Genomic DNA, 72,089 nt, shown 5'->3' with positions numbered 1-72,089 from the left:
AAAAGAAGATTCTTATGTCTCTGCTGTAAAACAGACCCCCTTTTGGAGTGTGTTATGTGCACTCTATGGAGCATTGACTGTTCTGAAGAATGTTGTAAGGTAGATTCTCTCGTGGCCCCCAGTTACGGGTGAAGAAGCTGGACATGGAGGTAGTAAGGGACTCGTCAGTGGTAGCTGCTGCTAAGTGGCAGGTCAGGCTCAGTCTTGGAGCCCAAGCTTCTGAGTGCTGCCCTCTGTGTGTGGCCATTGTCTCTCAGCCCTGGCTCTCTGTTTCCATCTGTTCCCACGCCTTCACTCTCTGAGCTCTGGATTCTTGGCCTCATTTTAATCCCTCCAATGACCTGTGCAGCCTCCACCTCTGGGTCTTTGCATGTGGTGTTCCCTCTTCCCTTCTTTGCCAGTTAACAGCTACTCACCCTGAGACGTCAGCTCAATGTCACATTCTCAGAACACCTTTCCGGACCTGTCACACTATGCTTCTCTGTTGCCCAGGATCACACCCCTTCCCACAGGCCTTAGCATAGACAGATGAGGATGCCCCTTCTCTCCAGCAAAGGCAGGAGCAGGCCGGGCTTGCTGTCCATGTCTGTGTATGGTGCCCAGCAGAAGGCAGGGGCTCAACTCATACAGCAAAGATGAGGGTCCCTTCCCACTGGCTAGCCACTCATATTCACAAGAGTGGAAAAGATTGGATCACTCCCTATGTGGCTGATGACGTGCTTGCTCTGATCTTAGAAGAGTTAAAGCATAGTTAATATTGACTATGGTTTGTGGTCTCAAAGTCTGTCTCTCCAAAATGGAAAAGACCCACATACAAATTTCTAAAGTCTGCTTTTAAATAACAAAAGTCATGTCCCAAAGTACGAATGAACGTGTGACCTCTTTTGGACCCTTTCTGTCAGTGGTATTTTTGTATGTGTATTTTGATTAGCTGGCTCTTACATAGTAAGAAGGAAAACAGACACCACACCTCTCTTATTAATGCAGCTGACACATTTACCTCCCTGTATTAACAACTTTTAAAAGTCGCATTCTGAACGGAATGAAAGGGTCATCATTTAGCTTGGGCTCTAGTTACCATTATGTTATCTTTCTCCAGGGATCCAGTTACTGACCCACACCTCTCTGAGCATAGGAAATAATTATCGCTGACTCCCTACCTGCAGTGCTTGTGAGCAGCAATAAGAAAAGATGATGGGAAAGCAATTTGCAAATGCCAGATATTACATGAATGCTAAATTATTAATTGCTGCTGCTCACCTTGCCCCTTGTGAACTCTCTCTGACAATGGTAATTTTAAGATGGGAGTTTTTCTTACTATGCTTTATGAAAATCTCAAACTCAAAATCTAGCTTACAGGTATCTTTTGCATTTGCAAAGTGTTTTTACAGGATAGGGCTAGGTTTTTATCTTTTGCTCCCATGTCTTAGTCCGAACGACGAGGTTCTCAAGTTTCCATGTTCTGTGTCAGCTGTAAAACTTTTATCTGCCTGTCATTTCTGCGAAGACTCTCTCTGTCTCTCATTGCTAGTCACTGACCAATCCTGAAAGTTGAACAGAAAGTACGTTCATGATTTGTGCCGGTCTGATGTCTGCACCTACCACCGTGTGCACAGATCCAGGACTCCAAGCCGGGGGCTGCCAAGAGGAGCCTGGACCTGGGGAAGTGGAGGTGCCATCCTGGGAAACGGCACCTCTGGTGGAGGAGGGGGCGCCACGTCCAGCCTTGCTGAAGTTCTCCATGTCTTGGAGATGAGAAGCCTCACTTAGATGAGGACCTGGGTCAGTAACTGGATCCCTAGAGAAAGGTAGCACAATAGCAACTAGAGCCAGAGATAAATGACGACCCTTTCATTCTGTTCAGAATGCCATTTTTAAAAGCTGATAGAGGGGTTGGGCGCGGTGGCTCACGCCTGTAATCCCAGCACTGTGGGAGGCTGAGGTGGGCGGATCACCTGAGGTCAGGAGTTTGAGACCAGCCTGACCAACATGGAGAAACCCTGTCTCTACTAAAGATAGAAAAATCAGCCAGGCATGGCGGTGCACACCTGTAATCCCAGCTACTCGGGAGGCTGAGACACGAGAATCGCTTGAACCCTTGGAGGCAGAGGTTGCAGTGAGCTGAGATTGTGCCACTGCTCTCCATCCTGGGTGACAGAGTGAGACTCTATCTCAAAAAAAAAAAAAAAAAGAAAAAAAGAAAAAAAGAAAAAAGTCGTTGACAGAGGGAGGTAGATGTTTCGGCGTTAATGAGACAGGGACAGTGTTTGTTTTCCTTCTTACTATGTAAGCATCCACAAGTATTGTGGGGCGGGAATTTAATACCTGATGAATACTGGCTCCGGGTATCAGCAAGACCTCACGTTAGTCCCAGCCTGTTTACTCCTGCTCTTGGCTTCAGCCAAGCCCTGGACTCATGTGTTTCTGCTCAAGATGAGACGTGGTCTTCTCCTGCCATCTGTAGATGGTTCCTCCTGAGGACCTGGATCCTAGCACCATCCTTGGAAAAATGGTGACTTCCTGGCAGCAAGGCCAGCTGGTCCATTGTGAGTGAGGGAAGCCCGTTCACACCAGAATTTCTGTCTAGTAATGAGATCAAGCCAAAGACCCTTGAAACTGCAAGAAGCTTTGGCTAGGCCACAAGACTTTGGCAATCAGTGTTGAGCCTCTTCAGGGTTCAGTCTGCAAAAGGCAAGGAAGCAGAATAGCTCAATGTCAGATAAGGCTGGCGTCCTTGGTTAAGGCCCCGGGTTTTTGGCTGTGAAGTTGATAAGTATTTTATAAGGCATTGGACGGCCTGCTTGAAATGAGGTGTGCAAGGCGTCGAGATGTGCCCCAAACAGAAAATGTGCTCCACGGATGATGATTATTTCCAGGGGACTTCTGTTTGATCTCTTTTGGCCAGGTTTTGTGCCTGATGATTATATACCTGGAATCTCAGCAACTACCTGCCTGGCTCCTGGCCAAGCATGAGGACTTTGCCTGCACACAGATTATCCATGGAGTGAGACAGTTACGAGCAAGAATCCCGATTTTCCTGTTAGCAGCTGGGAGACCTCAGGCATGCTACTTAACCTCTCTGAACACTCATATCTCTAAAATGGAATTCACATGTCCGGCAGGTTGTGTCCAGGTTAATAATAAAGCTTTGGAAAAGCCTGGTGTGGTGTATGCCTCACAATTGGGAGCTACTGCTAGTAGGCTAAACACACGTGAGCAGAAATTGGCTGCAGGCCCTGTTGCAATCATGGTGGTTTGGGGCCTGTGTTAGTCCTTAGACTAGCATCCCAATATCGGAGGGTCTTCACCTTCTTCTGAGGTTTAGGCCACGAAATAAAATCAGATTTTCATGTTTGAGCAAACTGGGTGGCTGGTGTCTGCCCAGCTGCTCTGCAGGTGGACGCAGTGATGGAAGCAGGACTCAAAGGTCTATTTGGGCTTCAATGTTTAGCCTCTGTCTCTCGTTCAGCTTCACTGATGACAATGCTGCAGTTTTCAGCCCGTTCTGACTCTTGGGTGAATTTGTCAATTAGGTTCGAAGCTGTGAGATCGAGGTATAATTAATTAGCATTTTCCAGTAATTTCAGGGAAATCATAGGAGGATTCATATTATTGGAGGGGAATCTATTTTCTGTTATTTAAGGATCACGATGAGCCATTTTCTTGTAACTAACTAGAAGATTATAGACTCTAGCATGTGTGTACATGTGTGGATAGACTCTAACATATGTATATGTATTGGGTGGTGTGTGCGTATATATATGCTATGTGTGTATATATGTATGTGTGTATATATAGTACATACCTATGCAAACGATCTTGCTGAAAATTTGCCGATGGTACAACCAAATTGAGAAAAACAATATGAATAGTAATTAACAGCTTGTTAAATTTGAAATGCTTTTAAATTTATTTCAGCTGTTCAAGTAATAAAGTGACATGGTTCTACTCTGACATTTTAAGTCTTGATTAAACATTGTATGTACCTAATGTCATGTATGTCATTGTCACGTATGGGCCTCATGTTCTCCTGTTCCTCCTCTGTCCCCAGGTGCAGGGGTGCTAGAGCCAGCTGTGACCTCTGTTCCTAACTTCACACTCGTGAACATTAAGACAGTCGTTTAAAATCGGCCATGGCGAGAGTCTTCACACCATGGCAATCGGCAAAAGCTGCAAAATAGATCCTTCTCATCCCCAGGGGAGTCCACTGTGAAAACTCACCTGCCTACCCCTGTTTCTAACTTCCAGTATCTGGAAAGCCCAATTTCCATATGAAGGCTGTCACGTTAATGTGTAAAACCTTGAAATCTCTTTGAGGAAAGTGGTTGTGATCAGCAAGTGTCATCAGGTGCACTTGGGCGCCTTGGCTGGGCGCCTTGGCTGAGCGCCTTGGCTGAGGGCCAGGGGAGGCTGCTCTGTTCCCTGTGCTAGCACTGGCATGCCCCACCTGGCAATACCGGGAACCCATACATATGCCTAATCTTGTGTTTCACGGCTGCTCTGCTCTTCAGTCCAAATGGCAATGCAAAGAAAACATATTTTCTTACCTAATGAGAAGAGTTTTGCAAATAAGGCTGACATAACCTTAGATAGAGGGTCAGGCACAGGATCTGCCCAAGCACCTTCCCGTCTCTTTAGGTGGTGGAGCTGCAGCTGTAGATACAAGCTGTCTGCTAAGCAGACTATGAATGGAGCCTCCTCTAAGGGGGCCTGTCTGGGATGCAGGGACATTGTGGGAAGTGAATTTACCCATAGATACAGACACTTCTGCCTTTCTTTGACACCAGAATGTAGTAGTAAAATGCATTAGTTTAAGAAGGAATCCCCTAATGAGCTTAAAACACCTTTTATGATGCCCCATTGACTACATTACCATTGCTTGCAAGATTTCTTCTTCTTCTTTTTTTTATGGTTTTATTGAGTTATAATTTTCATACCATACAATTCATTCACTTTAAATGTACAATGATATTTAGTAATAGAAACTTGTGCAACTATCACCACCGTCAAGTTTCAGAACATTTTCATCACCCCAAAAACTTCCGCTTACTCATTTGCAGCCAATCCTGCTCCCACGGGCCACGACAGCCACGGACAGTGCCTCATCTTTCTGTCTATATTTTTTAATCTTTTCTAGACATTTTCATATAAATAGGATCATGCAATTTTACTGTTTGGTGACTGGCTTCTTCCACTTAGCCTAATGCCGTGAGGCTCATACGTGATGCTGCCTGTGTTTGTAGTTTGCCTCTTTTATGCTGAGTAGTAGTCCGTGGCACAAATGGACTACATTTTGCTAATTTTCCTATCGATAGAGATTTGGATGCTTTCCAGTTTGGGGCTGTCATGGATGTTGTTGTTATGAACATTTTTATAAAATTCTTTTTGTAGACATATGTTTTCTTTCTCTTGGGTAGCTAGGAGTGGAATGACTGGGTTATGTGGTAAGTATATGTTTAACCTTTTGAGAAACTGCCAAATTGTTTTTTCAAAGTGGCTGCCCCATTTTACATCCCCTCAGGCATGAGAAAAAGGGATCTAAGTTCTCCTTATCCTGAACTTGGTATTTTTAGTCTTTTTTTTTTTTTTTTCTTTTGAGATGGAGTCTCCTTCTGTCATCCAGGCTGGAGTGCAGTGGTGCTATCTTGGTTCACGGCAACCTCCGTCTCCCAAGTTCAAGTGATTCTCCTGCCTCAGCCTCCCGAGTAGCTGGGACTACAGGCGTGCACCACCATGTACTACTGATTTTTGCATTTTTAGTAGAGGTGGGGTTTTACCATGTTGGCCAGGCTGGTCTTGAACTCCTGACCTCAAGTGATCCACCCACCTGGGCCTCCCAAAGTGTTGGGATTACAGGCGTGAGCCATTGCGCCCAGCCTTTTTAGTCTTTTTGAGTATAGTCTTTCTAGTGGGTATTGTGAACCCCAAATATCTGAGACAGGTCTCAGTCTATTTAGGCAGTTTATTTTGCCATAGTTAAGGACACACACCCATGACACAGCCTCAGGAGGTCCTGATGACATGTGCCCAAGGTGATTGGGGCACAGCTTGGTTTTATATATTTTAGGGAGACATGAGCCATCAATCAATAGGTGTAAGATGTACATTGGTTCTGTCCGGAAAAGTGTGACAACTCGAAACGGGGGTAGGAGGGTGGGGGATGGTGGGTGGTGGGGGTGGTTCCAGGTCATAGGTAGGTAAGAGACAGACAGTTGCATTCTTTTGAGTTTCTGATTAGCCTTTCCAAATGAGGCAAGCAGATATTCATTTATCTCAGTGAGCAGAGGGACAACTTTGAGTTCCGTCTGTCCTTTGTCCACAGGGAAATTCCTTGTGAGGGAGGCATGTCATTTTTTTTTCTTTTATCTTAGCAGCTATCGTTTTTAGGAATGCAGTGGGAGGTAAGTTCGCCCTAAGCAGTTCCCAGCTTGACTTCTCCCTTTGGCTTAGTGCTTTTGGGGTCCCAAGATTTATTTTTCTTTTATAGTATATAGTAGTGGTCATTGTGGTTTTGATTTCCCTAATGACTAATGGCATGCATTATCTTTGGCAAAATGTTTATTCAAATCTTTTGCCCATTTAATAAATACTGCTTTAAGAAATTGAGTTATAATTTTTTTATCTCTTCTGGGTAAAAGTCCTTTATTAGGTGATTTACAAATACTCTCTTCCAGTTTGTGAATTTTTTTTTAAATCCACTCAAGTTCACACCTATTTTTTAATTCAGTAAAGTCTTTTTATTTTCTTATTGATATATTTTGAAGAGTAAATGCTTTTGATTTTGATAAAATCTAATTGATCACTTTTTTCTTTTATAGGTCACGCTTTGGTGTCATATGAGAAAACTCTGCCTAACTCAAGGTCAACATGATTTTCTTTTTTTTCTAGTTCTACAAAAAATCCTGGTGGGATTTTAATAGGGATTGCTTCACATTTATAAACCACTTTGGAGAATATTACTATAAAAACACTATTGAGACTTCTAAACCCTGAATATGATCTATTTCTTCATCTATTTATATGTTTAATTCTCCTCCACAATGTTTTGTAGTTCTCAATGTACAAGTCTTCCACTTCTTTTGTTAAATTTATTCCTAAGTATTTTATTATTTTTAGTGCTATTTTGAATGGGGTTGTTTTCTTAATTTCATTTTGGATTGTTGTGACTAGCAGATATAAATATGATGGATTTTTATATACTCTTGTGTCCTGTGATCTTGGTAAAATCACTTATTAATTCTTTTTTTTTTTTTTTTTTTTTTTTGAGACGGAGTCTTGCTGTGTCTCCCAGGCTGGAGTGCAGTGGCCGGATCTCAGCTCACTGCAAGCTCCGCCTCCCGGGTTCCCGTCATTCTCCTGCCTCAGCCTCCTGGGTAGCTGGGACTACAGGCGCCCGCTACCTTGCCCGGCTAGTTTTTTGTATTTTTAGTAGAGACGGGGTTTCACCGTGTTAGCCAGGATGGTCTCGATCTCCTGACCTCGTGATCCACCTGCCTCGGCCTCCCAAAGTACTGGGATTACAGGCATGAGCCACCGCACCTGGCCAAAATCACTTATTAATTCTAATAGCTTTTTTTTTTTTGAATATTTCTTGGAGTTTCCTACATAAAAGATCATCTTGTCTGAGTGTAAAGACAATTTTACTCCTTCCTTTCCAATATGATTGCATTTAATTCCTTTTCTCCCCATATTGGACTGGCCAGAATCTCCAGCAAGATACTGAATGCAGGCGGTGAAAGCCGACATCCTGGCCTTGTTCTTGGTCTTGGGGGGAAAGCATTCAGCCCTTTATAATTAAGAATCATGCTAGCTGTCAGCCTTGGTAGGTTCCCTTATTGGATTGATAAGGCTCCCCTATATTCCAAGTGTTTTGAGAGTTTGTATCATGGATGGTGTTGAATTTTGTCAAACAATTTTTCAGCATCTATTGATATGATCAGGTGATTTTTTAAAATTCTCTTAATATAGTTTGTTACATTCATCAATTTTCAGGTGTTCAACTCTTCTTGTATTCCTGAAATAAACCTCACGGGTCATAGTGGTCATACTGGATAGTCCTCTTTATATGTTGCTGAATTAGGTTTTACTATTTTGTTAAGGAATTTTGCATCTATGTTCATTTTCATCTAGTTCAAGTTATTTCCAGTTTCCCCTGTAATTTCTTTTTCTTTGGCCTATAGGATAATATACTAATTTATCTTGTCTTAAAATCTATTTTGTTTGATATTAGTATAGCATCTCCAGCTGTCTTATGGCCACTGTTCTCACAATATACAATTTTTTATCCTTTTACTTTCAACCTATTTGCACCTTTAAATGTAACTGGAATCTCTCATAGACAGTATTTGAATTGGGTCTTACTTGTCTTTCTGGCAATCTCTGTCTTTTAGTTGGTGCATTTAACCCATTGATGTGGTTGTACTTTTGTCTACCATTTTGCTGTTGTTTTTTTCTGTACGTCTCATCTGGTTTTTGGTCCTCTGAGCCTCCTTTACTACCTTCTTTTATGTTAAGCAAATAGGTTTACTGAACCTTTTTAATTTCTTAAATTTTTCATTGTTGTTGCTATTGAGCTCCAGGTATCCCAGCCATGTCTAGTCCATTGCTTGGCCGCTTCTGGCATCCATTGGGTTAAATTGAGATGCTTTTCACAGTTTTCTCTCCTACAGGATTTTCTCTCCCCTTCTCCCTCTTGTACATCTACAAAGTTTGACCATGTCTGTTGCCACGGGGCCAAGCTGAGAGAGGCTGTCAGCTCACAAGATGGCCTGAGCACCAGGGCTAACAGAGCACATGTCATCTCTGCGGGGCTCTTTTTCAGAGTCTTAAACAACCTCGCACCTTTCTTGGCTCCAGCGGTACCAGGGAATAGTCCTGTTTTTTAGGGGTCCAGGTGGCTCCTCACAGCCCCCTTGCATAGATGAACCCCAGTGGATGCAGCAGCTTCTCGAGCTGAAAGCTGCTTCTGAGAATGGGGAATCTCAACTTGCTTTGCTGCCTCTGGGTGGCTGGGATCCTGGCTCGTTTTCCAGCTCTCTGTGGTGCCCTCCGATGACACACTGGGACAGGTTTCTTGCTGTGCCAGATTTGGCTTCATTGGAGTCTGTGCTCTCCCATCCGTTACGCCTCTTCTCACCTCCATGCTGTCCTCAGCTCGCCTGGACATTGCTGGGTATGTTTGTAGAGTCTGCCACTCAGGGACCTCCAGACATAGGTGAGAGTCAGTTCTTTATTTCCAAACCCATGTCCATCCTCCTGAGCTATCTGTGTGTCTGTGTGTGCATTATTTGTGTGTTTGTGCATCACACAAAGTAATGAGATGTTTAGAAGCAACCGCAAAAAGGAACAAACTGTCTTGCTCATTTTATTCCCTCCCAACTCTCTTCTTCCCCATTCCAGCCTGTTTTTATGTATAATCTTCTAGTGGGGTTGGGAGGTGTGGAGGGAAAGCACATTGCAAATTCTTGTCAATTTTCTCTAACTAGGAGGGTCTCATGCTTGTGTCGGTGCCACAAGCTGAAGGCCACCAAGAGGATATCCAAAGGTTAACAAGCTGGATTTATTACTCGTTTTGGCAAGAAAGAACACACACGGTGAAGAACAACGAGGAGTCTCAGTAGGAGAAGGAGGTATAGGATTTGGGCTTCGGTTGGGTGATTGGGAGAGTATGTAAGGCAACAGGTGTTTGCAGTGGATTGGATGCTGTCAGAAAGCAGGGAAGATCCTACAATTCTGTCTCCCCATGTATCTTAGTCTCATCTGTAGGGAGGGCAGGCTGCGGTGAAGATAAGGCTGCAGGGGGTAAGAAGCAGCTGTCACTCACTGTAATCAGGAGGGTGTTTGGTATTCCGTGGGTGGTACAGCGACCTTGTTTTTGTCTGTGCTTAGACAAAATTATGAAGCGCCTTGCTTTGTCTCACTTACTCCTGCTCTTGGAGTAAGCTTGCCGGGGGGACTGTTCTGTGAGAATGTTTATGCCCAAGAGAAAAATAACCTGACCCCCCTGTGAGTGTTAGGAGCTGCTTTAATTTCTTCCTTCCTCACCTGGCGACCTCCTTACTGAACCCAGTGGTTTCTCATGTGTTTGTCCTTGACTCTGTGTCAGTGACACAAGCTGAAGGCCACCAAGAGGATATCTGAAGGTTAACAAGCTGGGTTTATTACTCATTTTGGCAAGAAAGAACATACACAGTGAAGAACAACGAGGCGTCTCAGTAGGAGAAGGAGGTATAGGATTTGGGCTTTGGTTGGGTGATTGGGAGAGGGTGAAATGCAGCAGGTGTTTGCTGTGGATTGGATGCTGTCAGAAAGCAGGGAAGGTCCTGTGATCACATCTCGCCATGTGTCTGTGTGTGCACGTGTGATTGTGTGCATACATGCGTGTCTATGAGGCGGAAAGGGGAAAGGAAAGTTGAACTCGTTTCAGGCCTCATGTAAACAACCAGAAGTTAAAACTTTGCATCTCACCCCACTCCACTTGTATCTGATCACTGTTTAATGGCAGGCGGCTCTGGACAGAGCCAATTTTCCTCTGAGTCATCCTCACAAATCTTGTTTTCTTTATTCGCTCATCACCTCCCTCCCTCTTCTGCCTGATGTTGCCGGCCCCCTTGTGGAATAATCTCAACAGCATGGACTATTTTTTTTTTTCGCTGTTTTGCTGCATCTCTATTTAGAGTCACTGATTTGTTCCAAAGTTACTTGAAGAATCATCTGTGATGGATGGTCCTATAAGGGCATGGCTCGTCAGTTTTTCTGGAAGCAATTTAAAGCCCAGAAATGTATTAGGGCTCAAGCATTGCAATAAAGCCCAGAACTGAACTTCCTGTGTGGGAACTGCAGGATTATATGAGAAATAAAACAAGCAAACAAAAAAACAACCCAAAGACAAAACAAACAAACAAACAAGAAACCCAAAGACAAAACAAACAAAAAAACAGGGGAAAAAAGGTGATATGAGGAAGGATCACTGGGAGGTGCTATTTCTCCACTGAGGCTAATGGGGCTGAGCAGTGGGCTGTGAGCTTTGTTTCACTTCTCTCCTCTGTATTCCTAAGTGTGCTGCGTGGCTTGCAGTCTGTGGAGAATTGTCGCAGCTCTTCCTGGGAGGTTATCACTGTGGGTTCTTTCCAGTCACACCTTGCTCCAAATGACTTAGCTGATGTCTTCCTCTCAGAAGTGCGCCTGACTAACCCTTTTCTTCTATGATTTAATTTGGAAGGGAGCTGCTTTTTTCCCCTTCCTTTTTGCATTTATTCAGGTACTATGACAGCTTTGGTGCCCTCCGATGACACACTGGGACAGGTTTCTTGCTGTGCCAGATTTGGCTTCATTGGAGTCTGTGCTCTCCCATCCGTTACGCCTCTTCTCACCTCCATGCTGTCCTCAGCTCGCCTGGACATTGCTGGGTATGTTTGTAGAGTCTGCCACTCAGGGACCTCCAGACATAGGTGAGAGTCAGTTCTTTATTTCCAAACCCATGTCCATCCTCCTGAGCTATCTGTGTGTCTGTGTGTGCATTATTTGTGTGTTTGTGCATCACACAAAGTAATGAGATGTTTAGAAGCAACCGCAAAAAGGAACAAACTGTCTTGCTCATTTTATTCCCTCCCAACTCTCTTCTTCCCCATTCCAGCCTGTTTTTATGTATAATCTTCTAGTGGGGTTGGGAGGTGTGGAGGGAAAGCACATTGCAAATTCTTGTCAATTTTCTCTAACTAGGAGGGTCTCATGCTTGTGTCGGTGCCACAAGCTGAAGGCCACCAAGAGGATATCCAAAGGTTAACAAGCTGGATTTATTACTCGTTTTGGCAAGAAAGAACACACACGGTGAAGAACAACGAGGAGTCTCAGTAGGAGAAGGAGGTATAGGATTTGGGCTTCGGTTGGGTGATTGGGAGAGTATGTAAGGCAACAGGTGTTTGCAGTGGATTGGATGCTGTCAGAAAGCAGGGAAGATCCTACAATTCTGTCTCCCCATGTATCTTAGTCTCATCTGTAGGGAGGGCAGGCTGCGGTGAAGATAAGGCTGCAGGGGGTAAGAAGCAGCTGTCACTCACTGTAATCAGGAGGGTGTTTGGTATTCCGTGGGTGGTACAGCGACCTTGTTTTTGTCTGTGCTTAGACAAAATTATGAAGCGCCTTGCTTTGTCTCACTTACTCCTGCTCTTGGAGTAAGCTTGCCGGGGGGACTGTTCTGTGAGAATGTTTATGCCCAAGAGAAAAATAACCTGACCCCCCTGTGAGTGTTAGGAGCTGCTTTAATTTCTTCCTTCCTCACCTGGCGACCTCCTTACTGAACCCAGTGGTTTCTCATGTGTTTGTCCTTGACTCTGTGTCAGTGACACAAGCTGAAGGCCACCAAGAGGATATCTGAAGGTTAACAAGCTGGGTTTATTACTCATTTTGGCAAGAAAGAACATACACAGTGAAGAACAACGAGGCGTCTCAGTAGGAGAAGGAGGTATAGGATTTGGGCTTTGGTTGGGTGATTGGGAGAGGGTGAAATGCAGCAGGTGTTTGCTGTGGATTGGATGCTGTCAGAAAGCAGGGAAGGTCCTGTGATCACATCTCGCCATGTGTCTGTGTGTGCACGTGTGATTGTGTGCATACATGCGTGTCTATGAGGCGGAAAGGGGAAAGGAAAGTTGAACTCGTTTCAGGCCTCATGTAAACAACCAGAAGGTAAAACTTTGCATCTCACCCCACTCCACTTGTATCTGATCACTGTTTAATGGCAGGCGGCTCTGGACAGAGCCAATTTTCCTCTGAGTCATCCTCACAAATCTTGTTTTCTTTATTCGCTCATCACCTCCCTCCCTCTTCTGCCTGATGTTGCCGGCCCCCTTGTGGAATAATCTCAACAGCATGGACTATTTTTTTTTTTTTCGCTGTTTTGCTGCATCTCTATTTAGAGTCACTGATTTGTTCCAAAGTTACTTGAAGAATCATCTGTGATGGATGGTCCTATAAGGGCATGGCTCGTCAGTTTTTCTGGAAGCAATTTAAAGCCCAGAAATGTATTAGGGCTCAAGCATTGCAATAAAGCCCAGAACTGAACTTCCTGTGTGGGAACTGCAGGATTATATGAGAAATAAAACAAGCAAACAAAAAAACAACCCAAAGACAAAACAAACAAACAAACAAGAAACCCAAAGACAAAACAAACAAAAAAACAGGGGAAAAAAGGTGATATGAGGAAGGATCACTGGGAGGTGCTATTTCTCCACTGAGGCTAATGGGGCTGAGCAGTGGGCTGTGAGCTTTGTTTCACTTCTCTCCTCTGTATTCCTAAGTGTGCTGCGTGGCTTGCAGTCTGTGGAGAATTGTCGCAGCTCTTCCTGGGAGGTTATCACTGTGGGTTCTTTCCAGTCACACCTTGCTCCAAATGACTTAGCTGATGTCTTCCTCTCAGAAGTGCGCCTGACTAACCCTTTTCTTCTATGATTTAATTTGGAAGGGAGCTGCTTTTTTCCCCTTCCTTTTTGCATTTATTCAGGTACTATGACAGCTTACAGTTGACAAAGGTTGCATTTTCTGATGGAGAGTGGTATAAGCGAGGTTGAAATTTTGGGTTAGATCTATATTCCTCTCTTAAGAATGTCAAACTTAAAACAGTTTTCAAATATACTGTGTGACAGAGACATTTATTGCTCAGTGAAAATCCATGTGAGACCCACATTTCCCAGAGCCTTGGGGTGAGGCAGGGCCATGTGGCAAGCTCTGGAGAGTGGGACAAGGTCCTCAGCATGACTGTTGGACTTCTAAAGCATTTAAGAAAAGGGGAATGGCCCTTTAGTTCTCCCTTCACTGATGCAGTGACCTGGAAACCATGCAATCCAAATGGTGCAGCCATAAGGAGCAATTCACCCAGGTCTCCAAGTCGCTTCTCAAAGCTGAGAGTCCTTAGATAGTGGCTGAAACCACAGAAGACTGGTGGGGTGGGTAGGGGTGTCAAATGGAGCTTTATGCAAAGTCACTGAGATCTCAGGGTTGGTTTGTTACTACAGCATAACACATTCTGATTAATACACAAAATATTTAAATGCTAGAAACTACTACATTTGCAATAACTAAGAAATAAACTAATGCATTACTAAAAGAGGCAATTAACAATTTAATGGCCCTTAAAAAGTTGGAATCGTGATGCTTAGGAAATGGAACTTGTGGAGTTTCTGTGAAGGGGCCTTTTGAGAGAATGAAGAGCTAGCAGTTGGTGGCATTGTTTGACTTCACATCAAATGTCTTCCTTTCTGTTACCTTCATACAGGCTCTGAGCATAACTAGAGTCATTTAAACATTTTCACTCATAAATAGAAAAAGTTCTATTTTTTGGAAAGAATGACCGAAAGGAAAAGGGAGGCATTTATCATGAAAGTGTGAGAAAATGATTGCCTTAGGTGGAAGTACCTGGGCTGTGAGCAGCAATGCATGAGAGAAGGGAAAAGCTCTGTGTATTCACGATTCTAAGAGCCTAGAGGAAAAGCTCTTACTGCTGATTCTTGCAAGAGCCAGGAGAGGTTGAACTTTAAATCAGACAATTCCTAACTGTGGCCTCTAGAGGTCGCCACCATCCCACGACAGCTTGGTGGTTGAGCGGTGCGTAATCAGCGAGGAAGACTGTAGGGGCGCCTGTTCGAGTGTAAAGAACATAAGAAACTTCAGTTGTTTTTGCATCCTGGAAATGATTTTCATATGTAGCAGTTTTAAAAATTAATGTTAGAGAATGCAGTTAAAATTCTCTCCTAAAGTTAGATATTTCTTAATAAAATCCAAATGTTTGCAGAAGTACATGTTAAACAAAACAAATCAGGAGGTGACTGTATGATACAAAAAATAATTCCCATTAGAGTTTCTTTAAATGCTAAGCATTCTACTTCATTTCATCAATTTAGAATAATTTATTTATGGCAACATTTTAGAAGTAGATTTAATAAAGAAAAGTGTACTAGCATAGTTTAATCTGATTTAACTCAATATCAAGTTTCCTGAACTCTATAGACTATACACAGCCATAAAATAACCAGAACTATTCCTTGGGTGACTTCCCAGAGGCACATTTTATTAATAGTCTTTTGGGCGATTTTCTTGCTCATCATGAAACCATAGTAGGTGCTAAGTACCTCCTCATTAATTTTTTGTTTTTCAAAATTTCCTTGAAAAATCATGGAGTTAAACAGAATATGCATACACACACTATTTTTAAAGTATTTTGCTTTTTCCAAACAGTGGAAAACATTCAAAGTGTGTTTCTGGGGTAATAGCAGCTTTTCACAAAGTTTTTAAGAACCTGAGAACTGAAGAGATGACGTTTTAGCATTTATTCACTTTGTCCCTCAAAGCACAGGATAATTATTTAGAGCTGCTTGTTTGCCTCTTTTTAGACATCTCATTAGGATTCAGACTGTTTCTTGCACAGGGAAGAACTCAGCCTGAGGAAAACATGATGTAGAATGCATTGGGAAGATTCCAGTAAGATCAAGGGGAAGGGGCTTGGAGATGGAAAATGGGCCAGGACTTTCCTCTGTGCCCCACTTCTGCCTTGCAACCCTGTCGTTAACACGGGGATGGTGACCACTATAAGCACAGCTGCGTTTGTTTCAAGACATAAAATGCAGACTACTCTGCTTGGTGTGAAGGCGCCACAGGCCAGCAGACTGACCCAGGCTCTGGAGGGAAGTTGTGCATCCTGTCTGTTGCACACGACGATGCGATGGCCACAGTGATGCTCCCACCCCTGTCTGTTAGGTGGGAGCAGAGCCAGGAGCTGGGCGACGGAACCCGTGGTTTCTGGAACAGGAGAGCTGCTACTTCACAGCGTGTAGGTGCATAGTCTAACCTCTCACAGTTGCCTTCGCTAGCAGCAGAGCAAGGGAGGACCAGGTGAATAGTGTGGTGATTACAAATGCAGCTCAATGCTTTCAGTTGTGGCACCAAATACATTCTAATATTTAAAAGGACCTGTGAATTGTAAGAGCTGGAAACTAATTGAAGATGAACAGTGCACCCTGGTGACGGACTCATTCCCCTAGTCTGGTGTTGAGGACATACTATGCTGTTAGTGCTTACCATGTAGGAGGTCAACACACTGAAGGAAATTCAGCCACTTTCTCATTCGTAACTGCACAATAATGGCCTCCATTATGCTTTTTGGAGGACCCCCTTTTCGGACCACAGCTAATGGGGCTTCTATCTGTCACCCAGGTGTCCCGTGGCCAGAGAGTCACTGCCCTGGAGGTTTCTATCAGCATGGCTGGCTCAGCCGGTTCCCTGCCTGGGTAGCTCCTTTCTGTCACCTCTGCCGGTTCTCCAGCTTGCTTCTGACTTTGTCAGTCACTCTGAAAGTGGGTCTGCAAAGCAGTTTCTTCTTCCGCCACCGCTCCCCGTCCCACAGGCTGGTATGAAACCCCGGCTGCTTTCCCTAGAGATCCCAGCAAACCAAACCAAACCTCTGTGAGGATCCCTGACCCGGGTCTGTGAGGCCTGGGTGAGGGAGGACCCGAGGCAGGACACACTCCACCGCTCGGCCGCCCCTCCTGTGCAGGCCCCTCACCTTGTGTATGCTGCTCCGAGTCCAAGGCTCCCAGTCAGCCGTCTCCGGGTGCCTTAGACCTTGGGGGATCCAGAGTGGGGGGGCCTGGGAACCTTTCCCTTGACTCTGCTCAGCCGATGCTTTCCACCCGCACGGCGGCAGCACCACTGTGACCCAAGTGTCCCTCGGGGAGACCTGCTGTGGTTCCCGCTTCCCCTCCCACAGGGCTGACCCGTGCACCTCTTTCATTTGTCGTGGCTTTCTGCCGTTGCTCACCCTCCCTGTTTGCTGCTCCGCCCCCTCCATCACGGATGACCAATCTCCTGTATGGAGTTCTCTCTGTTGTTCAAGTGGCCCAACTGTTTTCCTGGCCAGATCCTCAAGGACACAGTTGTCTCCTTCCTGCACTGACTCTTTCGTTTTCTTCTATTCCATTTTGTCCACAAATATTCCTCTATCTTCCAGAAGTAGGTGATTCTGACACCTAAGCCTCGCGGCTGTTTCCATTCCTCTAAGGAACGCAGTCCTGACAGCATCCTTATCCCCCAGGGGATCAGGACTTCCTGAGTTGTGGAGAACTGTTTCTGTACCTTGTTGTGGATGATTAGACAACAGTTTGTTTTACCTAATCCAAGTGTCTCCAAAAGTCCTTAGGTTCTTTTAAAATGAATACATTTTTACACTTTGGGTTACAATCTGAAGATTAACGCCAGTGTAATATATGATTAGTTTAGAAATCTCCCTTTGTAGTACATGAAAAAAAAAAAGCAATGAGTTTTATGATTAAAGTTAATGTATTAGCCTCTATATACCTTGAGAGGTGTTGGTTAAGCACATTTGAGCTGCATTGATTCTGGTTTTGTTTTCAGGCATTCCAGAGTTTCCGTTTATTGGACATCCTATGTCTGTTTTCTGTTTATCTTATAAATCTAAATCTTTTTCCTCTGATAGGAAATGTTTCCTGCATTCTGGGTGATTTTATGCAGCTTGTCTGAGGAAGTACTAATTCTGTTAACTCCCCAGTGTTGATTCTTCTTTTATTCTGTGCACCGTGGGCTTACATCCTGGGTGGTATCACTCTGTGCTGCAACTTCTCGGCATAAACAAAGCTCTTTTTCTTGCTGTCATCTGGCCCCGGCTCTTTTTAGATTTTCTGTTTCATGGAGCTCACCTGAACGTCTCCAGCCTCAACAGCTTCCAATGGCCCTGCGAGTTGATGTTCCTGAGCTCCTATACAATTCCGGCTATATTTCTGTGTTTTTAAGGACTTTAAAATAAACATATATGCCACCTACTGTATGATTCCAACTACATGACATTCTGGAAAAGGCAAAACTATGAAGCTGGAAAAAAGACATCAGTGGTTGCCAGGACCTGAGGGGAGGGAGGGATGAACGGGCAGAGCCCCGAGGAATTTCAGGACAGTGAAACTGTATGATACTGTAATCGTGTGTATCCATGTCATTCTGCACTTGTCCAAATGACAGAATGTATAATTCCAATTGTGAATCCTGGTGTAAACTGTGGATGTGGGTGATTAGGATGCATCACTGTGGGTCCACCAGCTGTCATGACTGTACTGATCTGGTGTAAGGTGTTGATAGTGGGAGAGGCTGGGTGGGTGCGGGGTACAGGTATATGAGAACTCTCTGTACCTTCTGCCCAATTGTGCTGCAAACCTAGAACTGCTCTGAAAAATAAAGTCTGTTAAAAGTATGTACATATGCATGCAACAATTCTCTATGCAATTAAAAACAGTATTTTTTTGTGTGTAGACTTTAGGATAAACCATAAATGCCATTTTCTCCTTTAAGTGACCCCTGACAGTTTCCTCCCTAGCAGGAGCCACTATTAACAATCCTGCCTGTTTCTCTCTAGATCCTTTTCTGTGCCTTCATGTGCACTTACACGCACACTCACACACACTCACGCATGCTGTCACACACACAGACACGCGAACACATCCATACATACTCACACACACAACTGTCAAATGTAAACGCGATTCTACTTTACATGTTCCACAGCCCTTCATGGTTTTTCTAACAATCTTCAAAACCTTAACATATCAGAACCTACTATCAGAATTCGTTCTTTTTCACTGGTTCGTAATGTTACTCATTTCCCTCTTGGGTTGTTTTCATCTTCTTGAGTAGTTGGCGATTTTTAAACACATACCCTGAATATCAATCTTTAGCCTACGGTATATGTTGCAAATATTTTCTCTCATTTTTTCTCATTTCCCCTTTTTTATGGTGTTCTTTGGTCACAGGCGTGTTTTAAATGTTCAGGTAGTGTTTCCTTTGACTTCTGAATTTTATGACTAGCTGGGAGAATCCTTCCCCATCATAAGATTATGAAGTTATTTTGATATTTTATTCCATTCTTTCAAAATCACTGGGAATTTACTTTTGGCCATGGTATATCTAATTTTGTTTCTCCTTAATGGATGGCCATTTACTTGAAAACCATTGAATACATGGAGGAAATCATTTTTCTACACTGATTTAAAAATGCCACCTTAGTGATATGTCTAGATTTTCTGTTCCGTTCTATTGATTTATTTGTCCTTTCCTCCATAAACACATTATGTTAATTTCTATAACAAGACAATATGTTTTGATGTCTGGCCTATTTCCCTTAATTGTGTGTTTTAAATCAGAATTTTATTAGTTTTTTTGCATTTATTTACTCCACCGGATGAATGTGGGAATCAGTGTGTCAGGTTCTAAAAACATACTGTTGTAATTTTGATGAGGATTGCATTGAATATGCAGACCAAGTTTGGGAAACTTGGGAACCTTCACAGGTATTTGAATACAGTTCTTGCACATTGCTTGTCAGATGCATGTCTAGGCTTTCTGTTCCTCTCGTTACTGTGACTGGAATCTTTTTTTCCCCCTATTGTACTTTCTACTTGCTGTAACTAGTACCTATATAGAAAATTGAGTCAGTGTAATTCATGTGAGTGGCTGTAACAGTCTTAAAGTTTCAGTGCTTTAACACCTGGCAATTTTATTTCTTGCTGATGGACAAGTTGCTGTAAGCTGGGTCACTTTCCTCTCAGTAATGCCTTAGCACTCCGGTTCTTTCCACGGCAACCATGCAGAGTAGAGAATGTCTGGACTCTCTTAAGATTGCTGCCTGCATGCTGGCCTTCCCTTGCTGAATGCATCTCTTTCTTGTGATGGTTTTCCAAGTGGAGCTTTCACAGCGCATGCTACTAACCTCTGCTCTTCTCCAGAATGACAAGAGCCTCTGGCGTGTGACCTGTGCTCCAAGAAATAAAAGGCAAGAGTTTCACTAAATATTTTGCTGCAAGATAGTGTTGATCCAATTTTCTAGTCTTAAATATCATTTTTCTTACCTCTTGACATCCAGCTGCTAGAATAATGCTATGTGGTTTAGGTTTTATTATTTTTTAAAAAATCAAATACCTTGTTTCCAGTCACTAAGTTCTTATTAGGGTAATTAACGTAGGCTGATGTCACAGACAACCCACAGATCTCATCATTGGAGCAATTCTTTCTCATGTCATAGGCCCCTAATGGATTTGCTCTGATTTTGAAGGTGTTTTACCTTTGTCTTTTCTAGGAAGTTGGGGAAGAGCAAGGCGAAGGAGTAGTATCTTGTATCCGTCAGCATCGTCGATCCAAGGCTTTCTTGTGAATTCGTTTTTACCACATTTGAAGTGTGATGCCCAGAATGGAACTCGGAGCTGCTGGCACTCACATCCATCTTTGGAGGCTCTGGACATAATCAATGGAGCAGGCAGAAGAGCTGCAGCCCCAAGCCTGCTCGTCGGTGAGCCTGGAATTGCTATGCTCTTAGTATCATGTGTTCCAACTATGAATGCTTTCAGCAGCTTTTCCCACTGGCCACTTGGTCATATCCGTACCCAGACTGAACCAGTTCCTGACCCCAGGCCCTCCCCACCATGCCCATCCTACTGGGGTGGCCCTGACTGCGGCTGCCTCTTGGGGTCACACCCTCCTGCCTGTATAACCCTAACTTTGGAGCCTGCGGGTCCTGCCTGAGCTGCTCTTGCCCTTTGGAAACCAAAGATTGAGCATTGTTGCCTGAGTGTATTTTTGGTTATGACTTTCTCTTTTCTCCACAGAAAGGCATCTCTCTGCAGGGGTTGAGCTTTCTCTGAGCTCAGCGGCTGCTCTTGGCCTTCTTTCTCCAGTTCCTGTCCTCCTCTACCAGCCTTGAGACCGCGGTGTGGAGTTATGTCCCCTCTGTTTTGTCTGGCTGCTTCTGTCTGGGACGATGGAATCCTCATTAAATGGGAAATGTTTATGGAGGAGGGAGATGGGGAAGTCATTCACTCCTGTTAACATTTCAGCTCAAGTTAGCTTATTCATATGAATGACACAAAGTCATAAATTGCTCCTAATCAAATCTGTGCACACAGTAAAGCCTCTTTTATGCAATGAGTGTTTACTTAATTGAATGTTACATATAAACGAAGGTTACTTCTTCAAGGGACAAACATGTAAGGGATTTCAATGGAAAATTCTGAAAATGAGCCCCTGAAGGAAGGAAGATGGGAGGTGAAAGACGCTGAAAGAGAACAGAATGGGGCCACGATGCTCCGGGAGAGCACCGTGGGAATCCCAGTTGCTCTTGCGTTTCACTTCCAAAGGCAAAACGAGGATGATGAATTGCTTTCTGAGAATCCATTCCTCTTGCAGGGACTTTTGGCCAGAGACTTGTCCATAATGGGTTCTGCATCATGTCAGAGCCCTAAACCATAACTAAACACCATTGCATTTATTAGAGTCCTCATGGTGTTACCTTAGATTCTTCCCTACAAGGGCAAACCCCCCAGTATTGATGTCAATGCTCCATCGGATTCTCCTGGTGTCAGACGGAAACGTGAGGCTGGATCTGCTGAGTAACCTTCCACTCCTGTGTATCACAGAGGCCCTCTGTAAGCCCCACCCACAGGGGAGCCAGACCTCTGCACCACAGATCCCATAGAGAGACTGAAATGAATGCTGACTCTCAGGAGGTGATGACAGGACTCATTTTCTTGTCATTTTTTTCAGAGCCCCAGAAGTTTGCAATGATAAAAACAAGAGCATTTCATGGGAAACAGCATGCAAAAGCCCATGCATGCTGTCTATTTTTATATAAATCAGCAGAAGATAAAGAGCTTGTCTTGATTCATGCTGTTCCTCCAGGGAATGTTTTGAAAAAAGGCAAAAAAAATCAGTGAGAAGAGCGACGCCTATAAATACAGTCGGAAAGGAAAATAAAAACAGCCCACTAAACGCTGAGTTTGACAAAAACCTAACAAAACCAAGGAACATTTTTATATTTTTTCCTTTCAGTTTTACTTTTGATCATGTTTCTTCCTGAGGTTTTATGAATGTATACATCAAGCGGGTGAGACAAAGACCCCAAATAATTGTAGAATGATGAGAATGTAGGAAAGAGAGTGTAGGCCCTTGTATTCCATGTTATTTTTCTCAGAAAAATATACAGTTCAACATTTCCCCTTCTGATTTTCACTGGAAAGCAGTTTTCATCTGAAATGAAATAAGTGAGGATCATGAGTTTGCCTGTATGTCTTATTTGAAGCCAGTGCCATGTAGTGTCCTCACTTTCAAACCCGTGTCTCAAGTTTACCCTTCAATTCCTAAAAGTCTGAAATTTTAGAGGGACAAAGGAAAATTAAGAATTAAGCTAAAAAGAGTTAAATTGTGGTTAACAAACATTTCTGTAAAAGGGGCAGGAAGTAAATATTTTCTGCATTGTGGGCCACAATTCAACCCAGCTCTGCCATCATAGCACAAAAACAGCAAGGGACAAGATGCAAACAGAAGGTGTGGCTGTGCACATAATTTTCACCTGTCACAAAATATTAATATTCCTTTCATTTTTTTTCGACCATTTAACAGTGTAAGAATGATTCTTAGCTCATGGGTTCTATAAAAACAGGTGACAGCTGGACTTGACCCATAAGCCATAGTTTGCTGACTTTTGTACTAAATCATGCTCTCGACCCGACTTACCTTTAAAGTTGTTCTGATAGACACATTTCAACACTGGAAAACGGTATGTGGATTCATCTGCTTTATTGAATACTGTTACTTTTGATTACTGACCTCTGTCTTGGTTAAAGATGCCAAGAACTTAAGCATGACTCAGCAAGTGTTCTACTGTGACCTTGGGTCCCAGGTCAGGGAGGATGGCATAAATAGAGTCAGATGGCATGTTGTGGTAGGAACCATAATGATAGCAGCAGCTAATGAAGCAGAACTGACTGTGTGTCTGGGACTGTTTGAAGGACTTTGGAACACTAGCCCAGTTAGTCAACACGATGAACCTAGGAGAAAGGTGCTAACATTCTCATTGTGGAAATAGAGAAAGAGGCACAGGAGGTTGACTGACCTACTCAAGATGACATACAGTCCAAGTGAAAGCATCTACTCCCACACTTGGGTGGGCCAATCCAGGAACCACCCTGACCCATTCCACTACAGAGAGGAGAGTTCTCCCCTGCCAATGACACATCCTGAGAGAGGAGAGCAATGAAATAAAACTGATATGAAAATCATGAGCAATGAAATGAAATGAAACTTGTAGAGCTGCTTAATATCTAAGAGTAAACAAATTCTTCCATAAATGCCAAGGTTCCTGGCAAGTGACAGAAACCCAACATTGACTAACTGAAGCTCGCCTAAGTGGGACGACCAGGTTGAGTGTCCTGAGAGCTGAGCCCAGAGACTAAAGCACTGTCGTAAGGATGCCGCCTCCATCCCTTGCCACCTTACATCTCTGCCGTCTCCATTCCACTTTTCAGATCAGTCTCATTGTTCCTCACTACAATGAAACAATGTTCAGGTGGTAAAAGTTGCTTCTGACAGCCCTACTCTAGAAGCTGGTAGGTCAAATCATGAGAGTAAGCTCGCCTTCCCATCCAACTCCAGGGAAAAGTCCAGGGAGCTGCTCCAGTTACCTTCCAGTGGTGGTAAAATGCCCTCCGAGACTGAGTGCTATGGGTGCTCTGGTGCCATTTCCCCAGCCTGTTATGAACTCAACACAATATCCGGAGAGAGGGAGGTAACTGCCAGTCCCACGGACACATGGATTAGGAAGAGAATTCCCCAAAGAAGAGACCCAGGCACACTAGAGTCAGAGAGAACGGGCTCCTCAGCCGGTGTGACTGAATTCCAGGGAGCCCAGAGTAAGAAAGGACCCTTGACACCCTCCAGGAGACCCCAGGTAAGCCCATAACAAAACTTCATTATATTTCAGCTGATTAGACTGGCTCAAAGAGAACCACAATGACAGCAACTGGGTGTTTCCCTAGCATTAGAATCATTGTATGAAGTGGTTCTGGCTAAGCTCTAGCACACAGGTTTCAGGTAGACTTTCCATAGTCAGATACATAAACACACAGACACTCGCATGTGCACACGTGCATGCATACTGTCACACATGCACGCACCATGCACAAACGCATGCACACACAGGCACACTCTCACACATGCACGCACCATGCACGCACACACAGGCACATTCTCACACGTGCATGCACCATGCCCACACACATGCACGCACACACAGGCACACTTTCACACGTGCACATGCATGCATCGTGCACACACACATGCACACACAGGCATATTCATGTACACACAGCTTGCAGTGTCTGAGTCACAACAAAATAGGCTATGTCTTGAAATCTCAGTAGCTTAATGCAGCCACAGTTACTTCCTCACTTGCATAGACAGAAGACTCTGGGAGCTTCCATCCTGTGACTCCATACACTCAACACATAATTCCCTGATCTCTAAGGCAGGAAAATTATGCCCACTGTCCTTGAACTTCCATTTGCCTGCAAGGGCAGGTTTACACACCTCCCCCCAACCCCATAATATGACAAAATGGTAAAATGACATGCACACACCTCAGACGATGAAACACCCTTTGCCATAATTTTGTTCTCTTTGAGCCAGTTTTCAATGAGCTGAAATGCAATTAAGTATTGTTGCAGGCTCATTCTGGGTCTCCTGGAGGATGCCAAGGTCTCTGGCCCTCTCAGATCTCCTGGAGGTCAGTCACACCCTGAACTCCCCATCATAATCACCCTTATTTCTAACTAAGGACGTGATGGTTAATTTCATGTGTCAGCTTAGTTGGATCCCAGTGCCCAGATATTTGGTCAAACATGGCTGGGATGTTTCTGTGTTTGGTGTTTTTTGAATGAGGTAAACATTTAAACAGGTGCACACTAAGTAAATCAGATTCCCTCCCTAATGTCGGTGAGCCTTATCCCACCAGATGAAGGCTGGAGTAGGACAAAGACGGAGGACGAAGGAATTTTGCTGGCAGGTGGCCTTTGGACTCCAGCGGCAACTCTTTCGGAGTACTTCCAGCCTGACAGTCTACTCTACCAGATTTTGGACTCATCAAATCTCCAACCAATTCCTTATAATCTCTCTCTCTCCCTATATAAAAATATATGCGCTCATATGTATGTGTGTGTGTATATATATATGAGTGTGTGTGTGTGCGTGTGTGTAAGAAGAGAGACAAAAAGAAGATAGCCTTTATTGTCAGAGGAGAAGTAAGAGCAGGTGGACTCAAAGATCTCAAGCTGTGGTTAGTACCTTCCTAGTATTCAAGACCCTGAAAATGAACAACATTTCTTTTCTTCTCTTACAGCCGTCTCCCCTTCACAAGTTGAATGCACTCATGGACCACGGAGTGAATCCAGCATATCACCCTAGTCTACACTTTGGGTAACATTTTTATCTTTTTTTGTCTGTTTGTTTTTGACATTCCACACTAAACAACATTGTCTATTGTTTTACCCTTGGCTGAAGAAAAAGGCTTGATACAAAATGCCTTTCCTTTCCCTTTGGTCTCTCCCGACACCACATTTCTCTACTTGCCTTCCCATAGAAATGAGGACTTTTACTGATTTTGTATATGCACCTGCACGGCGCTAAGAAAGGAAAGGTCCACTCTATCGTAGGGATTGGCACAAAAATCAACCCCAAACTAAACTTGGTCTTATGTAGGAAGTGAAATAGCCAAGAATCCTCTAAAATTAAGGCAATTCCAGACTATAAGGATGAACACAGAAGCAAATGCTGTCAAAAAATGCAGGGTTTCTTACCTGAGTCATTAATGACCCACTAGCCTAGCATGGCAGACAGGTATTGATTGCAACCTTCCACACAGTTTTGATTCCTAGCCTGTCTCACCATGACTCAGTTTTCCTATCTATGACATAAACATAAAAAGACAGAAATTATCTCAAAGTTTCTGCAAAGATTAGTGTGAGCAATGACAAACACTCAATCTCTGGAAAATGCCTTAAATTCAGAAAATTCATGAACAGATGTTACCTCTAAGAGAATGAGTATCAGAGCTAAAGAGAACCTTCCTTTTCCTTGCAGCCATTCTCTTCAAAATAAGGAGCCTGATGTTTCACAAAACCATCTGTTGCCCTCTTCTGTTATTACAGCTGAATGCTTTAGAAATCATTCTGCACCACTAAAAATAAAATCCACGTAGAACCTAAAAGAACCAATGCCAAGTAACTGAAGCCAAATTCAGGTTGTATTTTTAAAAGTGTCTATGAAATCATCTATAAATAGAAAGGCTTTCCTGTTATTTTTAATTGCTTCATTTTAATGGAAACACTCCAGCTGGTGAGGATGTGGTTAGGATGCCATGGCACAGGGCCTGCCCTTCCGGACAGAAGGCTGACTCCAGCCAAACGAAGCCAGGGGGTGGTGGTATTGCACTCAGCATCTTCAGTGCTTACTCTTGGTTACTGATCCCAAAGCCTCCTTAGAAACCTCCTGGGGTGTCTCAAACCATTTCAAACATGTGCATATTTCTGTAAGTCAAATGACAAGTTGATTTTCTTATATTTAAGGTAAATGTGGACCACAGAGAGTTTCTCTGTGAGCTGGAAGAGGAAACATTCCTGAGTCAAACGCTAGGCCAGTGCCACAGCTCCAGGGTCTGCTGGCAGAGGGGTGTGTCTCAGACAGGCATCTGTGACATGCAGGGTGCTGGTCCAGTCCCCCAGAGCCAGGGAGCCTCCCACCCCATGCCACCTCACAGGGGAGGAAGAGGGCTCGTTACTGCCTCACACTGGCTGAGGGAGGACAGGAAACAAAGAGACAGCCTGGGGGACTCTGGTAGTGGCCCCCATCCCCAGACCTGGATGGAAAGCTGAGAGTCTGGGCAAGTCCTAGCTGGTGGCTCTGGTCTGCTTGTGTGACACCATGTGCCACCACAAGCCACAGGAAATAAGCAGCACATCAGATGGGCCGAGTGAGGCCCGAAGAAATCTATTCTGCTTCTTGTGGCCAAAGCCGAGCCTTCATGCCCCCGGCCTCAAACAGCTCCATCTCCTGCTGCAAAAGTGTGCCCCAGAGCTACAGCCTGACTGGCCAGGCGGATATTAGAGTTCCTTGTCTCAGATTTCCTGTCTGGGTCACTAACTTGAAGGCCATGTCAGACCAGGTAATACTCATCCGGCAGTATGAGGGTGTCACTCTGCCAGTTCTCTCCTGTGTGGCTTTGGGTGTGTTCCTTAGGCCCTTTGTGCTCCTCGATTTTCTCAGCTGTAAGAGGGAGGTGATCACTGCACCTGTTCATAGAGCAGTTGTGAGGATTGAGTAAGTTAAGTCAGTAAGGAGCCTGGGGTCATTCCTGGCACATAGTAAGCCCTATAGAAGTTTTTGGCAATTAGATCATTACATGTACAAGTTAACGTAATTGTGAACATCACAGATCCATAGGATGGACTGATTGTGTATTAACAGGAATTTGTTCTAATCGATTATGTCCTGTCTCTGACAACAGCAGTGAAATGTGAAATGTGAAAGTGTAGGTGTGTGTACTCCTGCTCATGAAGGACAAGTTAGATAACTTGCAAGTTTTATGATGCACTTTATTTGTTCCCAGGATGATGATTTTGTCATGTTCCTCTTTCTGTCTCAAGGGAAGCAGGTAACAGGGCCATCCATTTGTACGTGTAAAATAAAACTATTAAAGCAAAACATGATGACAAACCACAAGTGCTTCTATCCTCATGCTTTCCACGATGTATGTCAATGAGTGCTCACCGGGGCCCTCTCCTGGCCTTCCCGCTCCCAGCCCTCTTCCGGCTTTCCCACTGAGTGAGAGCTCATTTGACGGGCAAGACAGCATCTCCAGACCCTCTCCTGCCACTTGAAGGAGGCCTCTCAATCTCTCTGGCCACCAGCACCCCGACTCAAAATGAGGATTTTAACAAGATGAACCCTATATTCCCACCTTGACTTCTAAATTGTATATTGCAGAGAGAGTGCTGGAAAAAAAAAAGAAATGAAATGATGTGAAAAAAATGAAAGAAAAGAGAAGGGATTTGCTAACCCATGACATTTATGTCTAGAGGACTCACAAGTGAAATTTTGAGAAAAAGATATGGTTATGTCTCAGCAAGTAGAGTTTCTGCAATATCATGTGCTAACCTCTCCTTCGAGGGTTGTCTGTGTCTTCTGGGGTGTCGGTGCTTCTGGTGCCCACGTTTCATGATGCTGACACAATTCATTTTATTTTCAGTAGGAGAAGAGCAGTTACTCAGGACAGCCATGCTAGCCTGGACTAATCTGGATAAATTGTCCCACACCAGAAATAAACAGGCTGTCAACCCCAAATGTCAAGCATGACACAAGGAAGTTGGAAGGACCCACCAAACTCAAGGATTCTCCTAGCACACAAACTGAGGAAGAACAATACATAGGACTCAAAGACTAGATATGTCCCTTCAGTATGCTATCTTTTGTATTCATGTTGGGGTGAAGACAGGGAATTAGCAGCAAAGCACTGTACAGTCCCTTTTGGAGTACTGACCAATAATTTCATAACATGTACAGTTTTACTCAAAATTAATCATGGGTCGTTGGCACAGATCTCATATGAATGGCTTGGTGCTGTCCTCCCAGTAATGAATGAGTTCTCACTCTTAATTCATTCAAGAGCTGGTTATTTAAAAGAGCCTGGCATTTCTCTTGCTGCCTTCTTGTCATGTGACACTCCAGCTTCCCGTTTGCCTTCTGCCCTGAGTAAGAGCTTCCGCACCAGAAGACAAGCAGATGTTGGTGCCCTGCTTGTACAGCCTGCAGAACCGTGAGCCAAATAAACCTCTTTTCTCTATAAATTACCCAGTCTCAGGTATTCCTTTATAGCAATGCAAAATGGTCTAATACATCTGTCTACACCACTTAGTTCAATTTATTAATTATATTTTGGGAGCTGTTTAATCAGAGTATGTTGTCCTTTGCATGTCAGCAATTGAGTGAAGGTGATATTCAGTTGGTTTTGATTCTTTGTAAGCAAAGACCTGGCATAAGTCACTTAAGACATCTTATTTCTATTTAGATCAGATTTCCCAAATCTGTGACATATATAATATATATAAATATATATCATATATTATATTATATATATTATTTATATAATATTACACATGATATATAATATATTATTTATATATTATTTATATAATATATGATATATATTATATATTATATATCATATATTATATATCATATATCATATAATCTATAATAATATATTGAATGTATAATATATTATATATCATATATAATGTTATATATGTATAAATAAATTGAAGATAGCCTTCTGAGGCTTGCTGTATTCTGCCTGAACTATTTCAGGATTCCTTGAGAGGGAGATGAAGGTGGGTCCATGTCGCTGTGTGATGGGAATGCTGCAGGATGTGGTCCCTTGTTCTGGGAGCTCCTGGAACTCTCTGAACTTCTCACCCAGGCTGTTCTGGTGCTAGAAAATTTTTCTTCAAAGATAAGTTGAAAAATCTTGTTTGCAAACTGTCAAAGCCCCAGAGGCACCACTTTCTCTGAGTATTCTCATCTGTAGCGAACATTTCTCTTGTGACAGTACACCAGGTCTAAAACTCAATTTCCTGGTATTCTGACGTAAGAGCATGATGACGCAGGTACCATTAGACATGGCCTAGGAAGCTTTTGGCCAGGAGCAATTCTTTGTATAATGGGTTGAAAAGAAAAGCCTCATGTAGAGAATATTTAAGTATATGGAGCTCTTGAGTTAGCCTTTCCAAAATGTGATACTGTTGAGATTACTTTTATTGAAGAATTAAAAAATTCCATGGCCACAACTTCCCTAAATTTTTAATCACTTATATAGCTATATTTGTGTTGTAATTTGAAGGAGATTGGGCCATGACCACTGGACAATGTCCAGGATACCCCTTGGCCATCTTGACCTGACCCTGGTCTTTAAATACTGAAAACCTTGGCATACTGCCATGCATCCTAGCTCTCTGCCCTACTTGCCTACCAATGGAAGCTTCTAGATACAGAAAACAAGGACTGAAGAAGTACTCAGTGTTTCTCAGAGGCAGCAGTGCAGAGAAAAAAGAATGTGAAGCAAAAGGCAAATGACTCTGGAGAGGGGGCGAGTGTGTGTGTGGTGTTTGGACAAAGTTGAGGACAACGTGGCCCATGGCAATGAGTGGCTGGTGTGTCTCTGCCTTGTGCTGGGTGCATCTGGCTGTGTGGCACTTCATGTGGCAGGTGACTGAAGACCTTTGTGCCCACCTTGGCAGTGTGGCCTGAGGAGCTGGCTAGAGTCAGGGAGGCTGGGGATTGCTTATGGAAATCAAGGGGGCCTGGGCCCTAAGGCAGCAGTGCTCACTCACCTCCATCTCCTCCAGATTGGCAGCTGCTATGGGGGCTGGGGTGCTGCAAACACAGCTGGACCCAAAGTCTGAGTGTAAAAGACAACAGTGCACTTTCATGGCTGTGGCTAGACATAGCAACTGCTCCCGGTAAACCATCAAAGAAATATAGATATATTCCGACAAATCTCCCAGTTCCACACCCAGTGCTAGCCAATATTAATGGTTATATTTATATTTGTGTAACTGTTACTTTTTGGGGGTGACCTTTTCTTTTCAGTGTGGACAGTAATTATATGCTGCATTTCTACAGTTCTGGGAACTGTGCCATGTTGGCTTTATCTGATTTACCTGCCTTAGGTCACCATCTCAGGAGTGAGCCATGGAGGGTGAAGATGGGATGGGATGGATAAATGGGCTGGAGATCAGCAGGCCAAGAAGGGTCTACAGCCCATCAAAATTGGGAGGGAAATCTGGCTCCTGCACACTCCAGCGCCCTCTACTGACAAAGCTCAGCACTGCACCAGCGGGTGAAGGAGGAATGTTTGCAGGGCCCAGAACCAGGATCACAAACAGGCATTGAAGGGTGAATTTGTGGCTATAAGACAATATTTTAATCAACACCACAGAGTGTAAGAGTGAATATTCAGTGAGCAGTAAAGAAGACCAAAATCCTTGCCCCCAAGGGCTTGCATTCTCACCAGAGGAGACAATGTCAACTTAACAAATAAGTGCAATGCACAGATGTGGGTGGTGATGAGTGCTAAGGCAGGAAATGAAACAAAGGAAGGGGTTGGGAGTGCGTGGAAAGTTTCAATGTAGACTCCGTGGGGACTGGGAAAGACTCCTAGACACATAGGCCTGACAGCAGTGAGGGAGAAGCATGTACCAAGGCCCTGTGGTGGGAACATTCCTGGTATTACAAAGGTAAGCAAGAAAGCCAGAGTGACTGAGGTGTGGTGAACATGGGAGAGATGAGGTCACAGAAGTAGCAGGGCTGGAGAGTGTGTGCATGTGTGTGTGAATATGTGCATGTATGAGAATGTGTGTATGCCTGTGTGCACATGTATGTAAATGCATGTGAATGTGTGTGTATGCAGTTGTGCAGGTGTGTGAGTGGGGGCATGTGTATGTGTATGTGCACCTGTGTGAATGTATGCATGTGTGTGCACATGTGAACATGGTGTGTGCACATGGATGTGGACACAAGCATTTATGCATTATAAATCTAGTTTATAATGCATAGCTTATCATGCAACATGGCAAGCACAGTTGTATTATAAACAATGCAACTTTGAGAACATGTGCATGTGTGTGCATGGGCATATTTATGCATGCATTTGCATATGTATATGTTTGTGTTGTCGACAGGATTTACGAATCTTTGTGGACCATTAGAAGAACACTAACTTTTACTGTGAGGAAAACAGAAGGCACTGCAAATTTTTCAGCAGAGGAATGGCAGGATTATCTCCATATTTTAACAGGATCTCTGCAGTTGCTGTGGTGGGAGACGTGGCTGTCATGGGTCAGGGCTGGGAGCAGGGGCTCCTGGAAGGAGGTGGGAGACAACAGTGGCTTGGTCCTTGGTGAAAGCAGTAGAGATGCTGAGAAGCAGGCAGGCTCTGGATGTATTTTAAAGATGAGACCAACTGGATTTGCTGAGGATATGAGTGGAGATAGTGATGGTCTGAAAGTTTCTGACTGAGGGATTGTTTGAGCTGGTTATTTCTTAAAGGGGCAGGAAAGTGGATCTTCCAGCAACTGCAGGCTAAGATAAGAAAGAGGCAGTGAAATCACTTTTAGGAATCTCTCAGCTAATCTGTTATCTTCTGGAAGAGGGCAAGGCACCACCAGGGCCACTGACTGGTGAGGGAGGGCTCCCCCTGGAGATTCTGCTCATCCTGGCTGCTCTCTCTTGAACTTGGCCATGCGACCTAAGGATTCCAGATGAGCATTGACATTTGATTTCGTGTGCACCATCTTAAAGTAGAATTTCTTACTGGCAGGTTAAGCTGTTCCCTGCACAAGAGAGATTATGTGTCTCCCTATCAACTTGAAAAATAAATTCAGGAAATTCAAGAACTCTGAATTGTCAGAAAATAGCTCTGTCCTTCCACCAAACCCACCAGGAATATGCTGAAGACCACAGGAGTGATGTCAACAGAAGCATTTGTCCTTTTCCTGACTCTTTCAAATCGTTTGGTGAGAGATGTTTCATTTCTGTTCAGATGCAAGCTTCTTCCTGGAGTGGAGGCTCAGAGGCAGGCTCTGTGGCATGCACTCCCCAGCTCTACATGGTGCATTTTAACTGAAGTGAATACCCTGAGAAGGTTTTGCAGAAAAATCAAGGAGATAATTTACCTATATAAATACCCAGCCATCTTCTTTCCTGTTCTGTTGTGAGCCCTCTGAGTCAATATGTGAGCAGTCAGAACTATGATGTCACTTGAAGGCCAGGATTTCAGAAGTTGTGCAGCATAGGAGGAAATGCAATTCACCTTCAGGATACTGTGTGAGGGCAGGAAGGATCCTCAAGCCCTTCACCCTTTGGTCAGGGCTGTTAAACACTCTCAGAATTAGACTTACTCTTCACCAAATGTAAATGTAAATTACTTTCCAGACTAAATACAAACCACCCTTTATCATTTTCAATTTTGAATTCCTTGTGCCTCTCTACACGAGCATTAGCAGAGATAATTGCAACTTGCAGCATTTAAATCCATGTTTTAAAAAATGATTCAGGAAGCTTGTCAATGTCGTTAGACTATTACAGTGTCATTTATTCCTGCCAAGAGGTCTACCAAGCAGTTTTGACCCAAATGTGGTATCTCTAAGTATCTGCTTCCTCTGGCCTCCTAGTAGACACAAGTTGACTTCACTCTTGTCACGGATGTGTCTGGCAGTGGCTTGGGTCCCTTTGATGATTATAAGAAGCGTCGCTTGTATGAGGGCCCCTGGGACTTCTCTGGAGAAGCAGCAGCATTAGCTCAGCCCAACAAATTATGGCTGTCACCAGTGGCTGTGCCCAGAGGATGAAATATGTTCACGCAGCGGAGGAGCCCCTCCTGAATGTGCTGAATCTCTCTGCCTTCAGCACAGTTCACGTTGAGAGAGAGTCAGGCTGGCTTTGGGAATGGATTTAGAGAGGAGTATTTTGACTCTCCTGCCTAATGAAGATTTGCTATGCGTTAAGACTCTAAATCATTGAGGCCAAGAACTACTAATAATCAGAGCTGATAAAAGCATTAAGGAAACCTTTAATCCCCTGGTCCTGGGAGCTGGAGGTTTGCACAGCCTGTCATTTATGCACTGAAACAACTAGTCTTAATGGGGTTAGCATGTCTGAGATTGGTAATTATTACAGGCACTGCTTGCTGAGCCTCCGAGAGCCATGCTTCAGCCCCGGAAGATCTTCTGGGTGTTGTTTTATGACTTTCCCCGGCTGCTTTTGGCTGGCTGAAAATGAGCACAAACACTGCTGCAAAATTGCTCTTCAGGAAGACGTTTCTGAAAATTTGCTCCAAAGTGTTTATTTCTTTCAGGCATAAGGAGTCAGAATTAGTGGTAAACATCAGAGTATAATTCTTAGATACTTTCACCGTTGAATCTATTCTTTATTTGGAGATTTCAATTTTCCTCCCTTTGAAATAATTGCATTGATTTTATTACACCATAGTATCAGCCTTTAAAAAATATTTGTCATTATCAAAAATTTGCCTGACCTGGATTGTGAAGTCATTTTTTTTTCATAAAGAAGGTTTGATGAACATGTTCATTAATCTATACTATGTTTATTGGGCAAATGTATAGTTAAACCTGTATCTTCAACTCTCAAATAATGTCTTAGTCCTTTTTGTGTTGCAATAAAGTGATACATGAGGCTGGGATATATATATATATATATGGCTTATTTGGCTCATGAGTCTGCTGACTGGAAAACTGAGGTATATGGCTTATTTGGCTCATGATTCTGCTGACTGGAAAACTGAGCCTCTTGTGAGGCCTCAGGCTGCTTCCACTCATGGTTAAAGGCAAAGGGGAGCCGGCATGTACAGAGATCACATGGCAAGAAAAGGAGCAAGAGGAAGAGAGTGGAGGTGCCAGGCTCTTCTTAACAACCACTCTCTTGGGAACTAATAGAGCAAGAAGTCACTCATTACTGTGAGAACAACACCAACACGTTCAGGAGGAATCTACCCCCTGACCCATATACCTGTCATTAGGCTTTGCCTCCAACACTGGGAATCAAATAACATGAGGGTTAGAGGGGGGCAACATTCAAACCACAGCTACTAAGCACTTGTTTGGCCTCATTTGGTATGTGTTCTTAAAGATGGGAAAAATAAAAGGGCTGGTCCCTGGCAGAGGAACTCAGAACATGTTAATATCTACAGGACTTGGGCAAAGGCAGTGAGTAGAAGTGGCAATACACTTTAATAAATGTACCTTCGATAATCGCTTGAACCCAGGAAGCAGGGGTTGCAGTGAGCCAAGATTGCAGCACTGCACTCCAGCTTGGGCAACAGAGTGAGACTCCATCTCAAAAAAATAAAACAGTAGTGCCTGGAAGGATGTTCTTCATTAACATCGGCTGTGACTTTAGCACGGGGATCACTGACGTGCTGACATTTTTGTACAGTTCCAAGGATGCCACCTTCAAGCGTGATTGGACTAAGATTATGAGACCCCCTGACTGGGGTCTTCCATTACTCTAGTATCTCACAACCAAGGGCTTCAGTCAGAGAAACTCTTCCCCACTCTCTTTCCATGTTATCTACAGCCTTGTTCACCAAGACTGCCTTATAAAAATTGGTCCTGCTGGTCGTTGGTAGTTTTACATTGAAATTCAAGTGTTATAATTCTAATGGAATTATTGTAAATAATGGTTCTTATGTTTTATTTAGGCACTTCACCAAATGACCTCAGCAGAGTGGGAAAGTCTCACATAGGTGACTTGCTATGCCCAGTAGCCTGCGTGTCTCTCCACAGATACTGACTTCCCTGTAACTTTACTATTTTGGGGTTATTTATGTTTAACAACCAAAACATCCTGTCAAGTTTTAGTAAATCGGGTGAGATATCTAAATTATGTTAATAATTTTTAACACTTTTCATTTTGAAATAGTTTAAATCTTAAAAGAAGTTGCAAAAATGGTACAGAAAGTTCCTACATGTCATTTCCCCATCTTTTGCCTATAATCTTCCCTAGCCATAGCACACTGTCAAAACCAGGCCATTGATATTGGACAACCCTGTTAGCTCAACTGAAGATGTAAATCAGATTTCACCATAAGTCTCTATTTTTAAATGGTATTATTGGCTGAATTTGTCTCTTACTTGCAGCCTAAAGCATTCATAACTGAAATATCATGCAACTGTAAGTATGTAAGCACACAGACACACCATTTTTGATTTTCTGATTGGATTTTCAGTAGACAGACACTTGGGAATGTTAACTTTAAATGTATTTAATAGACATTACTGTCCTACCACTAGAGCTCACAAATGGACTTGTTTTGCGAAAGTATATGTTATTATCAAAGAACAGGATGATATCTTTTAGAAATCTCTCCCATGGGTTAGGGGTTCATCCTGACTCTTGTCTTCTTTTTTCAATGTAAGTGATTGTCTTCAAATAATCATGTTTGAGCTTCTGTCCTAGGCAAGCCTGAGGCTCAGTAGATTCTGTGCCCCTTCAGGGAATGAATCTCACTAAATTAATCTTTCTATTCTCTGTATGTAGTAGGATCTGGCATACTCTAGGTGCTCAATAAGCTCAGTAAATGTGTGTTAAGTGAGCAAGTGAATAAATGACCAGATGCAGATGGAATGTGGCATGTTGTTCAGCCTGTAATGTGGATAAATGGGTGGGTAAAAAAATGAGAATTTTGTTGATGCCACTCTACTAAAACTCACTTTTAGATTTCAGAATGTCTGTTCTGGTAATGCATTCAGTATTTTAGTGAATACAGCTTCACTGGGACAGAGTTGACCAATCATATCTCTGGCTGGTGTTGGACATGGGCCATCTATTCAGTTGTCCCTGGGGCGATTTTTAGAGGCAATAGGGGAGGTTTCCTACCTGGACCCATTTCTTCCACCTAATTGTGCCTCAAGACACACCAGAGAGGGTCATGCTGTAAATCGGACACCTGTGAGAGGATGACACACCTATGAGACGATGAGACACCTATGAGAGTATGTTTCCAGACTGACTCACTTTTAGGTCCTTTCAAGCAGCAGCAGGAGACTGAAAGCTGCTCTTCTCAAGACCTGGCCTTCACATGTACCTTGTGGGGCTGTGGCGGTCTCTGTGTACAGGAAGGTCTAGAGCTATTGTGAACCTGGACCAGGGCTGGCAGGGCCAGAACCCTGCTGTGGGCAGCTCAAGGTCTGCAAGGGGGCTTGAGAGCAGTCGGTGTGGAGAGAGGCTAAAAAGGAAGAGGACGGAGGGGGTGATGGTCTGTCTGGTCAGGCCAGCTGGAACAGCACTGAGCAACTTGCTCCACATGTTGGTCCTTTCCTTGCAGCATTCCACTTTTGGCATCAAGCACTGTACCAGTTAGGGATTAGCTTCAGCTGCTAAAAACAGAAAACTCAAAATGACAGTGGCTTGAGCAAGATTTCTATTTCATGTGTAAGTCCTGGCCAGCTCTGGCTCTTCATCACAGCGGGGATCTTGTCAAGCCGCCGAGCATGGCCCTCATCTTCCCAGCCCTGGTGTACCCTCGGCCATCCTGTCCATGCTCCTAGCAGAAGGATGGAGCAAGAGGTTGAGGAAGGCAGAAATGTGTATGCCAGCTCTCCTACGGGATGTCCTGAGAAGCCATCTCTGCACACTTCTCTGACATCCCATGGGCTGGGTCTTAGTCACATGAACACACCTATCTACAAGGGCAGCTGGAAAACGCAGTTTCTATTCTGGAGAATAGAAACTCCTGTCAAAATGCCCAGTTCCATTCTGATAGGAAAGAGAAGAAAACAGATATTAAGGAGATAGTAGTCGTCTCTGTCTGAAGGTTAACTCTGAAGTATCATGTACATACCTGAGAGCACATTGTCCAAAATTGTCAGTCATCTTTGTCTAAATTCAGTGGCAAGAGCTGCCCATGGTCCAAGATTTTGTCCTTCCTGTAAGCTAAAACATTAGCTTGTCACAGTTTCATGGATGCTGGTGGAAGACGTGAAACTCCTGGGTCAGAAGGAAAGGACAGTTCATTGCTCGTGGTAATGGCAATGGTCAGAGTATCAGCATTTGTTTCTCACATGATGATGCTAAGGAGGGCACAGCGACACTTTCACACACACCAGGTTTTGTTACAGGAGACCAACCCTGAACACAGGGAAGTCAAATCTTCTAACAATGCCTGTCTTTGCTGAGGAGGGAGATCTGACCTCAGTTCTCCAAGGCTGATCACTGTCCTTGACAATGACCTTGCAGACACACTGGGACCCATGGAGAGCTGTTCCACATTCCATAATTACATTCCTCCAATCACGTTGTTCCTTAGCGTCTCTGTTTTCATTATAGATCTGTCAGATCACATATCATGTGGCATCCAGGTAGCTAAAATACTGCAAGTGAGGGACTTAGCAAGGGAGTAAGGCTGAAAAAGGTTTTCCTTTCCCCCTAGTCTGTTAATTCCTTCTGGTTCTTGCTTTTTTCCCCCTTGTTACAAGGCAAATACTGAATGGTCAGGACTCAAACCTTCTTCCTTGTAGCAGAGAGGCCTCAGTCAGCTGAAAGGAGGAAGTCAGACACTTATCTGATGCTGCAAAATACATCCTTATGGCGCTCTTTGGACAACTGTGGGTTTGCCTTTGGGAGACAACAGTTTTTATTATTTGCAACTCTGTCATTGTCCCCTATTTATATTTTATTAAACTCATTGAAAAATTTATATGTCTGATCATTCAGTTAAAGTACTTTAAAGGCTCAGTATCTCATCCTATTGGGATTTGTCACCAATTATCTTACAGGAAATTTGGTTTCCCATCCATCCTTCTCCTCCCACTTCAGGGTCCATCTGCTAGTGGCCTGGGTATCTCCAGAGGCAGGTCCTCCCAGCATCTACATTTCCTCTTCTGGACCACTGGGGACAAAGGCTGGAGAGTCCGCCAATAGCACTACCATGACCTCCTGGCAAAGGAGACAGGTGCCTGCAGCTGATGCCTTTAACACTGGCTCTCTCCAAGTACGTTTTACAGTTGCTGGTGGGGGCCACACTGGGAAAAACATTTCCCTTTGCTTTTTCCTTCCATTCACGGAGAGTCAGCCCCCAGCATCAAGACGGAGCAGTCGTCCAAAATTAGATGCTGCTGCTCTCATTTGTTGGTTAAAAATAACTGTTCTGCACCCTTTATGCCATCACCAGGGGCTGTTTTCAGCCAATGTTTATGACAGAGAAAGACATTTGCTAATTCGCTGCTTATTCAAGGAGAATAGAACTTATTTGTTGTTCCCCTGCAAATAGACAACTGGGGATGTTAGCAGCAATTTACTTGCATTTTCTTAGGATTTGCAGGGTGGTTTTGTGATAGGAAAATGGCTAGTGAGGACAGAGGAAAGAAGGGCACACATTGAACCTAATTTTTTAAAAGAAGCAATGAAACTGGGCCCAGCCAGTGAGGCTGCATACGGTGCTGGACAAATCTGATAAAAGGGGAATCACCAAACTTGCCATTTCAATGGAGCGAAGCCCAAAGGAGCCGGAGCACCTGGAAGGTTTGCAGTCCTCCCTCCCACCCCGAGGCCTTTGGTTCATCCCCAGAGTATGCCCAGGGCTTCTGACACCAGAGCCCAAGAGGGAGCTTTTGCCTTTTGGATTCAGGGCTTCCTTGTACTCTCACAGAGTCAGAATGGCTGTGTGTTTATGTGTGAAGCCCTGGGCACCCCCTAGCCCCTTCCTGGGCTGTCCTCCACCTTTTCTCTTCCCACCCTTTGCTGTCCACCGAGTCCTGCAATCCATAGTGAAGAGGCCAGAGGCCCGGGTGGGGAAGCGGGCAGGGGCAGCCATGGCAGTTTCATCAAAGGCGTGGGATCTTTTCATCTCTGGTAACAGTGGCATGAAACTATTTTAGGGGCAGCGCCAGTCTCCGGGAATTTTAAAGTTCAATTTTCCGGGAACAGAGTCTGAAGACATTTATCTTCAAGGCAGCGTTAACACTGAACTTTAAAAGGCCAAACATGGAGGAAAGCCTTTTTAACACATTGCTTTTGGATCTCAGGGTGGGCCAGGAAGGCAACCAGCCAGAGATCAAGATTGCACCTGTCCCAAGACTGGAAGACTGGGTATAAAAACAGAACAGTGGACACAACTCCAAGAGAAGGTTTTGACCAAATGTCTTGAATCATAGAAGATTTGACTGTAAACCTACTCCACAGTTTCTATTCGGTGGATGATTTTGCTGAACTGAGCTAAGATAGAATTGGATATTGAAGAGCTAAAGTGTGTTGACTTTTAAACATTTTTTATAAGCTCAACTTTTATTTTAGATTCAGGGGATACATGTGCAGGTTTGTTACATGGGTGTATTGCGTGATGCTGAGGTTTGGCGTGTGAAGGATCCTATCATCCAGGTACTGAGTATAAGTACCCAAGATTTTGTTTTCCAACCCTTGTTCCTTCCAATAGTCCACAGTGTCTACTGTCCCCCTGTTTATGTCCATGTGTACACAATGTTTAGCTCCCACTTGTAAGTGAGGACATGTGGTATGTGATTTTCTATTTCTATGTTAATTCACTTAGATAATGGCCTCCAGCTGTATCCATGTTGCTGCAAAAGACACGATTTCATTCCTTTTTATGGCTGTGTATAATGCCATGCTGTGAATGTACCACAGTTTCTTTATTCAGTCCACTGCTGATGGGCACCTGGGTTGATTCCATGTCCTTGCTATTGTGAATAGTACTACGATGAACACAGAAATGCATGTGTCTTTTTGGAAGAACGATTTATTTTCTTTGGGTATATACCCAGCAATGGGATTGCTGGGTAGAATGATAGTTCTGTTTTTAGCTCTTTGAGAAATCTCCACACTGCTTTCCACAATGGTTGAACTAATTTACATTCCCACCAACAGAGTATAAGCGTTTCCTTTCTCCACAGCCTTGCCAGCATCTGTTGTTTTTTGATGTCTTAATAATAGCCATGCTGACAGGTGAGAGATGGTATCTCAATGTGGTTTTGATTTGCATTTCTGATGATTTGTGATGTTGAGCTTTTTTTCACATTTATTGGCTGTGTGTACGTCTTCTTTTGAGAAGTGTTCTTTCATGTCTAACGTGTGTTTCAAAGTACAATGAGACATAGATCCAGTGATGCAGACATGAACATATTTGTCCTGCTTAAGAATGTGTCTCAGGACATGGGGATCTTCTCTTTGAGGAGCTGTTCTGCTGATTCTGGGCCCCCTCATACTGGCTGGGAGGGAAGGAAGGGCCCTGTGCCCACTGATGAACTGCACTTCTGTCTTCTTCTCTTGCCAAGACTTGCTCAGCAAAAGCATGCAGTGGGGGAAGAGCAGGAGTCCAGGCACACAGGCACAGCCAAGGGTCTCCCGGATCAAGGGCGGGCTGGGTTCCTACAGTGTGATCTGTGCAGTCATTTAGGGCTCCTCCTCAGAGCGCCCAAGCCACAGTTAGTCTCTGCTAGCTTGAAATTCTTCATACTTTTTGAATAAGAGGCTCCACATTTTCATTTTGGATGGAGACCAGAAAGTTATGTGGCTGGTCCTGGCTTTGAGAATAATGAGGAGAAAAGCCAAGTGGAGGGGGAATAAGGGGCAAACAGGAGTGGAGTTGAAAAAACGGAATGTTTAAGACAGAAGATCATATTTTTAGGGTACTTTGCAGACAAGAAGAGAGAGGAGGAGAGTGAGAGAGAAATGACGATGGTTCTTCATCATAAAGAAAAAATAAAAGACTAAGCATGTCATGTGGCCTCCAAGATACTTGGAATAAAAGATGGGTTAGTTCCAGGTAAATCTTAGCTCCAGGTGCTACAAGGACAGCTTCAGTGTTTGCATTGTCTGGAGTTTAAATAAACATGAGTTTGCCTGCATGATCATCTCCATTTTCAACAAAAGTCAATTAGGAAATGATTTTCTTCAAACCATATTGGCATTTTTTTTTTCCAGAAAGATTTGATTCCTAAATGACAGGGTGACTAAAGGTCAAATCATTTTTCCATTACATTTAATGCAGGAGCTTTCCATTTTTTAGGCCTCCCTGCAGAAGAGTTTCAATTGCATTTCCCTTTGTTCTCCAAAGGGAGTTTTACAGTTCCCTGGTTTACGCTAAGGTCAAGAGAAGGTTTGCAAGCTGCCACAGAGCATAAATTACAGAACCTCCTGACAAAATGGTGGGTCAGAAAAGTAATGTGGAATACATTAGTGAAGGGTAGATGAACACACCTTTAAGTGCTAATTTATTTCTCAAATGTGCAGCTTGAAGTCTTTGTCTCTTATCATTAGACTCAAGGCTGAGTCTCTTCCATATTGATCAGGAGCCTCTGCAGCAGGCACACGCAGGATGCTGTGCTGTGCGTGGTGAGAAGTGTGACTCACTGCTGGTGAGAATTATTCAGCAGACAAAATGAACTGGGAGGAAGTGAGTGATCTTTACCTCTTAGGCGAGAGGAGGCAATTATCAAGGAAACCGATGCACAGAACACAAAGCACCAAGCGTGTCTTTGGCTCTCCTCGGTGTGTTTTGTGGTGCACAGTGAGGGGTGCACAGACCTCCGGGGTTTGCAGTCCTGCTGGGAAAGGAGAGTAACAGACAGAAGTCATTCAGTGGCAACCCATGGCTGATGGCTTGCAGGAGGAAGCCAAGCCACTGCTTGAGGGAGAAAGGCATTGTGTGTGAGATTTTTCTAGAAGGTGGGTCTTCAGTAGACCTTGAGGGAAGAGGCTCAGGGGGGTATTTGGCAAGGATGGGGGAGGCCTGTGGGGGAGGGGTGTCTAGAGCAAAGGACAGAGGATGGTGTGAGTCACTCTGGGGAGTGACGTAAGTAAGGTGAGTAACCCAGAGAACTGTGTTTTCTAGAAAGGCAGTGGGCACAGGGGTGGGGGGCAGGGAGTGGTCAGAGTGGGGACAGACTGTGGGTGGGGTCAGCGTCTCCCTCTTTCTACACTGCTCAAAGTGATCCCCTGCCAGGATGGGGGTGGCAAAGCTGAATCCCCACAGCCATTGCTGACCATGATCTCAGGAACAAAGAAGCAATGAATGTGCATCACCCTTAGCAGCTCTCATCTGAGCTTCCTGGGTCGAAGACATGAAGCCCAGGATTAGATATGGAGAGAGGACTCAAACTCCACTGAATTCATGAAACTGATGATCTGGTTAGAAAGAGAATCACACGCAGAGTGTTAAGGCTAAGTATCAAAACCCTGCAGAGGAAGGAGTCATCACTGTGACCTGGAGTTAAGTCAGAACAGATGTGGTGGAAGGGTCAAGGTCCAGAGGAGTCTCAAGCAGGCACACGCCTCGGCTCCTTCATTCATTTACTCAGCAAAAAATGCGGCCACCACGGACCCTCCTGGGTCCTGGGTGGACAGCAATGATGGACAAAGACATGGAGCCAAGACAGACCACAAATATATAAAGAACAAATCATGAAAATAATTTCAGATGCCAATAAAGAAAATAGACCAGTATGGCAGGATAAGAAGGATGAGGTGTGGGGAGGAGAGTCTGATTGGATCATCCTGGGAGGTATCTCTGAGGAGCAGCGTTTTCAAGGATACCTGGATGATGGAGATGGGGTCATGGTGGGAAGGGAATTCTCCCAGGGGAGACGGGTGTGTGGACAGAAACACACGTGGCATGTGTAGGAGGTGAGGAGGTTTGCTGAGCTCCCGGCATTGTTCTAAGAGTTTCACCTGCATCGATTCATAATTACCCTAAGAGAGAGCAGGGATGTGTTTCAGATTAGGATTGCGAGGCTGGGAGAGACTTCATCGCTGCTCCAAGGTCACAGTTGGAAGGGAACAGGGCTGGACCTGGAACAGCAGTCCCTCTGACTCCAGGGTTGACTTGCTGTGTGTTTTCTCAACAGAATCCTCCAAACAACCTCAATGATCAGCCAAGTGGGGCTGGGGAAGTGGAGCTCTGCGCCCAAGCTGAGCTCCAAGTGCCAAGAGCAAATAGAAGAGCTGGGAAAAGAAGCAACTTGTCAGCTGTATTTCTGCGGTAAGCCATTCAGTTGTGGGGCTTTGCGAAGCAGCCTCCTGCACGCATACTGGACGAGGAAGACCAGGAAAGATGATGCACCCTAGGCTGAAAAATGCCAAGCCCTTTAGGGAATAACACAGCAAACACTCTTAGTGTATTTTTTCTAAGTGGTTTAATGGAAATACCAGCTTTAGGAAACTAAAGTGATAAATAAAGAAGATCTGAATTTTACTTATGATGAAAATGCAAGGCAAGAGTATCTTTTAATGAGAATCTCGCTTATTTGTGATTTCCCACTGAAGAACACCAAGACAGGATATTTCTAATTTTTTCAATTATGCAAACTTTAGAAATTAAAATCCAGAAACCATGAAACAGGTCTCTGGATATTTGTTAAAACATTTCTGAGCTTTGTTTGAAGTAGTCCTTGAGACCCATGAGATCCATATTTTTAATTCTGGTTCAATGTCGTATGTCCATTTTGGGTCTGTACATAATTGATCCTCCAGGTTGTGCATATCTTTGTACCATCCTTGATGCTACAGCCTTCAGGGAGCACTGCAAAGTTTCAGTGTGATTTCTCACACACGGGGGCTTCCTTTCTCCTCTCTGTATTCTTTCCTCTTGCCTCTAGTAAAGACAAGGGTAGAAGAAGGGCAGAGGTCTCTTTAGAAGCTCGGCTGCTGTCTATGGCCTGGGGCCTCAGCAGGAAAAGCAGAGAAATCAAGAAGGGACTGTCTATTCTCCTCTAAGTGATGTCCATAGTGCATTTAGAATTTTACGAGCATAATTTCTTATTCCTGCATGCTCCTTCTTAGTAGCGGGGGCCTATTTTAAAGTCAAGAGAGTGAGGAACACAGAGGGCTGCTCCTCATTTGTCGTCATCTGAACTCACGCTGAGAACATACAGAGGGGCAGGGAAGTGTTTCTTCTGTTGTTGATTTGCCTTAAATTAAGAGATAGCCCCAAATGAGCAGGCCATACCTTCTGCAGACCTGTGGAAGGCCTCGTGTCCATCCCTCCATGCCCAAGTGTTGTCATCCTGGGTTGTTACTTCTTTTCCTGTGTAGAAGTAAAATATCGATTTACACAGTGTGTAGGTTTGAGGGGCACAGAGGTGGAAGTGGGTACAGAGTCAGGCCCAGGTGAGTGTAGGTGGAAGTCCTGGGGGCTTTGCTTCTTTGCCAAGGTTGCTCCTCTGCAATCGATTCTCATTGACCCACTCATTAATTCAGCAGATCATTAGTCCAAAGTCAGTGCCATCCAATTATAACCAGCTCCTCAGGTGAGCAAAGTTCTTCTGCTCGCCAAAGCCTGAGAATGGCTGGCTGCTGTTTGTCCCAATCTTAAAATGTCTTCTGCTGGCCACTTTGAGCTGGTTGTGGACACAGGTGTGCAGAAGGTGCTGGGGATGCTACAGCTACCTGCTCCCCAGCCCTCTTTTAGTGCAAAGTGGGAATGCTAAACCTATGTTTCCCTAAACACCTTGCATTTAGGGTCTGGATATAACTTAGGTTTCGCCCTGTGAGTCCTTGAGCTTAGACTCAGTCCTGATGGGGAGGGGTGGGCATCCTCTCTGTTTTCTCATTGCAGAGGTGGTGTGGGGCTGGCAACTGCCATGGAAGCTTCTGGAGTCAGTGGGTGGCTGCCGCACCCTGCAGCTCCCTCACCATTGCAGGATGGAGCTCTCTTGGTGACCTGGTTTCCCTATGGCTTCTTGTGTGTTCATCCTGGAATTTGTTTTTTACTGACATGGTTTGGCTGTGTCCCCACCTAAATCTCATCTTGAATTCCCATGTGTTGTGGGAGGGACCCGGTGGGAGGTAACTGAATCATGTGGGCAGGTCTTTCTCATGCTGTTCTTGTGGTAGTGAATAAGTTTCACAAGATCTGATGGTTTTATTTTATTATTTTTTTTTCGAGATGGAGTCTCACTCTGTCGCCCAGGCTGGAGTACAGTGGTGTGATCTCGGCTCACTGCGATTCTCCTGCCTCAGCTGGGACTATAGGTGTGCACCATCACGCTTAGGTAATTTTTGTATTTTTAATAGAGATGGGGTTTCACCATGTTGGCCAGGATGGTCTTCATCTCTTGACCTCGTGATTTGGCATCCTCAGCCTCCCAAGGTGCTGGGATTAAAGTGTGAGCCACTGTGCCCGGCCGATCTGATGGTTTTATAAGGGACAGTTTCCCTGCACAGTTCTTTCTGCCTGCTGCCATCCATGTAATATGTGACTTGCTTCTTCCTGCCTTCCGCCATGTTTGTGAGGCCTCCCCAGCCACATGGAACTGTAAGTCCTTTAAACCTCTTTCTTTTGTAAATTGTCCGATCTCGGGTATGTCTTTCTCAGCAGCATGAAACCAGACAAATACATTTATCCTTCCCAAGTAATTCGGTGAACACTGGATAATTTATAAAAATTTCCTTTTGCTTAACAAGGTTATAGTGAGTTGAATGCTACTCTCCCTCCCCACCCCCGCCACCAAAAAAATATGTGTTCATGTGGAACCTGTGAATGTGACTTTGTTTAGAAAAGGAATCTTTGAAGATGTAATTAAGAACCTAGAGAAGAGGGGATCAGCCTGGATTATCTGGGTGGGCCCTAAATTCAGTGACAATGTCCTTATAAGAAGAGGAGAAGGCTGGGTGCGATGGCTCACGCTTGTAATCCCAGCACTTTGGGAGGCCGAGGCGGGTGGATCACAAGGTCAGGAGATGGAGACCATCCTGGCCAACATGATGAAACCTCGTCTCTACTAAAAATACAAAAATTAGCCTGGCATGGTGGTGGGCGCCTGTAATCCCACTTACTTGGGAGACTGAGGCAGGAGAATTGCTTGAACCCAGGAGGTGGAGGTTGTAGCGCGCTGAGATCATGCCACTGCACTACAGCCTGGTGACAGAGCTAGACTCCATCACAAAAAAAAAAAAAAAAAAAAGAGAAGACCACATGAATGAAGGCAGAGATTAGAGTGATGTGGCCACAAGCCAAGGAGCTTGTGAAGGCCAGGAGCTACTAGAAGCTGGGAGAGCCAGGAAGCATCCTCCCCTAGAGCCTTTGGAGGGAGGGTGGCCCTGTGAACACCTTGCCTTTGGACTTCTGGGCTATAGAGCTGTGAGGTAACAGTTTCTGTTGTTTTGGACACACAGTGTGTGGTTATTTGTAGAGCAGCCTCAGGAAGCAAACATATCTAGCTAGAGAGGATTCTGTTCTCTGCAATGGAGACTTGACTTACTCAAGTTTTCTCTCACAGTTGCAACTAGCACAAGGCTGGAGCATTCATAAACTCAACTGAAGGCTTGGAGAGGGCATAAAACTATAACACTGTGAAATCTTAGCTCTGGCTTCTCAATATCAGTGGCCCTGGGAGCCACTGGCCAAACCCATTGCAGGGTCATCACCAATAATCCATCTCTTCATCTGCTTCCACCATCGGCTATTGTGGAAACCAACTAACTTCAGATGGAAGTGCCAGGAGACAGCACCCTGCCTCTTACAGAGAGCATGCTTTCTTCCTCTCCTAGCCAAAGGTAGTAGACAGAACTCAAATATTTAACATCAAACAATGTCCACAGAAATGTCCTATTCCATTTTTATATAGGGTGATTATTGACTAAGCCTCTTCCTTCCAGAGCAAGCTCTGGGATTGGCCACTACGATGTTATTCCGTTCTGGCTGCTATAACAGAATTCCATAAACTGGGTGGCTTAAAGAACAAATCCACAATTATTTCCCATAATTCTGAAGGCTAGGAACACCAAAATCAAGGCATGGGAGACCTAATGTTTAATGGAGGCCCCATTCCTTGTTTGCACATGAGCATTTCATTGCGTCTTCACATGGCAGAGAGCAAGGAGGGAGAAAGCAAGCTCTTTCATGTCTTTTTATAAGGGCACTAATCCCATTCATGAGGGCTCCAACACTCATGGTGTAATCACCTTCCAAATGCTGGACCTCCTACCATCCCCTTGGGGACTGGGCTTCAACATATACATTTTTTTTGGTGGGGGTGAGTGGGACACAAACATTTAGCTCATAGAAATGACTTAAGCAAAAAGACCCACTGAGGTTTTCCTGGACAAAGAAATAAACAACAGCCTCCCCCACCCCCACCCTACACCCAAACAGCTCAGTATTTCCTCCCGAGATAAATACTGTTGCTTCCCTGAAAGGATAGGCAGTTAAAAAGAATGTTTTCCACACTCCAAGTGCATCATTACTGCTTGGGTTTTTCAAGGCTGCAGGAAGATAAGACCCTGGCCAGGCATGGTGGCTCATGCCTATAATCCCAGCACTTTGGGAGGCTGAGGTGGGTGGATCACCTAAGGTCAGGAGCTTGAGACCAGCCTGACCAACATGGTGAAACCCCATCTCTACTAAAAATACAAAAAAAAAAAAAATTAGCTGGGCAGGTGGTGGCAGGTGCCTGTAATCCCAGCCACTCGAGAGACTGGGGTAGGAGAATTGCTTGAACCCGGGAGGTGGAGGTTGGAGTGAGCCGAGATTGCACCATTGCACTCCAGCCTGGGTGACAAGAGTGAGACTCTGTCTCAAAAGAAAAAAAAAATAGGACCCCAATGATGTTTCTTCTCCTTCTGTTCCCCGACCCAGTCTTTAGCCCACACCCCAGTTTGAGCTCTTGGCAGATCCTCCCAGACTCTCTGCTTCCATTTCTTTGTCCATGTTCTTCAAGTCTTTTGTCTGAAGTCCCCTTGTGCAGCAAGAGAATAAATGGTCCTAATATTGCTAATCTTTGAACAAAGAAATTTCCAGAAAAATCCTCATATGATGCATTGCTCAGACCTGTGGGAGTATAGGCCATCAAGCCATTAGTCTTTCCTCAACAATTCATCCTTCACAGCAGATATGTGGTCTTATGTGGTTCCTCTTTTTTTTGAGCCGAGTATATGCACAGCTCAAACAGGCTACTTCAGCTTAAATGTAATGGAGGAAGTTCCAGCTCTTCCCACTGATACGATCTGTTTTATCAGTTTGTCAATATGCCAGCTGGTGGAATTGCTGCCGATGGCAGCATAAAACATCTCAAGGCAAGCACCAGCTGTTGGCAGGACAGCAGCAATGGCTGAGAGGATACCAGGCTCCTGCCGGGCTCCAGTGCTCTGTCTTGCTTGACTTACATTTTGTTTGCATCAGTAACTGATATAAACCCCAAATGATCAAGGCTCCAAGGGCCTCAGGGAGTGTAGTTGTGTATGGAGGCAGAACTGCTTAGCAGAGGTGAGCCGATCACTTTATTGGCAGTGGGAACCCAAGAAAGCAACGGGAATGCCAATTGGCATTTCAGGCATGGAGATGCTGGGGGCTGAGTGGAGGAATGATTAATGAAGTGGGGAGTGTCCTTGCTCTCTTTAGATTTTATCCTTCTGCTGTGGTCAAGCCCATTCTGGTCACCAAAATAAGATTCTCAAATTAAAAAAAAAATAATTAAAAGATACACAGAAATTCCAGGAATGGCAGAATTTAAGTTCTCGTTGTGGTGAACTATGGCTATGAGACCAAATGAACTGCATCTGCATATAGTGATAATGTGGTGTGAGAGGAAGGAAGGATCCCAATGCCTGCAGGTGTCAGCACGTGGATGTGCACAGCCCATCCTCAGAGCCTACCTAGATGGAGCCTCCTACCCTAATAGTATCAGTGCAGCAGATGTTTATTGTAAGAGCCAAACTGCGTACTAAACATTCTGGGCATTTTATGTTTTAACCCATTTGGTGCTCGGTCATTATGAGCAGTCTCTACACTTAGCACTGCATTTTGTAGGTGCCACACCTGAGATGTGCAGAGGTTGCTTACTTGTCCGGTGGTGCAGGGCAAGGGGCAGAGCTGACATTCAATCAGTCAGTCTGACTGCAGAGTCCACATCTCGACTGTGAAGATCATGGCTCAGAATTGCTGTGGACAGTTCCAAGCCATGTTGGGAACATTTGTTCGAGTTCAGCCCGAGGCATGTTTCAGAAGCTGAACTCACCTGTCATGCTTCCAAACCCACGGCTTGTTTAATTGATCTTAAAGTTTTCAAAGTCTGAGACAAAACAAATTCTCTGGCTCCTGGTTAATGGCGAGAGGAGAGAAACATGATCAGAATGCCTGTATCTCGGGTGGAAATGTGGGCCCATCCTGTGGCACGCAGTTCTTTCCCCCACGGAAAGCTAAGATGATACAAATGTTCCATCAGCAAAAAGTTCAACAAACAAAAAGACAGCATAGCAGGGTGGGGCGACGGGCTTTGCAGCCAGGATGGAACCACACAGGCTGGCTCTTATGATGGTTGTTAAACAAGTTGATATTTGTAACGCCCATAAGAGACAGACCTATAGTCAGTGCTATAGTAAATCATGATATACATGAAAATGGTTACATAGTCCTATCAGTGGACTTGAGATTGAGTTCTGGCTTTCCTCTCCAGTGATAAAATTTGTTTTTGTTAGAAATTTATCAGTCAGACAATATTAACCATCAAGTTACTCATAGAGCCAGGAAGATTTAAAAATGCACAGGTGAGCGAGACCTGCCAGCATCACATTGCATTTTGGATATGGGACTACTTAGAAAATGGCTATCTTCTCAAGTTCGCCTGGCCTCCCAGTGTCCCGGACCTTGGTCGTTGCTCAAGGAACAGCCTGATCTTGGCCACCACGACAGCTGCCACTGCTCTTCTGTCAGCCCTGCCCCTTCCTCGGCCTCCACCAGGGTGGGTGTGTGCATTACCCTCTTGTCCTGGGGCAGCGCTGGCTCCAACTGCCACTTCCTGACCCTGAGGAAGTCCTGGACACAGGATCTGGTACTTGCAGCAGCTGCCAGGAGGGGACCGGTAGCACAACTTAGCATGTGGGAGTTACGGTCCATGGGACACACTCTACCAGCATGAGACAGGAGAAGGGGAGTGCACTCCACACTTCCTCTCCCCTCCTGGCTCCAGAGAACTGTCCCGAGGCACCGGCTCTGTCCCTCTGTGTGGCAAAGTGCAGCGAGGTCCCGTACCCGGTTCTCTGTGAAACAGTGGCAGCACAGCCCTGCACCGTGTTGGACTGGCTCTGCCTCTCTCCCGGCCTCTCCTCCCTTCTCCTTCTTCTCTCCACCCTGGAATCACAGCTCCTCAGATCCAATAGCCCTTTGGTTTGACCTCAGGTTCTGTTTTCTGGGAAACCTGGCCTGAGACCTGTCTTGAACTGCAATATTCTCCTTTCCTTTTCTGACAGATGCGTTCGATGCGTTCAAACCACTCAGTCCCCTGTGGACAGGTCCTCCCTCTTCCTTCATCATCCAGCTTGGTCCAGACGGTCAGCTTTATTTTTAGGGGCTCTGGTATCTACGCCTGCTGCCACTGCCCAACTCAAGTTTCCTCCCATCTGTCATAGGCATCTGCCTGGACCTCCTGCCTTTTACCAGCTTACTCATTGTTGTAATGTCTTCCCACTAGCCCGATGCATTTTTCATCCCCTTACAATTCCTTAATCCAAGCCTTGCAGAATGAGCTCAGGGCATGTCATTGAGATCTGGCATGACCTGGACTTGACCTGTCTCTTTCCAGTTGTTGCCCATTTGCTTCTACACATTGCAGTCATTTGTTCAACATTTCCTGAGCATCTTCTAAGTGCAGGCCCTGTGGGAGACACTTACAATATCGAGGTCAGCATAAAAGGCAGTCTTTCAGTTTCCTGTGCTGCCGTAATTAATTAGCATGATCTTGGTGGCTTAAAACAATTGAAACTTGTTCTTTCACAGCTCTGGAGTCTAGAAGTTGGTTCCTTCCAGAAGTTCTGAGTGAGAATCTGTCCCAGGCCCCTCTCTCAACTCCTTGTGGCTGCCGGCCATCCTCCACAGTCCCTGGTTTGTGGCTGTATCCCTCCAATTTCTGCCTCTGTGTTCATGTGGGCCTTCCCCCGTGTCTCTGTGTTGAATCTCCTCTTCTTTTTCTTATAAGGACACAGGTCATTTAGGGTGAACCCTAAATCCAGGATGATCTCATCCCAATATCCTTAATTTAAATTACATCTGCAAAGACCCTATATCTAAATAAGGTCATATCGATGGATATGGGGTTTAGGACTTGGAACTATCTTTTTTGGGGGCGCCATTCAACTTGTTACGAGCAGAAGATGATTTTTCATTCTCATGCAACTTCCTGGGGTTGGCATTTAGGAGCATTAGAGATTAACTGTGCTACATTCATTCATTCTGCACGCTCCTCCCTCCCAGAAGAATATTTCCTTCTCCATCTCCTCCTTCTTCCAGGCACAAGTCAAAGGCTGAGTTTCCATGGAGGCTGACTGGGCGGCCTCCTTCCAAGCTGCTTCTACCCCTCAACTTGTGTACTTTGAGTGTGCACTGGAGTCATCTGTCTAGAGTTTCCCTCCCTTTCTGGGTTGTGACCTTCTGGAGGTCCAGGGATGTGTGTGGTACAGTGTCGTTTAGGTGATGTTTACTCAACCAATGTTGAAAGAAATGGAGCCTCCCACCTGGAAGATGACTCTTTTTGGAGTTCTTTCATTACAGTTTTATTTTTTTAGCCTAATAATGTGTTTAGACACTGGTTGAAAACAGTTGCATGGATGATACTCATTACATTTCTTAACTCTTGAAGATTTCCGTGAAAGATAAGACATAATAGTCGTTGTTACTAAGTAATGTATCATGCTTCCTTTTTAGAGTTAATATCTTTGCTCTTAAATACTGTTTACTCAATTTTGTAGACCAAAAAGTCTTGAATGTAATGCATTTTAAATGTTTATTTTATTTAGCTTAACAATGTTGATGAAGAAAGCCCCCAAAGGTAATATAAATGAAAGTAATTTCTGGTTCATGCTTCTCGCTGCCCCATTTCTATTTATTAAAAGTAACCATCAGCAGGTGAAATGACCCACAAGTTATGCTGTGAAAACATAAGCAGCAGATTACCCCATTTTTTTTTATATTGAAAGCAGTCTTGTGAGCTACACCTATTGCTACAAGTTTTACTAAAGCATTTATTGCTTATTTCATGGATTGCTGACTCCTTGGCATTGGTTGGGATGGCTGTGAGGATTTATGGGTAAGCCTTCATGGGTCTGTCTCTGAGAAAAAAATCAAAGGTCTCTCTCCTTCAGTTGAACACAGGACGTTGAGCACTGTGCTTAGTCTGTCACTGAGGCAGGCCGAAGGGAAGCATAGACCCGTGACCACAGTTTCTAGAAGAATATTAAAGAGGAAATATATCTGGCAAATTATCTTTTCTTAAATGGATATTTTCCCTCAGTGGTAACTAAATGCACATAATACAATATTCTAGAAATATAAATTGGTCAATATAGTGAAAAATGTCTTCTTCCCTTCCTGTCTGCCAGCTGCTGAGTTCACATCCCCAGAGGCAATCTGTTATTCGCTTATGTCTGTTACATCCTTCTGGAGACACTCCACCTCTTATAGCTAAATCGGTGACACAGCATACACTTGCTTCCTTCCCTGACAACATGTTTCGGAGCTTATTCTATATAAGTTCTATTTCAGTATAAAACCTCAACATTCTCTTTTACAAGTGGCATATGTTTCTTACCAATAATGTTCTGACATTTATTTAACAATTATATTACTGAAGATCATTTGATATTTGAATCTTTTGCTCATATAAACAAGTGCTGCCCTGAATATTCTCATAGATACACTGCTGTACATATATATGAGTATGTCTGTAGGATATATTCTTAGAAACTGATTTGCTAGGTCAACGTTTATGTGCACTTAAAATTTTGAATTCCACTGTCCAATCATTCTTTGAATAATTTTCCCCAATTAATATTCTCGCCAGCAAAATATGGCAATGCCTATCTCCCAGCATGCTCACCAGCACAATGCATTACCCACATGCACAAATTTTGTGATCTGATAGGTAAAAAATTTTGTGCCCCTGGAGTTTTAATTTGCAGCTCTCTTATATGTGCAGTTTCATCATTCATTTGTGTGTTCATTCTGCTGTTATTAGTTGAGCACTGACTGTGCTCTGGGCTCTGTTCCAGGTGCTAGTGATGCAATCCTGAACAGAGCAAACCCCAAATCTCCTATTCTCATCCAGCTGACATTTTAGTCAGAGGAGACAGGGAAAGGAAGAACAAATAGGTGAAATATATACCTATACGATGGTGATAAGTTCTCCTAAGAAAAACAAACCAGGGAAGGGAGTTAAAGAGTGCAGGTGGAGGATTGTATTTTCCATGGGGGAGAAGGAGGCCTCCTGGAGTAGTTGATGTTTGCACAGAGACCTGACCAGGGTGAAGAAGAGACCACAAAGGTATCTAGGGAGAGATCCAGGAAGACAGGACAGCAAGCACACAGGCAGTGAAGAGTGGTATTCTAAGGACTTGCTCAGCATTCGTGCTGCTCATCAACAGTGCATAACAAACAACCTGAAACTGAGAGGTTAAGCAGCAATCATTTTCATATGCCTGTGAATTCTGTGGGCCAGGAATTTGGACAGGCCTTAGTGGGGATGCTCTTCTAGCACCTTGATGTTTGGGGCCTCAGCTGAGAAGACTTGAATCTTGGAATCTGGGAATCTGGGTTACTTGAGGGCAGGCACTGGAATTTTCCAGAGGCTTTGTTGATCACATGCTGGCACCTGGGCTGGGATGACTCGAAGGCTGGGCTCAGCTGGGACGGTTAAGCAGGGCACCTACCTGTGGTCTCTCCATGACACTGGATCACTCCCTGCAGGGTAGCTAGTTCCTGACAAAGAACATTCTGATGGAAAATGTTCCTAAATTGACACAGGAACATGCCCAGGGAGGTGGCATAGACTCCACTTCTTTTATCAGGGTAATGACAAGGTCATATTATTGGGAGATGTATTAGGGTTTACCTGAAAAATGGAACCAATAGGATATATATATATACACACACACACATATATATATACACACACACACATATACATACATACACACACACATACACATAAACCTGTTAAACTTATATATATGTATATATGAGATAGGAATTTATTTATTTATTTTAAGGAATTGACCAACATGATTGTGGGGGCTGGCAAGTTCAAAACTTGCAAGGCAGGCTGGAGCCCCAGGGAAGAGATGATGCTGCACTTCCAATCTGAAGAAGTCTGGCGGCAGAATTCCTTCTCCGTTAGGTGACCTCAGTCTTTGCTCTCAAGGCTTTTAACTGATGGAATGAGGCTCCCTCACATTACAGAAAGAAATCTGCTAATCCAAAGTTTGTTGATTTCAATGTTCATGTCTAAAAAGCACTTTCATGGCAACATTTAGCCTGGTACTTGACCAAATATTTGGGTGCTGTGGCCTAACCAAGTGAACACTTAAAACAAACCATCACAGGGGAATATTGTTGCTGTCATCTTTAGGAAATGCCATCCTCTACATTATGCATGAAGGAGAACAAAGGGACTGGGATTGTTGGAGCAGGGGAGTGAGGAGGAGCAGGAGGAGGTCAGAGAGGCCACAGGGCACTGATGTACTGGGGCCTTTATGCCACTGGGCTCTGACTTTCACTCTGCAAAAGGAAACCAATGCACTGTTACATTCTTAGAAGGATCACTCAGGGTGCCCTGTAAAGAACTGTAGAAGGGAACAGCATGGAAGCAGGGAGCTCAGTTAGGAATTGCAGTAATCCAAACAAGAGGTTGATATGGTCCTTTTAGAAGATGAAGCCAAGAAGGTCTTGGACATGTTAGGGATGAGAGAGAAAGGGAAGAGTCCAGAATGATTCCGTGTTTTGAGTGAGAAATGGAAAGATGGATTTGAGAATATTTTTATGTTTCATTTGTATTTCTTGTTCTGTAAACTCTCTTATATCTGTTGCCCATTTTTTCTATTGCATTTTGACCTTTTCCTTAAAGATTTATTAGAGCTCATTATGTGTTGAGAAGATAAGCTCTTGTGAAATAAATTGCAAAGATTTTTTTCTAGCTTTCTACTTGTTCTATAATTTGGATTTTTTTGTCACTTAGAATTTATATTTTTGCTACCTGCAGTCTAATTCATATATCTCCTGGGATCAAGCTTTCTTATTTTTCAATGGGAATGAACAAAGGGTGAGGCCAACTTCTTTGCATAAAAATATTTCTTCTTCCAGTAGGCTTGGAAAACAATATTTGTGTAAGCCAGGATTTAGGAGTGATAAAGGTTTGCAATTAACAAATTTATAAACACAGTTTAAACCACTATCTTCACTGCTTGTTCTTCCAAAGCCCCATTTACAGGACAGTTCTATCTTAAAGGACGTTAATTGAATTTTGATTCTTTGCTTTCCTCTTTACTACCACTTCTAATAGTGATTTTGGCAGAGAAATGAAGTAGGCAAAAGAGAGGTTGAATAACAGAGAAGATAATCTAGAAATGTTTAGTTAGCTATTCAATAATTGAGTTGAAACAGTTTTTATCTCTTCACATTGTGAATTTTAGTGCTCTAACCCTTCACTTGCATAATAATTGGATTGAACTGTAGTCAATTATACTCAACAGAAACTTCCCAATAATAAGTATTTATTAATTCAGCTTTATAAAGCAAACACATTGTTCTTGGTAGTATATGCTTTCCAGGAACATGTCTTGCACAAAATTCTCTACCTTCACAAAACCAAATATTATTTACGTATTGATTGTCTCTCTCTCTGAGTTTGAATACAATAAAAACAGATCTGTACTTTATCTGTTTGATAAGAAACTCAACTTTTTATTCTTAATATGTTAAGTTTGGAATTCCCTTTAACAACATTTAAGGTACAGGATCACAAATCTTGGAAATTGGGTAATGCTTCTTGCATCTCATGAAGAGTGTTCTAATGAGATAATCCAGCTTGGGTTTTGATGAATAACAGACACGGCACATATGCATATTATATTCTTTGTACTTGCAGTTCTTAACACTAGACTCACACTCTATCTTGGTCAAACTCCAGGGTAAGTGGACCCTCCCTGTTTTTTCTACATTAGGACCAGCAGTGCAGCTGCTCAGAATCTGTTCTTATTCCCTTCTAGACTGAACACCTCCCACATGATTCCCAGCTTCTTTCTTTTTGAAATCAACTGTTGTTCATTCAATTAATAAGGGTGTATTAACCAATTACTGGTACTCAGTACCATGAGTCATACAAGTAAATGTAAAGAATTTCTCTGTTTCTGAGATTTGAGGCTATTCAAACAAAGCCACTATCAACAATGCGTGACCAATGGCAACTTCTCTTTTACAGAAGAGATAGTGTATAGAAGAGAGAGATGAATATGGCTTGGAATCTGGGAAAACTTTGGAGGAAAATGGAACTTAGTTGTGGCCTTGCAACTTGTGTAAGATATGGAAGAAGCAGGGAGTTTGGGGAAGGACTGTGCTAAGGCTGATTATCATCAGTTCGTTATTCTAGAACTTTATGGTGCTACCACACTTTGACTACTGTCTGTGAATTTTGCTAAATTTGTAATTATGCATGGATATGAAAGCAACATACAAAGAACACTGAACCCAGAAGACAGAGTGTTGACATCTACTCTTAAGCACCTTAGGTTTTTGGAAAGAGAAATTGTGTCCTTTTCCATGAAGAATGGAATGAGTTGAGGAAAGCTTCTGTAAACCCAATCCCTCCTTCCCTCCTCAACCCACCCCCATTTATGGTAGTGTCTTAGAAGCACTGGGGGACCTCGTCTTCTTACCTCCAGTTAATGGGTGTGTTTGTGGCATGCCGGTGTCAGCAGATGCAGATGAAGGGTGCTGGTGTAAGAGAATCACATCCTGGCTGGGTTGAGCCAGCCCAGGTCCCAGTGCATAGAAATAAAGACCCAGTCCCATCACCGAGCAGGCTTTAGCCCCTAAATTTTGACTGACTTATCTCCAAGACCAGACTGCCAGGAAGGATACTTCGAGGTTCCTTGAACTCTTTTATCTGAGATCACGGTGCTCCTGAGTTGGCTGCCTTCCTTATTTTCTAGGTAACACTCTGACCCCCTAAACTATAAAATCATAGTTGTGCCAAAAATAAGGCATCCACGTCGCCCCAAGTCACACGACCCCAAGTGCTTCTCCAAATAGGACGAGAGGCTAAAGAAGAAAAGCAACAGATGTTTACACTTCTTTACTCCATGCCTATTGCAGATTGAGTTGTGTTCCCCAAAAGTATATGTTAAAGTCCTAACCCTCAGAACCAGTGAGCATGGCCTATTTGGAAATGGGGTCTTTGCAGATGTAACCAAGTTAAGGTAAGGCCATACTACATAGGAGTGAGCCCTAATGCAATGACTGGTGTCTTACAAGAAGAGGGAAATTTGGACAGAGAGACACAGTGGAGAAGGCTGTGTGAAGATGAAGGCAGAGGCTGGAGTGATGCAGCCACAAGCCCCGGAACACTGGAGATTGCCAGCTATGCCAGGACCAAGGAAGAGGTGAGGAAGGAGCCTCCTAGACCCTTCAGAGGGAGCACTGCCTTACTGACGTTGCCATTTTGGACTTCTGGCCTCCTGGATTGCAGGAGAATGGATTTCTGTTTTTAAAAGCACCTAGTTTGTGGAACTCTGAGTTTGTTATGGCAGCCCTGGGAAACGAAGAACGGGTGTGATGGTTAAGTTCAGGTGTAAGTTGGACTGGGTTAAGGGAAACCCAGATAGCAGGTAGGGTGTTATTCCTGGGTGCCTCTGTGGGGTGCTTCTGGAAGTGGCTGGCATTTGAATCAGTGTACTGAGGAAGGAAGATCTGCCCTCACCCTGTGTGGGCGGGCACCATCCAACCGGCTGAGGGCCTGGGTAGACCAAAAAGGTGGAGGACAGGTGAATTCACTATTTCCCTTTCGCTCCTTTCTCCCCTTTCTCTCCTGGGGCTGGGGCATCCATTTTCTCCTGACCTTGGACATCAGAACTCTCGGTTCTCTGGCCTTCAGACTCCAGGACTTGCAGCAGTCACTCCCTGCCCCTCGCAGGTTCTCAGGGCTTTGGCCTTGGCCTGAGAGTTACCCCGTTGGCTTTCCTGGGACCCGACCTTGCAGGACACACATTGCGGGACTTCTCAACCTCCACAGTCACGTAAGCCAAGTCCCGTAATAAATGCCCTCTCACCTCTCCCTCCCTCCCTCTCTCTCTCTGTGATGAGCTGTGATTCTCTGGAGAACTCTGACTAATACACAATGCTTAATTCTCTCTGTGATATTAGACATTGTCTTTACATCAGGGCAGTTTTACTCTATGGCTATCCACTCCTGGCACACACACAGATCCTCAGGAGAAGCAGGAGGGAAGGCCTGATGGTGTCTTTGTGGTTCTAGACAAAAGTGAACCCGAAGTGAGCTTCCATCCCAGTCCTTCCCAGTGACTCTGGCAGCTCGCTACCTGGCATCCCCGGCTCCCTTCTCTGCAGGCCCCTACTGGTGCATTGTTCTCCCCATTCTCCTTTTCCTGCTTCTCCCCTGCACTCCTGGCTCTGATTCCATGAGTGTCCCATGTTTTCTCTTCGGGCCCGTGCCTGGATCACCCCTGGGGACTGCTGGCTTCTGAGAAGGCCTTGGTGACCCCTGCTCCTGTGTTCATGCCCTGGTATAAACCCCTTTCTGTGAGGGTCTCAAGGCTGGACCTAGAGACTTGCCTTTGAAATACAGAATAGGCAGTCATGGTGAGACGTCACCTCCAAGGCCAGGTTACGGGAGGCCAGGGCTTGCATGGCGCTCGGCTCACTCTGGCTCTTCCAGTAGCTCGCTTCCATGAATCCTGCAGCTCACTTCCATGAATCCTGCTGCCACGTGGTAAGCTGCTCTTCGGAGAGGCCCAGGTGGCAACAACCCAAGAATGGCCTCTGACTAACGGCCACAAGGAAATAAATCTTGCCAACCACCATACCAATGAGCTTGGAAGAGTCACCTTGCTTGGAGCCTGTGGAAGACCTTAGCTAAACTGCTTAGCTAAGTTGTGTTCTAGAATCAAGAGTAACCCCTGGGTTCCTGACCCATAGAAACTGTGAGATAAGAAATGTTTGTGGCCTTAAATTGCTAAGTTTTGTGGTAGTTTGTTATGCAGCAGTAAATAACTCTCTTATCACACTGTATCCAACGCATGCTTCCTTCCACCACAAGACTCCTGCCAGTGCAGCCTGGAGCCCAAGCTCGCTGTTCCCTCCTCTGGGATGCGTCACATTCGAGACATGGGTGGTGTCTCTCGTGCCACCCTGGTGCCTGGGCTGTACTTCTGCAAAGCTGCCTGTTAATTGCCTGCTCTCAGGGGCCAAGGGCTTCAGAAATGGGTTTCTTCCCTGTTGATACTTGTTCTCCAGTTCCCTGCACCAATCCAAATAGTAGAAAAAACATATGCCTGTTTCATCAAGAAAATACTGCCCCTGTGTTTTGGCATTTATGGCTGAGTTTTAAGATGTAACGATCCCTCCAGAGCTTCCTTCCCAGAAGGATGGCGGGGATAGGGGTGGAGAACAAGGGGTTGGGAGCTCCTCTGAGCACCCTCTCCCTGTGTGAGGTTCTCACCAGCGACATGAGGAAGCGTGTGCAGGTGGGACAATCATTTCGACTGTGATTGAGGAACTTTAGGGAGGAATGGGGAGTTCCCTGGAGAAACACCAACGGTTCACTCTAAGAAGGTGGCCAAGAGTGGCTCTTCCTAACTTTCGCTGTGTTTCTTCCCTGGACCCCAGTGGTGCTGGCGTGGTGTTCACTGCCCCCACATCCGGCCACCAGCCCCAGCACCCACCCTGATCTGTGATACACGGTCCTGGCCCACAGCCACAGCTGATTTATTAGAACCAGATAGCAGCACTAATGAGATTCTCTCAAGAAGGGGTTTGTAATTTTGGACACAGAGGCCTGGGGAATTGGCGGCTCTGGAGTTGAGTCAATGCCCGATACTGATGCAGGGCACATCTCCTATGGACGTGCTGGAGCCCAGAGCAATGCTAATAAGTTCTTTCACAAAAAGCAGTTTCTTGGGAATTAAGTATGAGAATACGCTAAAGACACTTGGACAGACAAGGACAGCCAAGGGGCACGCACATGCCCAGGCGTTGTGTGGAACACTGCTCTTGGGCAAGGTGATACTGGCGTGGAGTTAATCCACTTGCCGTGCACTGCCCTGAGATGCCTACAGAGCACCTGCTGTGGGAGGGCTTTAGAAACCCCTGGATCTTGTCTGTCCCCAGCCTGTTTTCCGTTGCAAGCTTCTTTCTTCCCTTAAGGCTTATACCGTATCTCAGAGAGCAGTTATTTACTTGGTGGCAGGTTGATTCCATTGGACCCTTTCCATCTTGGTGGGGGAAATTCTCTCTCCTAACTGCATGGACACTTATTCTGGATATGGAATTTTATTCTCTGCTCAGCCTGGCTCTGTTAGCATGACCGTGAATGGAATCAATGCCTTCAATAGACTCAAGCTGGCTACAATCTCTCTATCCAGGATGGCTTTGCCTACATGAGGCTGACGGCTGAGTACAACAGCTTCACCATGGAAATGGTGGTTTTCTTCATGTAGCAAGAAGCCTGGAGGGAGGAAGCATAGGGCTGATCCCATTATCGACGTCCCCACCTCCTTCTGTCTTTCTGCTCCTCTGTCCTCGGCAGTAACCTTCCTTCCAGTCTGAAGCAACACTACAGCCATATTCCAGGCAGGTAGAAGAGGGGAAGTCAAAAGGCAAAGCCGCTTGACAGCTGAAACTGTTTATTATTATTATTAGGAAGACAGTTGGTCTCCTGAATGCCATACCTTCATTCTATGGTGTCTGTCTGTCTCCTCCACTGGAAGGTGAGTTACCAGAGGGCAGGGACTGTGTTGATGATGCCACTTTGAATGATCAGTGCCTGTCACAGAGACTGGCGCACAGAAGGCACTCAATAAATGCATTAAATGGGTAAGAAGTCTCCACCTCCTTATTCATCGTGTTTCTAAGGTCTGGCAGAAAGCCCTGGATGGAAGTTCAGAAACCCGAGTCTTTATCCTGATTTTGCTGCATAAACTCTCCAGCTTTATCTTCTCCTTGGCTAAGAGGAGCTGCCTCCTGGAATCCGGATTAGGTGTCCTCAAGTGTCTAATTCTGAGTCACAAGGGAGTTGCTTAGAAGGAACTGAGCTCCTCCTCTGGAGATTGAGATTGTGTGGTATAGAGGGAGGGGTTGGTCCATGGCCTGGCACTTAGGAAGGACTGGAGTGTGTGTGTGTCTGTGTGCCTGTGTGTCAGTGTGTAAGCACATGTATCTATGGGTGCTTGCGTCAGTAGTATGTGAATTTGTGTAAGCATGTATGTGGGCATGTGTATGAGTGTGAGTGCATATGCATGAGTGAGTGTGTGTGAGTATGTGCATGTGTGAGTGATGGGTGTGTGTGCATGTGTGTGTGCACATGTATGAATGTGTGTGTGTGTGGCTGCTCCCTGGCTCTGCTTGGATTGAAAAGTGCTGATAAGTTTGTCATCCTTTCAATGCTCCAGTAGCTTAAACAGAATCTAGCACAAAGGTCTACGTTTTTTTTTAAAGCTTAATTTTGTTGTACAGAAAAATTGGAAACCAAATTGTGGATGCACTGCAGGCAGCAGTGGTGTTGGGAGAACATCTTGGCTCCAGAAGGCTGCATGCTGGAAACATACCTCTCTACCCCCATGCTTGATCTCTGCTGCTGCCTGGGGCCAGCAGCTAATCCCACCTGGCCAGCAGCCGCCCCTTCTGCCCAGCCCCTCTGACCTTGATTGGACAGCCGAGGTGGCCACCTGGGGGCCTGCTCCACTTTGAGGCTCTGTTCTTTGTCTGGCAGTGAGGCTGGCACAGCGTTTTTGCATGAGCTGGGCTGACCCAGTTCTGCTGATGGATCACCAGCCAGTCCTGGGCTGTTTATTTCCCCTCCTGCATCAACCAGGCAGCCCGCTGTCCTCTTATTTTTGTCTGGCAATGCAAGAGAGGCTGCCATGGGTGTGCTAAGTTTCTGATTTCTGTGGTCATAGCAAGATTGTCCTAAATCAGACACAAGGTGTGTGTGCCCACACATTTTATTGTGATTGTTGCTGTATTTAGGTTTTAGATTAGGAGCCTGCTAGTTGCCTGCTCATAGCCAATGGGTGCAGGGGTCAGATGGCTGCCTTTATTTTCACAGGGTTATTCCTATCAAGCGCTGGTCCTGGTTGTGGTGCCACAGCTTTGCAAGCGTTGATGAAGGAGCTCTGCCCTGGGGCTGGCTGAAGGGTGGCCCCTGAGACTGACCCAGCACTGAGCCTCTTGTGTTTCAGTGGAGGCTGCCAGGAGAGCCGACCCAGGGTCCAGAGGGGCTCCTGGTAGTCTCAGCTGTGGGAGGGGATGGGGATCCCTGGCTTTTCAGAGTCGCCCATCTGACAGAGACTTTCTCATTTTCCAGGGCTGGGAGAAACCTTTGGCCTATCAGTGTTTTAGTTCCTTCCAATGAGTTTATGTTGCATCTTATTTATAGCATGTTTTTACATTTTTTTAAAAAAATTAACCGTTTTAAGGAAAAACCGAAGGAAGTTCGAGAGCTCCATTTTGCCTTAAGTATTTTGGACATTTGTGGTCTACGACAGACTCGAGTGGAGAAGTTTTGCTTTCCCCACCACGACCATTAACTTCATACCGAATGCAGAATGTTTGCTGTATTTTACCTTAAGTTATGCCACAGAATATCATTTTTTAAAGAGCTAAACAGTATGTGTACCTCAACTGGAATAATCAACAGGATTGTACAGGACGGTCTGGATCGAAGCTTCAAATACCTGATTTGGGGAAACAGACCAGCTCTTCTTGTCCCATGACTTGTGCGATGAGAGCTGCCTGACGTGGCAGGAGCCGAAATTCCTGGGCCCCCAGTTAAACCTCATGAACTGGCTTTCGTGCTTCCAATGCCCCTTTTGGTGGGCCCTCGATGTACTAGTAGACTCACCTGGGAAAGGCCTTTGACGGAGACATGGCCCCAGAAGAGGTGGTAAGTCCTGACTGCAGGAGGCAGGCACGGCACCTGTGATGAGAGAGACAGGGCTTCCTGTGTGGAAACCACTGTCTACAAAGAACTGTGTGCACAAAAGTCAGAGCAGACACGTGCAGGAGTCACGTTGTTCAGAGATAACTGGAGCACGTGGCAGTCTCTCACTGTGTTCTAAGGCAGTTTCTTATCCTAAAAATGTGGAGTTTTTATGGGGTCCTAGCTTTTCTTCCCCTACACCTAGGTTGCCATGAACATATTCTCTTTCAGAATCCCCTGGAATTGTCTTTATGCAAAAGGGCTTATCCTTCCCTGTCCCCCTTTCTTTCTTCCTCCCTGTTGTGAAAATCATGGCACTCCTCTTGTAGGAAATCTTACTCGTTTCTAAACTGCGCCTTAATTAAACTAAACTTTTCAGCCACGCTCTTTAAGGCTGTTTATTAATCGCACACTGCGTACACAGTTCAAGGGTTTTGCTGACTTATCCCCTGCCATGGACTCTCTGCCCTGCCCTGGAGCTTCTCAGAACAAATGGGATGAACCCACTGTTTCTTAGAGAACTCACAGTCTCTGTTGACCTGGGCACTATTTTACTTCCCTTGACTCTAGCTAAGTGACTCAAATAAGAAGAAGATAACTTAAAATGGAAGATTGGACTCTTGTGCTCATGAAGGATTGAACTGTTCATTGTCAAGAAGAGGTTTGTCCTTGAGCCTTCAACTCACTATGGGCGGCCCCCAGGTCCAGGCTCAGCATCACGTGGGAGGGCACAGTGCACTGATGCCCTCATCACAGTGGGGGTGTCCTGGGGCACTTTGTCCCCCAGGCTGCCAGCCTTCATCACTGGACTGTCGCTAGGTGACCAGGGCGGACAAATGGGTTAGACCTTCAGTTGATACGGAAGAAACTAAAGCTTCTGAGAGACAGAAATTCCGATGGTATGTAAGGCAGAAATGAAATTTACTTTTAAGATATACAAATTGCACAAAAGTTTCAAAACAAGGAGGAAAAATGTTTACAAAGAGAAAAGAACAAAGAAAAGCTCTTTCACACACTCAATCAGTGAGTGTGTGAATATAAGTGACTGTACATATGTGTGAACGTGTGTGTGAGTGTATGAGTGCATGTGAGTGCATGGAAGTGCATGTGTGTGCATGTGTGCATGTGTGTACATGTTTATTCATGTGTGACTGTGTGTGAGTGCATGTGAGTGTGTGAAAGAGCATGGGTGTGAGAGTGTGTGCATGTGTGTACGTGCTTATTAGTATGTGACTGTGTGTGGGTGAGCATAGGAAAGTGTATGTGTGTGCATGCATGAGTGCGTGTACATGTTTATTCATGTGTGACCGTGTGAGTGGAAGAGCATGTGTGTGAGACAGCATGGGTGTGAGAGTGTGTGCATGTGTGTATACATGCTTATTAGTATGTGATTGTGTGTGAATGTGAGTGCATGAGAGAGTGTGTGAGTGTATGGGTGTGAGAGTGCATGTGTGAGTATCCAAGTGTGGGTAGCTGTGTATATGAGAGAGGTGTGAGGGTGAGTGTGTGTGCATATGTGTGTGAGTGTGCTTGAGTATGTGAATGTGGCTAAGTGTGTATGTGAGAGTTGTGTGAGTGTGCAGAGGGCGTATGTGCATGTGTGCTTATGTGTAACCATGTGTGTATGAATCCATGTAAGAGTGCGTGTGTGGGTGGGTGTGTGAGTATGAAAGTGTGTATGAGTGCACAAATCCAGGAACGTTAAATTTGAGTTTTATGTTTTGTATCGGTGGTCCCATCCCCAACCCTTTTGGTACCAGGGACTGGTTTTGTGGAAGACAATTTTTCCACAGACCAGGTGGGCTGGGGGATGGTTTTGGGATGATTCAAGTGTATTCCATTTACTATGGACTTTATTGCTATCACAATTACATTGTGATATATAATGAAATAATGATGCCACTCAACATCATGAAGAAACAGTGGGAGCTTTGAGCTTGTTTTCCTGCAACTAGACGGTCCCATCTGTGGGTGATGGAGACAGTGACCCTGAAGTGTGTTGCTTTATGTCCGGTCTACTCTAATCTCATTTTGGTTGCTGTCACTGCAGACAACCCTGCTTCACAAAGATAGGACCTTGGAAACGGAAGCAGGCTTTTCAGTGCTTTTACGGCAATCTCAGGATATTCTTTAACAATTCAGAATGTATGGAAGATTTGAAGTTGTCTCAAACATACTTCTAAGTTCACCATCATTTGCAATCTCAAATTGCAAAATGACGGTGATCCTCTTCTAGCGCGGACGAAGTCAGTTCACCTGGCTGATTCATAAGTGCGTCGCGGATCCATTCCTTCTCAGTTCAGGGGTATTTTGTGATTGGGAGTTAACGCTCAAGCTTCTCTGAAAGCTGAGGTTAGTGATCGTGTGCCAGCTGGGGGGAAGAAGGCCCTGGCTCGGTCTCTTTCACAATCTCTGCTAATGTTGAAACATGTCAGGAATCCCAGTGTTCACTTGTCGCCCCCACAATTCCAGTTTGGCTTTGAATGCAGCTGCTTAATCTACCGACTCTCTGCTGACGTGAACACAGTTGCCCTTCTCCCCTGAAGTGACAGATGAAGTTTGTAGAGCAGGTTGAATATGTCACACAAATAAGCAAGGTTTGCAGCCCATGCTGTGTCACTGACACGTGCTGCCAGTGGTGACTGCTGTTTTGAAAGAAGTCTCTGGAGCGGCTCTCATAGCTCAAAAACTCTGGCCAGTGATCTACCTTTAGAAACCACCTCACTTCTGTGTATCAGAGAAGCCATCTCAGCCTATCACACGTGTGTCACTCTAAGCACACGTGTATCAGAGAAGCTGTCTCCTATCACACGTGTGTCACTCTAAGCACACGTGTATCAGAGAAGCTGTGTCACTCTAAGCACACACGTATCAGAAAAGCCATCTCCTATCACACGTGTGTCACTCTAAGCACACGTGTATCAGAGAAGACATGTGTGCTCTATATCCATCTCCTCACAGAGCTGCGCGAACAGATGTGAGCTAAGGGCACGTACTTTAATGTGGTTGATAACTTTGATCACATGCTGCAAAACTTTGTTAAGTTCAGGTGACATTTTTGCCTACAGAGCATTTCTCTATGGATGACAGAGTGCAGAGACTCACATTCAGAAGTGACCTCCTTGACCCCAAGTAGTGAAACCAGAAAGCCGTTCAGTCATGGCAGCCACTCTGTCATGCACTGAAACAAAACGGCCAGTTCAGTTTTCCTGATATGTAATCATTAAAAAATTTAAGTCGTTTTGCAGCAATAGTGTTTGCTGACAACCAAAGTACACCTAACATATCTTCATGCACATCCTCCTGAAAATATATCCTACAAAGACAAGCATTGTTGCCTTGCCAACACTGGTAGACTTGTTAACCTGAATTGTGTACCACAGTGTCTTATTAATCCCCTCTGACAATTGTGCCTCAATATCCCCTGATATTTTATCTATTACTCTAGTTATAGTGCTAGCCCAAAGAGGAACACGTGCCACCTTTCAAACTGCAGCCTCTTCTAAAAGTTCACGACCAATGTCCTTAGCAGCAGGCAGGATTAACTCTTCACCAACAGTAAAGGGCTTCTTAGCTTTAGTAATGTGGTTAGCCACTAAGAATGATGCTCTCAGTGCAGACACATTTGATGAAGGGGTGGCCTTCATTCATTGCTTCTGTTCTTCATGTTCACATTTTTTTCTTTGAAAAACCCCGAAGGCATGTCTTTTAATGCAGGGTGCTTAGTCTCCATGTGGTGAAGCAGTTTTAAAGGTTTCATGGCTTCCACTGGAGAGTCACCACATGGAATACAAAGCGGACTTGGAAAATGTGATCACCTGTTGCAATGAACCTGTCATTTAAATAGGACTCCTGGTTTTTTCTTCTAAATGCAACTTGCTTTATGTTGTCAGTCTTAGGGTCTTCTGCTGTCTCATGATTGGGTCTTTCCCCCTTTTCAAATAAGCTCTCCAGTGACTTTTTTGTTTTTTGTTTTTTGTTTTTACTGATTTTGGCTAGGGTTAGCTTTGGAGCTTACCAAAGCTGTTGCTGATACAACTGTACAGTGCAGGAAAGAGGCGTGGACAGAAGTGGTAAATAAAATAATGGTAGACCATGCGTGGACTAAAATAAGTGTCAGATTCTGACTTAAAGCCTGCCATCAGATGCAGCTGTACAATTGAAATACATCAACTCACTGGCCACCAGAAAGCCTTCCACCAGATGCAGCTTAATTGTCACTTGCCACTCTCTGATAGGGTTTTGATACGAGTTTGCAAGCAACTGATTTATTAGGGTCTCTGTGCAGTCAAACCTCTCACTACTGTTAATCCGTATTTTCAGCCACTCCCCAGCACTAGCATTACTGCCTCAGCTCCACCTCAGAAGATCGTCGGTCGTAAGATTCTCATGAGGAGCATGCAATCTAGATCCCTTGCATGACCAGTTCACAAGAGGGTTTGCACTTCTACAAGAATCTAATGCCACCACTGATTTGACAGGAGGCAGAGCTCAGGTGGTCATGCAAGCAATGGGGAGAGGCTGTAAATACAGGTGAAGCTTCACTGGCTCACCTACCACTCGCCTCCTGCTGTGTGGCCAAGTTCCTAACAGGCTATGAATCAGTACCGGTTCGTGGCCTTGGGGTTGACGACCCCTGTTTCATACAACATTATTCATTTAAGTTTTTAATTAACTATTATTTTTACCATGTAAACAATGGAAACATGAAACCCAAAGAGGTAATTTAGTAGCCTTCTGGATTCAAAATTGCAAGTGTTTACATTACTAGGCAATTGATTTTATGTGTGTGTTTGTATTTGTATGCGTGTCTATTAGTAGAATTGTTTTCTGCTGCATTTTAGAAAAGTGGTTGAAAGTTAGTGATTACAAGGAAGACCCACAGACCTGACATCATGTTTGTAGTCTAGCTTTCTTTTTCTTTTCCATAGTGAGTATACCAATGGCTTAGTAACTATTTTTCAATTTGTTGAATTTGGCATTAAACAAGTACTACCTTCATTGAAGTATAATGCTGTTTATTATGTGTTAGGTACAGCTTTGGCTGGTAGTTTTCTCTCCTTTCTTTGCAAGTCAGATTTTAGAAAAATAAATTGATTTCTTAGAATCACTGGTTGTGGTGCATGCTAGCGGGGGGACTACTGCTAATGGGATATTGAGCACATTAGATAAAAGGTCATGTCCTTTCAGGAACACGGGCAGAGCTAGAGGCCATTATAGAGGCAAAATAATGTGGGGACAAAACACAAGTGCTGCATGTTCTCACTTCTAAGTGGGAGCCAAATGATGAGAACACATGGACACAAGAGAGGAACGACAGACACTGGGGCCAGCCAGAGAGTGGAGGGTGGGAGGAGAGAGAGAAGCAGAAAAAAATAACTTTTGGGTACTAGGTACCTGGATGATGAAATAATCTGCACATTGAACCCACGTGACACAAGTTTACCTGCATAACAAACCTGCATGTGTAGCCCTGAACCTAAAATAAAAGTTAAATAAGCAAACAGCTAAAGCACATGTGATCACAGAGGTTTCAGATAATTTCAGAAAGTTCACAGCCAAATCCAATAAGCTCGTTGCTCACCACCTTTTATAATATTCCTGCAATGTAAGGCATTTGTAATTCTCTCTTGGCTTGGCTTCTTTCAGAAGGCTGGACCGGGGAGCCTGGTCCTTTCTTTAACTTCTCTATTATTTGAGTATTTCTTTCTCTTTAGCCTTGACTATCTTTGACCCTTGGCCATTGTGGTAGTGTCTAGTCTCCCTCATTTCTTTTTTAGATAAGCATTTTGTATTTTTAGCTGATGTTGGAAAGGGACTTTTTACTAGTGTATTTTCTAACAAGCTATTGGTAACACAAAGTTGTAACATTTTATATTCACATTGAATTTGATGAACTTACTGTGGTTCTACATTAGTTCCAATTGTTTTTAAAAATAGGATAGTTTTTTTCCCCTCTAGAAGTCCCCCTGTACTTCTAGGGGGAAAAACAAGATACTTTCACCTATTTTCCGATGAGTTTTCCTCTTCTTTCTGATTTGTACCTTATAATATCTTATGTTTAACTTCCAGAAATAAGGTAAACATTAGAGAACTTATCAGTCAGTCATAATGCTCTGATTCTTGATTTCAGTGGGAAGGTTGCTTGAGTTTTAGATAAGATTTTTCTTATCGACTTAAGATAGCTGTCCTTTATCATTTGAGTATTTAAAAAATCTGTTTTGCTAAGAATTTTAATCTGTAATGGTTGTTGAATTATACCAAAGGCCTTTTAAGTATCCATTAAAATACTTGTTTTCTGATTTGATCTTTTGAGGTGACAGGTTAATATTGTAGTAATAGATATCTTAATATTAAATTGCATATTATATTTTGTTGAAATGTTCTTTTAATGCATTAATTCAATTTGTCAATATTTTAGGATTTTTATATCTCTATTTACATGTATGCAACCTCTGTCAAATGATGGCATGAGATTGTGTTAGCTACTTAAAATGAATCAAAAAACTTTTTATATTCTCCCATACATTCTATTAGTGTCATTAATGATCATTTCCTTGACCCTGTAAAAGAATTACCGGAAGACTTATAAACATATTTATGGCTTTAAAATATATATAATTTATATATTTATATACAATATATATTTTACACATAAATAAATATTTTCTCTATATTATATACATTTATGACATATTTAAATACATATCATAAATATGCATTTATAACATATTTATATATTTATGATATACATGAATATATTATATCAATATATTAATATATAATATATAAATAAATATAAATAATAAATATATAAACATAAAAATTATATAAAATATATAACAGAATATCATATATAATATATAATTATATATTCTATATAAGTGTACAAAATAAATAATACATATTATTTTGGAGTAGTTCTAGATTCACAAATCACAAAGATAACATAGAGTGTGTTTACATACCCACACCCAGTTCCCCCTGTTGTGAACATCTTACGTTAGAATGGTACGTTTGTTAGAATTAATAACCAATGCTGGTACATTTCTATAGCCAAACTCCATTCTTGATTCAGAGTTCCTCAGTGTTTTCCCAATGTGGTTTTCTGTCCCAGGGTCTGGTCAGGAAAGCTACATTGTATTTGGGCATTGGGTCTCCTTACAGTCCTCTTGGCTGTGGCAGTTACTCAGATTTCCCTTGTTTTTGTGACGCTGGCGGTTTTGAGGGACACTGGGCAGGTGTTTCATTGAATGCCCCTCTACTGGGATGTGCCTGGAGTTTTTCTCATGCTTAGACTGGAGTCCTGTGTTTTGGGGAGGAGGACCACAGAGGTGAGGTGCAATTTTCATCACATAATGTCAAGGCCATGTGAGAACCAGCATCATGATTCATCACTGCTGACGCTGGCCTCGTTCACCTGGCTGAGGTCATGTTTGTCAGGTTTCTGCCACACCTGCCCTTCCATTCTGTCCTCTTTATGAGGAAGTCGCTATGTGCAGCCCACGCTTAAGGCGCGGGAAGTTATGCTCCATCTCTTTGAGGACAGAGTATGTATAATTTATTTGGAATTGTTCTGCATGGGATATTTGTCTCTTCTTCCCCATTTATTTATTCAATTATTTATTTATTGCAGAATGTCTTCATGGATATCAATCTTATACTTTTGGTTATTATTCAAGACTAGTTTGTTTGTTTTGTTGCCAAATTTGTTCAAGTTCTAGCCACTGGGAGTGTCTTTGGTTGGCTCTTGTGTCCTTTTGACATTGTGAGATTAGTTTTTTTTTTTCTTCTTAGCGTTTCCTTACTTTCTGGCATTGGAAGATGCTCCAGGCTCAACACAGAATTAGCCATTTCTCTAAGGAGCCCTGGTTTCTTTTATTGCAGAATGGTATTAGCTGCTATTTGGTATTTTTAGCTGCTTCACAAGGAGCTGCTAAAAAATAAAAATAAAAAAATAAGTAAAAGAAATTAAGATCTGGGTGCTAGGTTTGTGGTCTTTTACGGAGGTAATATTTTTTTTTTTTTTTTTTTTTTGAGACAGGGTCTCACTCTGTCACCCAGGCTGGAGTGCAGTGGTGCCATCTTGGCTCACTGCAGCCTGCACCTCCTAGGTTCAAGCTATTCTCGTATCTCATTCTGGAGCCTGATACTCAGCCTCCAGAGTATCTGGGACTACAGGTGCACGCCACCAGGCCCAGTTAATTTTTGTATTTTTTGGTAGAGATGGGGTTCTCTATGTTGGCCAGGCTGATCTTGGACTCCTGACCTCAGGTGATCTGCCCATCTCAGCCTCCCAAAGTTCTGGGATTACAGGTGTGAGCCACCGCGCCCTGTCTGTGGAGGTAATTTTTGATGACAAGTATTTTGAAGCTTTTCTCAAGTTTGGCAATTGAGATTTTTCTGGGAAATCAACTTTTCTGAGATTTCAAGTTTAATTGGCATGCACTTGTACAAAGTATGTTTTATTATTTAAAAAATGTTATTTCTATATGATTTCAAGCAATTTTTGGATTAGTTTAGCAATTCTATTTGATCTTTTAATTTATTAACTTTCATTTTGATCTTTACTCTTACTTTCCCAGGGACCACATTTTTTCCACTTTTTATGTTCATAATTTTTTTTTGTGTGTGTGTGTAGATGCTTAGTTTTTATCCATGGTTTCTCTTTTAATAGTGAAATCATTTAAAGAAATGAAATTTGCTTTTAAATAGAACTTT

The sequence above is a fragment of the Mandrillus leucophaeus genome, unplaced genomic scaffold (genome assembly GCF_000951045.1).
Source record: "Mandrillus leucophaeus isolate KB7577 unplaced genomic scaffold, Mleu.le_1.0 Scaffold89, whole genome shotgun sequence".
NCBI classification, from domain to species: domain Eukaryota; kingdom Metazoa; phylum Chordata; class Mammalia; order Primates; family Cercopithecidae; genus Mandrillus; species Mandrillus leucophaeus.
This window is presented reverse-complemented; position numbering follows the sequence as displayed.